This window comes from Hyalella azteca, unplaced genomic scaffold (assembly GCF_000764305.2).
Source record: "Hyalella azteca isolate HAZT.00-mixed unplaced genomic scaffold, Hazt_2.0.2 contig11229, whole genome shotgun sequence".
Lineage (NCBI taxonomy): Eukaryota > Metazoa > Arthropoda > Malacostraca > Amphipoda > Hyalellidae > Hyalella > Hyalella azteca.
The window spans coordinates 127,550-199,638 of NW_025941232.1; the positions used below are offsets into that span (position 1 = coordinate 127,550).

Consider the following 72,089-nt stretch of genomic DNA (forward strand, 5'->3'; position numbering starts at 1 on the left):
ATATATCACGTATCATCTCCAACTTCCAAGTTTGGGAGCTTCATCTGCAGTTAATGCAGTTACCTCACACACCGATTGCTTAACGAGAACTAACAAGTAAACAGTAAACACTAACCATTGTTCCCGCCACTTTGGCTGTTGCACACGATTGATTCTGCATGTATAACATTTATGATTTATGAAGGTTATTAAACCATTCTGTTAAATGTCAGTTACTGATAAATATAGAAGAATTTGTATCTATCATTTTTACAAATGAGTATATTGATGGTTGGTGTCCCTGCGGCCTGCTACCTTCTTTGTTTATGTTTCTCGTTAAGTTGGTAATCCTGATCGTAACGGTAGGAGTTTCCATGTCTCAGCTTATTGCATCAGTGGTCAGTTTTGTATTTGTCGATTGAATCATAGGTAGTTTTTCATGTATTTGTGAGTGAATGTACATAGTGAAGATGATATTCATTGCAATTTCCATCAATAGTGACATAACTACATTATTGTATTACGCACTTGAAATAAGAAGTGTAGCATTACGCATTAAATTAACATCAGTGCGTTAACATTGTGTGCATTTGGGGCGGTCCATTCTAGCTTTCTAATGCTGATTGGATTCCAGTGGCTGTGACGTTACTAACGTTCTGATGCTAATTGGATTGTTGTGACTGTGAAGTTGCATGCATTCTAGCAATGATTGGATTCATCATTTCATGTGACTGTGATGTTGGATGCATAATCATGCATTCAAGCATTGATTGGATCCTTGTTACTGTGATGATGTAAGCTCCATTTTTTTTCAATGAAACACCTGTGGCAGCTTGCAGAGACTTGTCAGTGATGATGATGGACAGCCAGAAAGTGTAGGTATGCTGGATTGCTGGGCTTTCCAGATTTTTAGGTCATGCTTTCCAAATGGCTATGTTTACCAGTTGATATATTACCACTCTGAAATTCCACAGTGCGGCACACTGCGCGAGTCTGAATTCAAAAAATGCCAGTGTTTGCAGTAAATTTCACCTATTTCTAAGGCACTTGTCTAACTTTTTTCAATAAAATTTTTAAATTGAGAACTTAAACCTATAATTTTCTAAAATTTCTAATTATGCAATATTTTTTGCAAGAAATAGGTCAAGATTGAAGATAATTCCAGACTGGTAGCCTGAGCAAATTAGGTTTGGCTTAAATAAATTCAAATTGTAGATCAATACTATTCAATCCCTAGTCTGGAAAAGTCCTATTTTTGTCTGAAATATCGCGGCTCTAATTTAGTCTGGAAAAGTCCTATTTTTGTCTGAAATATCGCGGCTCTAATATCATATAATTTCAGTAGGTATGAAATCTCGCGGCTCGAATGTCATAAATTTTTGTTTGATTAAAAAATCGCGGTTTAAAAATTAGAGATTTGGGGTAACACGTGCATAAACTTTGTAAATAAATTCGCATTCGCACCTCGTAAATGGCTTTTCATGGCCGAGATATGGAATTCACGGCTCGGTGAAATAGAATCACGGCTCGTAGAAATGGAATCACGGCTGGCCAATCCATAAAACCACGGCTCGAAAAATTCAGTCACGGCTCGCCAAGTAGATATATTCCATACTAGTTCAATCCTATCACCAAAGACAAAAAATTGGACTGGCTAGCTAGCCATTTGATGTCAAAATTAAAAAAAAAAAATTATCAACATCTGTGATCTGTCATCTAGGCCTATAGCTAATTCAGCCATTTTATTTACATAATTTAGGAGTTTGGGAGAAATGCAAATTGCAAGTTCCAAGTTAATAAAATGGGCGAGAAATAAACACAGAAGTTGGTACTTGGTGGTAGTGAGGCAGCCTGATAGATATTCATAAAATTTGCTCGAAAATAATAGAAACGTCATTAAAATATTACCAAGCGTTTGCCTATTATTTGTATGATAGGCTACAAACATGATGCATCGCTGAATCACTTCCCGACTCAGCAACGCCCGAACGTACCTAACACAATTACTAAACCCTGCTGGTATGATTTTACTGGCGTAGCAATTGCCTCTCAAAGAAAAACATCCAGCAACGAAAAAAATGCAATAAAAACAGCTGATATACTTACATTAAACTGAAAAATCAAATGAAGAAAAATATAACGATTAATGTAGATGATAGATAAGTCTCCCACACCACCGATTTCCGGATCAACTGTCTACATAGACGCACTCGCGCACATACCAGAACTTCGACTTGGCAGATGGTTCTCCAACTAAAGTTTGGCATTAACTTATAATTCATTTGACTTAATTTCTGTTTAATTGTTCATGCTGATACTTCTGTGTATTTTTCTCCCAAAGTTATTAACGTGTAAAAGTAATTATAGTGTAAAAAAATTAAATTCTGAAATTGAGCAGAGGATTACGAAGCGGTCCAAATTTCTTGATAAGCTGCGGTTGCAGAGAAATTTTAAGATCGGGCTCATTATTCGCGATAGTTTTTATCAACATCGCTTTCATGCGACAAAGTTCGGCTATGAAGGCTGCTAAATAGCTGTTCTATAAAGGTTGCGCCCTCAACGGAAGCTTTAGAATAGAAGTGTCGGCATTGAAGAAAATAGGCCCATGGCCTGTTGCCGATTCTTGAATTTTTCGCGACTTGATTCACAATGGATCCGGCCTTTGGAACCCGATCTTTCCGGGAACGCAGCCGTGCACAACAAATTTTGTACACCAATAAGCCCTGAATCGAACGCCTTGGATCTTTCAGGACATCCACCAATCAGCCGTGAATGGAATCTGCTATCCGTACCCGATCATTGACATCCTGCTTTGAATATTTTGAGCTCCACACCCCCCAGACACGAGGTCGAATAGCCTAGGGTCGAATGGCCGTCCACCACTGAACGTTGTGTCGAAGCATCACTTCATACCCTGGCCACCGCTCGAATTGCTACTTGCGCGCAACAGCCTGCGACCACTTGGATTTGCCCACCTCCGGCCTCGCATAAAACCTGCCGTGCACCACCAGGCCGTCGGTCGAAAGAGCCGTGCGACTGGCTGAGTCAGGTTAGGTTAGGTTAGGTTAGCACTCGGCTGGAGCGTTCGACCCGCGGGCGTTCGACCGAGGGCTGGTTCGACGCACTGCCTAGATACGGACGGCTTGGTGGCGGATATCACATTCGCTGCAAGGCTCCGGCGCGCTACGTCCGAGTGGTGTACAATTTTTTCGCGGTACGCCGGACGACACTAGGCCATTCGATCGCCGACTGTTTCTCCTGAGGGCTGATTGGTCTAATTCAATTGATTCGTTCTGTCTGGTGGCTTTCGGCTGCCTATATGATTTTCCAGAAGTGTTGAAGGCTACGTTCCTGAGGGCAGGAGTCATGATAGTCCATTACATCCAGGGCAGTGGTGGTCTTCGGCAGGCTTCCCGCTTCTTTGCCGATTCTGACCAGAAACTGGCGCACAGAGCTGGGATCGAACCCGCGCCTTTCTGCTCCAATCCTGGGACTCTGGGCAGAGATTAACGAAACTTCGCTAAGTACACGTAACTTTTCGTACTTACGTTCAAAAAGTTACGTATTGCCTAAGTCAGTCAAAAATTGGCATTAACAAAACTGTCTTACGCAAGACTTATCTGAAAAGGTATTATCGAAACCATCCAACTAACTGACCAATCAGAGGCTTCGAATTTGCCATTCCGAGCTTCTGTGTTCTGTCGACTCAGTACGCAGTGCGCGTGGATGAAAGGAGGTTGTATTGTGTCAGCGTCATCTGCGTTGACTGACTAGGGAGCATATGGAGAAATGAGTGAGACGTTGTCTAAATAGCAATGACAACGCCTTGATTGCAATTTTTTGCAATCAAGGCAAGAAATTACATTTTTCCCATTCAAAATTTGAGGACTTTTTAGAGAGCTACGTGGAATTTAGAACATTTTGTGAGTTGGAGTTCAACTATCGGCGGAGAAAGAAAGGAATTTGTGTACGTAGCTAGAAAAATGGTTGGCTTGTCAAACTCCACTTAGTTTTGAATCAAAAAGTCATGAAGATATTATTTTAGTGAATGATCATAAAACTCTTAGATACGAATATCAAGATTTGCTTGCAAATTATAGCACAAAAGGAAAAGAAATTAGCAGGCATAACTTAATTTAAAATTTTTCTCAAAAAACACCGTTTAGCACGATCACATATTATGCCTATGTTGAATTATTGACAAAATTCTATCACAATTCACAGTGTTGCAAGTAAATCAATAGTTTTATATTGCTTCGGCACACTCAAAACGTCTACGTAACTCCACTTACGACACCTCCGAGCAGGCGTAGAGCTACGTACGGCTTCTTGTACGTAGCTTCCCGCGCAAATGTTCTGATAATACCACTGCTAGAGTTACTTCTTCATATCAGCACTTACGCCACACGTAAGTCGCTACGTGTACTTAGCGATGCTTTGATAATCCGGCCCCTGCACTTTAACCACTGAGCCACTTTGGCAAGCTTATTTTGTGGCTGTGAACATCCGGCGCTATGGCTTTGAACACTTATCTTCATTGGCTGTAATGCACTCTAGCGTTCTTACTTATGGAAAGGAATATGAAATAAGTGTAAAGTTAGGCAAAGCTAGCCTCTGGCATGCGCCCCCTTCGCTTCAAGGCTCAAACGGGTTCCTAGTTAGTCATTCACACCAGAGCCAAGGCCCCTATGTAGATTGACTACAACATCCAAGAAATGAATTGGTGTCATTAAGAGGCATGAAAGTAATTAAAACGGAATGTTTTAGATATCGCACAACAATTTGCACAATATAATTAGTATCTTGCAGAGAGATTGGGCCCTGCACTGACAACTAGTATCTCGCATGTAGATGGCTTCCGGTGACAGTCTCGATCGCTGGAGATTTGCAATGATATCCTGTATAACAGTGGCACAATTACTGTACTTTAAGGATAATTTCTTATCCAGTGCAATAGTTAGTCTTGCAGTAATTATTTCGGCTTGATGCATTCAAGAAACTATGACAAAGAATTCTTAAGCAGTTTGAGTACGGCAAAATTGAACAAATGAGGGCTGATGAGCCTCGTTTATAGGACTCAAACGGGGTTGTAAGCGGTCTATAATTTCAGACGGGTTCGTTCTATATTATCAAGGACAGTAAGGTTTCAAAAAGTAAAAAACTTTATTCACATTTTTACAGTTAAAAAGCTTGCATGATAATTGGGTGTTCGGAGTATGAGCTGTACAAGCTACTTGTGCGTCACAAGCTTCACAATTTATTGCTAGATAATAAATAGTTACTGTCTATACGAACTAAACTACGAATACTGGTACAATACTGTATGAACCGCTCAATGCCAAGTAACAATGAAGTTCCCGCGCAGTTGAAGTGTGAAGAACGAAGCTAAGCAAGCATAGTTGAGAGGGTTATTCTTCAGTCAACGACTGTGCACTAAAATACTAATGTCCCAATGTTGTTCAACAGAGATTTATATCGATTTAAATTTTGTACTTTCTTCAAGCTTCTGAAAGTAAAGGCGAATATAATGTGAATGATCTCTAAAATAAAGAAGAATTACGAGACATTATGTGGAGAAAACGTTTCAGTTTAAATCGAGAGTGGCGAATTGAACGTTAGAAACTACACTTCATCTACAATCTGCGCCGCAGGCCAACTCAGTTGAAGCATATTAATCATACAGACTAAAGGTAAAACCTTATGATGCTAAATGATGCCATGCGGAAGATGGCTGGTTGCTGCAGGACACTGACGTGACCGCATCACATGACACTACGCAGATGCAGCCAATACCATATTGCAAATTTCCCGTGCTCCTGACACTTCTACTTATAAGGTTTGCTGTGATATGAAGGAATGAAGCCTTCCATGCTTCCAATAGTTTCACCATGATATTAATGCAGGGACTTCCTAAATTAATTTAGGATCTAAATTCTACGTTGTATAAATTATAATTGATGGCACTGGGACAATAATGCCTTATTATTGCTAGCACTGCAATGAGAACAAATTATAACGCCCAAAGTTCATGAAATGCCCAAAACGTTACTAAATAGAGTGGAAACAAGACCATAAGGGTTGTAGCCAATATTTGTCCTTAGCAGGTAGCGACAAAGGGCATCGTGTTGTCACGGTAAGTTGCTGGTTCACCACACCACTGGGATGACATCACTTCTTAATTGTAGCACTCAAAAGGTGGGATTGATCCTCTAGTCTCACATCAGATAACAGTATCAATTGTACCAGTCTAGAAACAAGGGTGGATTATCAGACAATTCCTGGTGTCCTACTAGATTTGGCACTTCGAGTGTCTCGATCTTTTCGTTTACCTCGCATGGGATACTACCAACAACTTAATCCTAGAAACATTACCCATATCACCGGCAGAAGATGAGCCTAAATAATTGGAAAGCACACTGCCTAAATACAGGGTATTTATTGAGTAGAGATTATTGAGACCTTGTCATGGGCAATGGTGGACTTCTCGTCTAAGTTTCATGCTTTATGCCATTGTCTTCGTTCAAATTAGCGACCATTCAAAAATCTAGTTTGACGATTATCTTTCCGTTCGATTTGCGTGGCTTGCTAGAGCCCGAAACTTGATGTATCGGTCACCTTCTCCTTGATACCTGGGCTAGAATTGGTAACTTCAAGATATAGCTTGCCATACTAAGCTGGGGCACAATTGAATTATATGATATCAAATTTATCTCAAACGTTGTAAACGTTTCTATCTCACTTGTAATTAAGATGTAAGGAACAATTATTCCGAACAGAGATATATCTCATCAACCTGTTGACGTTGAAATCCTCGTCGCTCAATAATTCTTCCGTAAGTGAAAGCTCTATTCAAGACTATTACAATTTAAAATATTTTCTTCATAAAATCACTACTTAACAAACACCCTGTAGTGTATTCTATGATCACAAGCGAGCAAAAATTTCCTAAAATGATTGAATTTAAACGCGCAGCAGTAGCTGGAATTTTCGACGTAGAAAATAAAAAAGACCAGATCATTTTAATGCCTAGATCCTTGGTGTTGGGTTCAACTCTCGTTCTTGTAATCTCTGCCTTTAGTGAATATTTTACCGAGCATTGGGGAAGCAGGACAATCTTTGGGGTCGCATTCCATCATTCCGTCATTGCCGCACCTGAAACAAACGAGATCAAAAATAAACTTGACGGCAAGAAAAGTTTCAAATTGGCAGATTCTTGACAAATCGACAAGATACTATTGAGTAAATGGATCAGTACCATAGCAGGGTAAAGGAGAGTGGTTCATTAGTTTAAGATTACTTGCCTGCATTCCAGGCATGGTCCAGAAGCTTCTTCTACAATTTCTCCAGTGTGATAGTAACGGTCTCCGATTTCACACATCACAATTTCTTCAGATCTTTGCAAAGGTGGGTACGTGGGTAGCGGAGTTGTGGTCGTGGTGACATTAACGACAGCTTTTGTGAGAGGGCATTCATAGCGAGGGCAACAAAAACCAGGAATTGGTTCTTCAAAGCAACCAGGAACTGGCGGAGGGCAAGATTGTTGCAGACAAATGATATCTCCTCTGAAGCAGAAGCAAAAATCGCATGGATCATCTCTCAGTATTTGTTGAGCAGACACGTATACTTTCCCGTCAAACATACACGCTCCTGGGCCCAAAATGAAATCGGTAGTCGTACTTGGTTTCCACGTGGTGCTGGATGATGAGAGCAAACCACCAGGGAACGGTGGGACAGCAGAAGTGTACCCAGTAACAGCCGTGCCGGGTCGAGGAGTCTGATACAAAGGTGGAGGGGAACTCACACTTGCGATCTCTGTCACGTCAGAAACCTTGATCGTTGTCCTGTCATCTGCACTATCTGTCGTTGGACGAGTAGAACTACTTGTGGTACTTGCATTCGTCTTCGTTGTCGTTTTGTCCGTTGTTACTTCAGTGGTGGTTGAGAAGTCAATGATGCCACCAACTTCGGTGACACTGAAATTTCCAGTGGGAATTAACTTAGTAGTAGTTCTTGTTTCGTCAGCTCCTGTTTCATTAGAATGAGGCAGAGAATCTGTCTCGATCGGCACTTGCGTATAAATTGGTTCTTTTGGCGAAGTGATCCTAGTAGAGACGAAGTTATCAGTGACTTCCATTTTTTCAGGGGATTCCGTTGATAGCGAAGGAACAGAGGTAAACAATCCGCTAGAAATTTCCGTTCCAACTTGCACATCACTCGCGGTTGTTTTTGCATCTTCCTTGGGTAATACGCTTGTTGATGAGTTGACAGGCGCAACGGTAGTCTTCTCGGGTATTTTGTCGATCAAGTTCGAAACGTTGACAATTGACTCTGTCGTAGAATCAAGCGCAGTAGCAACTGCGCCGTCTTCTGCGACCACGCTTAGTGTCGGCTCATCGTCGGTAATGCTTACCAAATCTTCAACGGTTGGCGTTTTCTCCGTATGATTATGCTTTGGAAGAGAAGGTAGCGTAGTAATTTCCGACGAATCTTTTGGACTTTCAGTGACGAGTGGAGATGAAGTTTCAACAAAACTTGATACGTTTGGGAATGGTGCGTCCGTTGACGATGCAGAAGATATTACACTCGGAACTGCCGATGTCTTCTCTGTGGCGTAAGTTTCTTGCTCAGTAGTAGGCGTAGAAATGTTGGCTTTAACAAACTCTTGTTCATCGAGGGTTGAAACGTCGTCCAATGCTTCTGTTGTGGCAATTGTTTTAGTTGACGTTTTTGTTGGCTCGCCAGGGTAAGCTTCAGTTGTGAGCTTACCTTCATAATCAACAGGCTTAGAAACAGTACTTTGATATCCGTTTCCTGTTGACATCGCAGTAACGTTTGATGGTGTATCACTGCTCTGCGCGGGAGTTTCCGTTTGACTTTCGATCGGGCTTTTGGTTCTAGTTAGAGTTTCTGATTCAGTTGCCAATGTTGTTATTTTGTCAATGATTCTTTCTGGCTCTAGCTCAATGTCGACAGAAACATTGTTCGCCAAAGTTGTCGTTACAGGGGCTAATGTAACATTACTATCCTCCAGAGTATGTGCATCAGCTGGCAATTTGCTCACGTTTCCTTCGCTTAATGTGGTTGGTAATTTTGGAATTTCTGTTGTATTCCGATCGGATGTTTCTGTCGGAGAGGGTTTGAGTGTTGATGAATCATATTCTACATGTGTGATTCGGGTAGAAACGTCTTCCGTTTCTGATTCAGTCGCCAATGTTGTTATTTTGTCAATGATTCTTTCTGGCTCTAGCTCAATGTCGACAGAAACATTGTTCGCCAAAGTTGTCGTTACAGGGGCTAATGTAACATTACTATCCTCCAGAGTATGTGCATCAGATGGCAATTTGCTCACGTTTCCTTCGCTTAATGTGGTTGGTAATTTAGGAATTTCTGTTGTATTCCGATCGGATGTTTCGGTCGGAGAGGGTTTGAGTGTTGATGAATCATATTCTACATGTGTGATTCGGGTAGAAACGTCTTCCGTTTTTGTTACATTAGTTTCAACACGGCTGATTTCTGTTGTGGTTACTACCATTTCGTTCGGTGTTGTGCTGGTTTCTCTCGTTTCAAAACCAGTTCCTGGTTCTTCAGAAATTGTGCTCGTCACTGTGCTCGAACTAATTGGCGTAAAAGACGTAGTTGTGTTCGGAAATTCTTCTGGTTTGTCAGTGACTGTAACTTTGCTATCTGTGTCCGAACTAATGGATGCTTCGGAGACGGTAGTGGCATTGAAAGGTTTGGGAATAGCTGTGACGGGGCTCGTATCAACCACGAATGTTACATTTGCTCCAGACTCGGTAACAATCTCTGTTTCACGTGAACTTCCTTCAGTAACCGAGTCAATTGGGGCTTTTGACTGGCTAGACGTACTCGTTTTTTCAGGTTTCTTGGTAGTTGTGCTTACACCAGTCACTAACCCTAAGGGAGATTCAGTGAACTCGCCATGAGATTCCTCTCCGGCAGTTGTAACGTCACCCTGAACGTCATCAGGAACAGAGAATTCAGGTTTATGATAGGGTTTTTCTTTGTCAGCATCAGTGACGTCATCAGTTCCCTCAGTTACTGCAGTCATTTGGGGTCGTGAAGTTGAATAGTCAGTGGTTGATGGCAAATCTGTCACCCCCTTTCCGTACTCGTCAGTAGAAGTCGGGAGTTTTGTAGTTTCAGGTCTGGTGCGTGTATCGTTTCCAGGCAGCTCCGTCTCTCTGTTTGTGTCGTCTTCAATTACAGGTACAGTAATTCTAGTAGAAATTCTTTCAACTTCAGTTATTTTTGGAGGTTCGTCGGTTGAAGAATCCACTGAAGACAAAGTCGTTGCACGTACAGGACTGGTTGCCGATTCCGTCAGAGGCGTCGGCTTCTGGTTTGAAAAAGTTATTAATTCTGTTACCGATTCCACAGCCGATTTAATAGTAGTAGTCATTGCATCGAATTCTTGGCCTGCTACAGGAGCCAGTGTTGAAACATTGCTGGGACCAGTGTAATCAGAAGTTACTGTTACGTAATCGTCCTCGCTGACAGTTGTTTTGCCAATGGAATCCGTAGTTAGTGGTCTATGAACGCCAGGCTCGGTAACCAATTCTGGTTTAGTCTTTTCATGCTCGCCGAAGCCCGTGGAAAGTGGAGCTACTGTTGTTATGTTCCGCGAGCCGATTTCAGTAACTGACGTAATGGCTGCGGGTTCATCGATTTCCACATCGGTTAATTCTGGCTCCGCGTAAGTTACATCCTTCTTGTCGGAAGCATCGTCCGTAGTGATGGCCAACTGTGGATATGCTGGAGTCGATTCTTCTGCAAGTCAGGAAATAAATACATTTTTAGCATCCTAATTTTATAATAATCATAGGATCTCCGCCTAGATAATTTTATGACTTACAATTACTCTTAACGAATACCTTAATTTATCGATAATTTGATTACTCTATCAATGAAACCCAGGCTCCTTCATATCGCCTGAGAACTTGAGCGGCTTTCGTGCAGCACGATTTGGTTATCTAGTAATAAATTCTATACCAGGGCGGTAAATATCTGCACTGCTGACATCATCTTTGCATGAAATACTATAATCTAGATGCCTATGGAAGCAGAGCGACGTGCACTCACGACATTCATATGTTGACGGGCAGCAGGCTTCTTCGGCTTGGTAAACTGGGGAACAGTTGGGACCTGGGACGCCGCAGTCAATCTCCGCGCACACGATGACGCCGTCGACGCAGTAGCAGTCGGTGCAGATGGTGGGGCTGGGCACGTGTTCGCCGTCCAGGAACTCTTGTCCGTCCTTGACGCAACTTGCCTCGCCAACACTGTCCGTACCAGGGGACGGAGCTGCAAAAAATTATTTATTAAATCATCTCAATTTTATGGATTAACATGTATTTTATTCAAATACTTCTTAACGTAATTGTTGTTTTTGCTTGTGTTTAAAGGTTAGAATACTTACGGCAACTGTAAATTGGGCAACATTGATCATCTCCATAGACGGGTACAGGGGAGCATCGGAGGAACTGAGGAGGGACAGGAGGACACGATTGACGGTCGCATTTAACGGTGCCGTTCGCGCACTTGCAACTGTGCTGACAGGGGCCAAGAGCAGGTAGAGAAGCGCCATCCTGGTAAACCGTTTCATTTACAAGGCAAGTTAGTTCTTCAAAGTTATCAGTGTGTGGGGAAGCGGTAGTGGCAATTTCTGTAGATTCATCTGTAGAAATTGATGTCGAGGTTTCAAACTCGGACATTGTTTCGTCTACTTCACCAGCAATACTTGTACTTTTCACGGTAGTCGCTTCAGTTCCTGCCACATGAGATGGTTCAGTCGTTTGGGGAGCTTCAATGTCGTCTGTTGAAGCAGAAGTAGTAGAGTCAATGGCGACGCTCGACTGGGTAGGTTTGGTTTCTTTAATTGGGGAATCTGTAGAAGCCGTCGAGTCAATGTCAACGCTTGACGGTGTTGTTTCGGATTCCTTAATTGGAGAATCAGTTGAAGCGGTCGAGTCAATGTCGACGCTTGACTGAGTTGTTTGAGCTTCTTCAGACGAGGAAGCAGTTGTGGTGTCGGTGAATTCAGTGCTCTTTATTTCGGGAAAAGTATGACTTGGATCATCACTGATGGGACCAGATGAAATTTCTCCTTCCACGGGCTTTTCTGACGTCGACTCTTCAGCAGTGGCTGGTGTAGTGTCACCTTCGCCAATATCCGAAGCCAACGTACTAGGTGATACATCGGTGACAGCTTCATCTGTTACCTCTTCAGGAGTCACAGTGATCAATTCTGAAGGCACGTCTGTAACCTCATTCGTATATCCAACCGAGCTTTCAGTTGATGGGCTGATACTGGCTGATACCTCGGTTTCGGTTATGACTTGATCTGTTCCCTCTTCAGGAGTAGAGGTGACCGATTCAGAAATAGCTTCTGTTACCTCACTTATAGATCCAACCGAGCTTTCAGTTGATGAGTGCTCACTCTCACTCGTTTCAGCCACAGTTGACGTCTCTTCGGGCGAAATTGTAGTAGCCGACTCCGTGCTTGTTTCGCTTGAACCTTCACCAGCTGAAAATGAAGTATTCATAAATTACTTATTTTAGTATAACTTTGATTAAAGGTAGAAGAATCTACTATCCATGTAAAATTTTAATAAATAATTTGTTATAATATCGAATTGTTTATTCATGTCGTGAGAAAATTCTAAAAATAATGTACTTCTGTAGCTCAATTGTTTATGATATCTGCAAAGGGTGTTAGTTATTGAAAACGCTTTGTAAGTTTTCTTCGCAAGAATTACATAAATATCGTTGCAGTATTAGATTCAATGTATTTATGCCTCAGCTTTGCTCCCAAGATCGTATTACATTTATGCCATGACTCCTTACGGCAGAGGTAAGAAGCAGGGCAGCATTCTTCGATGGTTGCTGGCATTGGAATGCATCTGGCGCTGGGAGCTTCACACTCGAGCGTCGCGCACACGATCTCCCCTTGTACGCAGTAGCAGTCGGTGCAGACGTTGGTGCTGTTCACGTAATCGCCGTCAGCGTAGGTAATGCCATCTCGCTTACATGAAGAGGCATCGATGTTGGTGGCTGGCGCTGTAACATGAAGAAGTGAATGCTAGATTGCACGGTTCTAATGGATGATGCTTTTAGGAATGATGATTAACGTTAATTTGAATCAATAGTAAAAAAATACACTTAGGCAAATGCTTTTTTTCTATTTCAAATTTATGGTTTGACTGGCAATTTGGGAGCAATGATATAAAATGAATTTTCGAACTTGACTTTCGATCAAGTTCGCCTCCTGTGTATTTAAGCTACTGGATTAAGTTGACAGGCCAAAATCTGGTCTATTTCACGAGCCTTTGTTGATTTTTCAGTTTGAACAATTGCTTTGCTGCTAAGGAAAATGTTGAAAAAATAAAATAAAGTTCCATACCGAACGCATACTCACGACATTCGTAAGTCGGACAACATTGGTCTGTACTGTTGCGAACTGCAGCACATCGCAAGAATGAAGGAGGCTTGTCTGGACACTTGCGAAGAACACACAGCAAGTCTCCAGAGGAACACGAACATGACTCCTGGCAGGAATTTTCGACAGGCACATCTTCGCCGTCACCGAATTGGACTCCTCCCACGACGCAGACGTTAACTGCGTCGCTGCTAGGAGGTGACGCGGTGGTTGAGTCCAGAGGTTCGGCTGTTTCCGTCGCATCTGTTGCTGACGGTGGCAAAGTTGTTCCACTTTCCTGAATTTCTTCAACTGTGAATTAAAGTGAGAATATTCGAAATGAACAAAATTATTTTATGAAATTTTCATGTTCCAATTTCCTGAATTTCTTCAACTGCGAAGTAAAGTGAGAATATTTGTTGGTGAAAAATTCTTTCATGGAATTTTCATTACGTGCCTTAATACGAGAACAAAAGTACACACCCTGAAGTTTTGAATGTTGTGCACTCCTAGAGTCATCAATCGATAAATGTTTTTTTAATAAATTGAAATACATGCGAAATGATTTGAATCTGATTTTTTTGCAACAATAAAAAATTCGACAACAATTATAAATCTCGAGTACTGGTACGAATCATCTCTTCGTATTTCAATTTAATGTTAGCTGTGTGGACGAGCACTGTAGCAGCATCGTTTCTTTGTTCGCTCAACGCAAACAATTTTGTTCAAATAATGTAGTCTAGAAATGAGCTCACTGCAGTCATAAGACTCGGGGCAGCAGACTCCTTCTGGTACAGGAGCAGGAGTGCAGCGAGGACCTGGCGCCTCGCATTCCAGCGTGGCGCATACAATCCTGCCGTCGACACAGAAGCAGTCGGAACAAACGTCGGGGCTTGGGACGTGGTCGCCTTCAGAGTAGGACTGCCCTTCCTTTATGCAGGTGGGGCCAACGGTTGTCGTTTCGGTTTCATTAGCTGCAAGGTAGATTCAACGCTAGGAACCCTTTCATACGAAATTCAAAAGCAGTTGAAATGTTTTCAAGCTGTTAAACGTGCACGAACGAAAGAAGAAACAAAAAAAAAAAAACATAGATCAGTTATGCAAAATAGTATTTCGATAATTCGCTTGTGCTCTAAAAACTATTGTTTAAAATGCCGGGGTCACGCAAAATTTCAGTCTTCAATCCACAACCTTCTTGACACTGTGGGTTCACAGGCGGCACTGACAGAACAAATATAATTTCCGCATTTGTAAATTGACAACTGAAATACAAACTTGTATAAAATACCAAATCATGTTTCCCGTAGAACAACAAAGCAAGTGCATCTGTTGAATCGATCTGGGCACTTCTCTGCTCTAATCTTGCACTATTGAGGCGATTGCGAACTTTATTTCCATTACTAATTTATAGAGGTTCATAACCTAATAGCGTGACTAAAAGCCGATTAAGGCGAATGCGATCATTGAACTGAATAATAAACTGTCACTGTAATAATGAGCTGAACCACCTCTTAGAAGTGCAATTAAAAAAATCAACTAACTGATCATGGAATTTATAGTCAATGAAAAACTTAAGTCGGACAACGGGTTTTAGTAAAAAATCACTGAAAATAATCGATTATAGTAGAATGTTGATCCAGGCTGGGAATACTTCGTAAGAAATGATGTTCGGTTTAGTTTCTCGAGTTCAAAGCCAGTCTAGGTAAATGCATTCAAATTAGATTTCCATAGCATATCGCTTATTTTTTTAACGATTAAATCTACTGCAAATCTTAATTTCTTCAGAAATTTATCAGCTTCCGAAAGTTGAAAATATTTTAGGTACTATAAGACAATTCTGTTCATGAGATAAAGTTTTAGTAATGGTCATAAACTCAAAAATTTCTCACGGCATTGGTACGATGGACAGCAAGCATCCCTCTCTGAAACGACGCATCTTAGGAAGGCAGGAGGAGCGGGTGGACAGGCGGCTTGTTGGCACGAAACTTCTCCGTTGATGCAGATGCAATTGTCCTGACATTTGTTTGGAGGGACGCTGGATCCGTTCGTATACTCAATGCCGTTGTAATAGCACGCCGGAGCGTCAGTGGCAGATGTGGTCACTGGAATATCGGTGGTGTCTTCTGAAGTGAAATCTGTCACTGCATCAGTAGGCTCGGTCACTTCACTGGTAGTTTCATCGTATCCGCCTGAAGATTCCGTTGCGACTGTTGGTTCCGTATCTGGTAAAGATGACACAGTTGTGTTTGTCTCATCATCTGGCGCTGAAGTTACAGCATCTTCTTCAAAAACAGTCGATGTCTCGATACTGTCTCCTGTAACTGATTCGGTTACCGGTACATAAGGACTTTCTGTCTCCACAGTTATTTCCGTGGTAGCATCAACTGCGACACTTGGACGCACAGTTGTGATGGAACCTTCAACAATATCGACATCGGTCGTTTCGGTTTGTTGACGCGTAGCGACGACATCCTCGGTTTCGTCGGCGGGCTGGTGAGTGAATTTTACCTCGAGCTCCGTTGACGGCACCAACAGCGTTGGTGTGCCATCGTCTGAGACCATAAGTGATACGGCATGATAAACCGGTTATTTTCATTGCGTTATCGTAGTAGCAATAAATCAATAAAACTGATTGCTTTTAACATGAAAACAAAATGAAAAATTTCATCATCAGGTAACATTTCTATTCAAGAATTAATATCAGTTCAAACTCTCACAATGAGTGTTCTATAGAAGTTTGACTCAAATAATTTTATCGTCTTGAATTTTAGAATCTAGTTAGTATTTTCATTTGTAAATTGCATTAATTATTTTTCAATTAATGTGACACTACGCTCCAAATGCGACGCAGTACTGAAGTTTGCTTGAACTGTAATTAATTTATTCAAAAATGTTCGCCAGAAGCTATCATGCACTGCCATTTAGATTAAGTAAGGGAAGCAAGCGCAATATAACGATTACGGCGCTGTCGAGTAATTCAAGTTAGGGGAGCTGGACCAGCTTGGCTTTTTGAACTGGCGATGGAGTGTTACGCCGAAACGTTTACTTTCAAAAGAAATAGTGAATTTTTTTGGCAGTTTTGGCCTTTATATTCCTGATAAACTTACGATTTAAAGAATCAAGTGATAATAATAATCAAACAAAATATCCCAATTCGAGCCACTTTTATACGCCAGAATTTACGATATCAGGCAGAGAAAGACCTGTAAATCAATGTGTAAACTTAATTTTTATTACAACTTACCATGTTCAATAATGCTAGAATCAGCATCTGGTTTAATTTCTTGTGAGCAATTTTGTCTGGGAGAGCACACGACTCTGCTTCCTGAGCAGTGGCAGAGATTGCACGGATTTTTGTCCGGCACTGCGTCGCCGTCCAAGTACAAGATGCCTCGCACGATGCAGCCGACGCTGGGTGAGAACGTGGTCGGAACGTCATCAATTTCTTCGGTCAATCCAGTTGCCCGAGTGTTAGCATCCATTGAATCTAATGGTGGCGATGTCGCAGTTGCTTCCGTCACAATTTCTGCAGAATCTGAAGCGACAAGTTAATATATAAGCTTTATGTTGCAACCAATACCACTTTTTGAGGAAGAACTGTGGCACTAGTATAAGTTTCGCTGTATATCTTTAGACTTGCCTCCATAATATTTGGCTGGATCTTCTTCAGATAAATAACACTCACTAAAGTTATAATCCACTGGTAACTCACCGCAGCGGTATTTTTCGGGACAACATCCGTATTCACTCTGACGCAACGCGTAGCAGTTGGGGCCGGGAATAGGGCAGTCAATAGTGGCACAAACGACTTCATTGTCAATGCAGTAGCAATCCTTGCAGATGGTCCCACTGGGAATATATTGGCCATCACTGAAAGTAGTTCCATTCACATTGCATCCCTGGGCCGAAGCGTTGCTTGCTGGCAAAGCTGGAAGATAATGATATCAAATTATTAGATGATATAAGAGTCTAGTGGATAGTTTGTCAATTTAGGGTAACATGCAACTCGTGATATATCAAGTTTAACTTTTTGCAGAAGATCACTTACCGCAATCGTAAGATGGGCAACAGCTTTCAGTTTGAACTTGCGTGCATCTGAAAAATGCAGGGGGCGCAGGGGGGCAAGCTATTTGATCACATTGCAACGTTCCATTTCGGCACTGACATTCCTCTTGACATGAGTTTAGGACTGGAACTGATGATCCGTCTGAGTAAACAATTCCATCTACAGTGCATTCTCTGCCCATCGATGGGGATTCAGTTACGCCAAATGCTGGGGTTGTAATGTAAATTTCTTCCAAAGTGGTAGTTGTTTCATTGTAAATCCCCACGCTTTCATCTGTATGGTCGGTTGAATCATCCGGAAATTGTTCGGTAACTTCACCATAGCCTGGGGTGCTGGTAGATTCCGAGTCAACCTGGTCCACAACGCTTGTCTGAGTAACGGCGGATGGTATATGTTCCGATGTTTCATCCCCCTCCTCAGGCCTTTCTGTTACATCAGGAAGTTTCGAAGGAGATGTTGCAGTAGAAGTTTCAACTTCAGGTGTGCTCTCAGTTTCTTCTTCGACAGTGGTATGTTTTTCTGTTACTTCCGTAACCGTTACTCTGTCGTCAGCGACTTCGGAATCAGCTACCGATCCATATGTTTCCGGTTCACTAGTGTGCGAGATGCCTGTGCTGTCGCCAACGGCTGGGGTAGGTTTGGTCGAAGCGGTGGAACTTACTTCTCCACTAGTGACCATTGTTCCGTTTGGGAGAAGAGTCCTTACTGTTGTTAACTCATCCGTTTCTATCGTGACAGCAGTTATTGTATCCTTAACCGTTTCTCTTGTGTCGGATTCTGGTTGAGTAACTTCAGTTTCTGGTCTGTCGACATCAGTAAACCGGGTAGATATTTTATCTACGGGGAAAGTGAAATCTTCGGGCAAAGGCGATGAAAGTGCAGAGTCGGCTGAAAAGAATACGATGATACAAATATTAGAATAGTGTTAATTAATTATAAAATGGCAAAATAATTGATTATGGAAGAAAGTAAAACAGACTATATTTTCATTGAAAAGTTTTGAATGAGAAAAAGATGGAACTTACCACATGTATAACGCGTTGGACAGCAGCTGCCTTCAGGAATTTCAACGGGCAGGCAGTTTTCACCAGGAGCCTCGCAGTCAAGTGTGGCGCAGATGTATTCTCCCGCTATACAGTAGCAGTCGGTGCAGTAACTGGGGCCTGGTACGTATTCACCGTCCACGTAACCCGTTCCGTTGACCACACAACTCGGAGTAGTCGAAGGATCAGGTTTAACTTCAGCTGTACACGAGAGAAAATAAATGAAGATATGGGCAGTGATCATATGATCAGAATACCGTCGTGTTGGCTAAGTATTTTGCGGCGCATTCCCGTTCCGATCAAATACACATTTCTGCAACTGTTTACGGTTTTAATTTGTCAGTCGCTGCATATATACGTGCATATATACTCGGCGATGATAAACTTAGGATCATCCGTAGGAAGTTTCTTTGAATAATTGAGAATTTCACGTACAGAATGGTTTTCAGGCATTTATGCGACTCAACTCAAGAACTCGTCGCAAAAGATAGACTTTACAAATGTATATTCATGAACCAAATGATTTTTAAATGCTGAAAAATATTTTTTCGCCGGTGTATTCTCAATGTATTATTATGATTTCTTCTAATTTCTTTGTTTGCAGATAAAAATGTCAAAATATGTAGAAAATTAATCCAATAATCGGAGTACCTCAATCAATTCTAAGAATTATGCACTGGTTTTTCAAATTTTCGCATTTCACAAGCACAAACACATAAAACAATGCACGAGTAAGACTAAAATACTCACGACAGTCGTACGAGGGGCAGCATTGCTCAGGCTGCTGAATGGGCGAACATCTTAAGAACGCAGGAGGAGCGGGCGGACAGGCCTGCATTTCACACAGAATAGCCCCTTCCGAACAAAGACAACTCTCTTCACACGCTGCTAGAGCTGGCACCTCTGAACCGTTGAGATAAACAGTATTATTTTTAACGCATGAGCCTTCCTCCAGAGCTTGGGTTGCTGCAGATTCTTCACTCTCAGTGACAGGCTCCATCGTAGATCCCACCACTTGTTCATCGGGCAGCAATGTCTCAGTTTCGATAATTTCTGGGACTACGGTCGATTGGGACGTGGTAGATATTTCACCATCAGCTTCAGTTTGTTCCGTTCCATCTCCAACTGTGACAGCCTCACTGAAGTCTTCGGTAGTCACTGAAGTCTCCTCTGAGGTTACGGTTATATCTGGAGTAGTTGTTGTAACTCCATCTACAGTCTCATCCACAGCAGAGAATGTCAAATCAGGAGTGGAGTCGGTTTCAATACCGAAAGTTGGTGAAGATTCACCTGTAAAGAGTTTTTAATTAATCTATATGGAAATTCGCATGGAAATTTTCGCTTCGAACATAAACTTACAAAAGAATACAAAAGTACTAGACTGTAGACTCACTGCAATCGTATTCGGTTGGACAACAATGGCCTTCAGGGACTTCGTTAGGAGTGCAGTTTGGAGCTGGTGGCTGACACTCTAGAGCAGCGCACGTGACGTTGCCGTCAATGCAGTAGCAGTCCGAACAATGATCGAAGCTCGGCACGAGCTCTCCGTTTTGATATTCGATTCCATTGTTCATACATTTTGTGACCAAGGTTTCATTCGCAGTGCCGCTTGCTGAAAATTCAAGTTTCTTGTCAATGTTGATATGAAATGAAGAAATGAACCTATTGAGGCAAAGTAATTAAATAGGTTCCAACGTCGACATATGATAACAAAAGGGTTTGATGTCTCATGAAAGTACTATGAAGATCACCCATCTAACAGAAAAGGTAATAAATTTATATTTTCTAATCCGACGTAATACTCACGACATTCATAGCTGGGACAGCACTGATCAGGTTTTTCATGTGGAACGCAGCGCAGGAAGGACGGTGGAGAAGGAGGGCAGGCACGCAGCTTGCACTGCGCCGTCCCGTTGTGGCACTTGCAGCTTTCCTGACATGCGTTAGCCACTGGCATTGATTGACCGTGTAGATACATAGTCCCATCTCGAACGCAAGATCGGCTCTGTTCTTCGAGACTTGGCGTCGAGGCAGTAGTTGATTCTTGTTCTTTTTGAGTAGTTAAAGCGGACTCTGTGATTTGCGCTTCGGGTTCACCTTGAATAGATTAAAAAACGCGGTCAGAAGATCGCTCATCATGATGGCATTGCAATTTCAATTAATATCAGATGCGATTTCAGAAGAAGTCGTCAAGTTCTGTTTCTTAAGTGATAAATGTACTTACGGCAACTATATTCGCTAGGACAGCATTCGCCGGGAAGAACTGTTGATGGTGTGCAGTTGCCAGCAGGAATTTGACAGACAACCTTGGCGCAGGTTACTACTGCATCAATGCAATAGCAGTCAACGCACTCGAAGGCGCTAGGCACATATTGTCCGTTCTTGAAAATCTGTCCTTCTTGATTGCATGTTAAAGCCGGATCTCCACCAGGATTTATTTCCTCTGAAACAAGACAATTTACGCTGACTTGACATAAAGAAATGAGCCGCATTCCTTGGGCAATCTCAAATTATAGAGATACTTGTGAAAACAGTACCATTGATACCATTTGTTCATTATTCCGCAAATTAAATTTACTATTTAATATACACTTAAGAACGTAAAAATTATTTTCCAGTAGTTTTGACCCACTTACCACAATCATAGGAAGGACAACATTGACCTGGGTCTTCTACAGGTTTGCAGCGCAATGCAGAGGGAGGAGCCGGAGGACAGGCGAGAAGAGTACATTCGACAACAGATTTTTTACATACACAACTTTTGTGACAGCTATCCCAGCCACCATATTTATTTGTCTGAATTGTTTCTCCGTCTGAATACGTCCTTCCGTCCACAACACATACGTCTGTGAATCGTTCAGTTGTCGGCTCAATGGAAGTAGATTCAATAATGTCCGATTCCTTCTCCAGTTCAGTTAAGGGAGTCGTAGAGCTCGAGGCCTCATACGCATGGATTGGGTTGAGTGTAGTGCTGTCGCCATATTCAAATGTACCGTCTTCTGATATGCTAACTGTGGACACAACACCTTTCTCGATGCCTTCTGGGATGGCAGTGGTACTTTTATAATCTAATTCTGTAAATTTGGTTGTGCTGCCTGTACTAGTATTCTTCACGGTTGAAGTTGATTCATGATCAGCCAGGTTTTCTATTGGCATCACTGTAGTTGAATGATCGACAACTACGAAGCCCTCTGGAGTCTCTGAAGGAGTCAGTCTCATCACTGTGGAAAATTCTGTTTGTCCAGATGGAGTCTTAGAGAGATCATTAGCCGAGGTGCTAGATATATCATCGACCAAAGAACTTTCGGTAATCAACTCTGGAATGGTATCGTTCTGACTATCGATTATAATATCGGGCGTTGAGTACTTTGTGTCACTTAAATTTGCTACAACGCTTGGAGTTTCAGTTACAAGCGAAATTCCAACGGTAGTAACTTCATCCCCTGTTCCACTAGGAGTAGCGTTAAACTTGGTTTCTGTTATTGATGAGGCAGTTGTAGTAGTGATTTTCGATACGAACGGCTGCGCGGCTGTACCTGTCTCTGTTGCTAAAGGTGACAAAGTAGTTGCATTTTCGATACCATCAATTGTAGCTGATTCACTTTCCATAGTCTCCCCTGTACCAGTTACTGCTGATGATCTAATGTCAGTCTCCGGAGTAAGGCTTGGCGGTGTTGTATGAGCATACGAGGTCGTTTGTGTTTCAGCCTGCACAGTTTCTGATGATGGTACTTCGGTTGAAGTTTGTGCTTTAGTGAACACAGTTGTTTTCGTATCATTGTAAGTAAAAACTGAAGCCTCTGTGTAATCTTGCACTGAAGAAACTTCCGTGGCCGTTGTGTCTGCTTGCATATGGGAGTCAACAGTTTTTTTCGGAGTAGTGGAGGTCTGAACTGACGATGTAGCGTTGGGTTGCGATACTGTCACTCCGTCAGATGAGTCTTTGGAGTCGGGAACTTCACTTCCTGCATCGATCCCAATGGTTGTACCATCAGAAGTATTTTTGAAGTCTCCGGACACAGTTGAAATGACTGGAGTATCTTCAACAGTGTCAACGGAAAATTCAGGTGAAGTAAAGGTCAACTCTGGGGTCTGCTCACCTGAAAAATAAAATTCAAAGATGTTTTTTTTTTGTAATAATTCGATCTTGCTGAATTCATTGCAATATCGAAATTATTTGACGGATAGGAATGAATTCTATTTTAATTTTCCACCAAAAACATTCACAGCAAAAATCTTTCAAGCATTTTAGAAATCTACAGTTTGTAGAAATTATACACTGAATGGCGTAAGCATAAGAATTAAGAATACGAAACTGATAGTATGTGATTGAAATTGGGCTGTTGCAGCCTGAACATCTTGAGGAATATGACGCACAAATCACTATTGCAAGTTTGAAAGAGGGGCAGATACAACTGATCGATTAGCACGAAAATAAACTAATGGGATCAAATTGATAACATTTTTCAACTTACTGCAATCATACGAAGAAGGACAGCAACTGCCTTCCTCAACTAGAGCAGGAATGCAGTTTGGCCCAGGAGGTCTACACTCAAGTTCAGCACAAATAACTTCCCCATCTTGGCAGAAGCATTCTTCGCAATTGCTCAAGCTTGGAACCAACTCTCCGTCGGTGTAATCGATACCTCCAAACCGACATGATGCTCCTCCATCAACAGCTGGGGGGGCTGTCAACCGAAACAGCGTAGGAATTAGGAAGCTCATTAATGACGCTAACATTTATTGAGAATATTAATCTTACTTTGTAAGAACATAAATTCCTAATTCAGTTGGAAAGTATTTTTTTCACTTACGGCACTCGTACGACGGGCAGCATTCCTTTGAATCCTCAATTTTTAAACATCTGCGGAAGCTCGGTGGTGGAGACGGGCACGCTTTTTTGATGCACCGTAAGTCGCCATCTTTGCACAGACAGGATTCTTGACAGAGATCTGACGTAGGAACTGCATCGCCATCTCTGAACTCTTTTCCATTTTGCTTGCAGCTTGTGCTGAGCGTTTCATTTACACCTTGGGGTTTTTCCGTCACCATGACGAGATCGGCGACACCAGGAGCGATGGAGGCTGAATATTGGACAATAAGTAATGCATTACACAGATGACATTTATCCAAGTTACTAAATGAAATAGTCTAGTGACAAAATTTGTAAAAGTTATTCACTTGTGTTGTCAAATTTTTCACTTATAGGTTCCAGAACTCACGACATTCATATGCAGTGGGGCAGCATCCGTCGTCTGACTGGGAGACTGGCACGCATCCCTTTGCAGGAGGTAAGCACTCTCGGATGGCGCAAATAATCTTTCCCTCGACACAGAAACATTCGTCGCAAGGATTACTGGTCGGTACGAGCTTCCCGTCTTGATACGTGACCCCATCTTTCTCACAGGTCCTATTATTGACTGATGCAGCTGTTGGAGATAAAATTAACTACATTTATGCAGTAAAACATCAACAAATTAGTATGATTGGACAAAAATAACGTTTGCAATACATGTAATTATTCTTGTTAATTGAATATTAAATTACACGCTCGTCGAATAACTGAATATGATTGAGATTCTTTGTTGTAAACATATTTATGCATATGTTATACAATTTATTTGTTATAAGCATATTTCTTACGGCAATCGTAACGAGGGCAACACTCTCCGGGAATTTCTGAAGGTTCGCATCGGAGGAAAGACGGTGGAGGAGATTCGCAAGACTTGAATTTACAGACCACAATGCTGTCGCGACATGTGCAGCTCTCCTCACAAGCTGAAGATGTCGGCACGACGTCTCCGTTAGAATAAGTGATGCTGTTCATCATGCAGTCTCCTTCTCCTGGTATTCCCTCAGTCGTCACTATAGGGGGTGGGGAAGTAACATCAATTTCTTTCTCTTCCTCTGGAAGCCCAGGACCTGGTTCTGTGTGGGATTCTTCAGTAGGTTTTTCAGTGGTTTTGGTTTCATTGCGGCTGTCAGAGGTGATAACACTTGTTACTACTACTGCGGTTGTAGTAGTTTCATGTTCTTCTGGAAGTGTAGTTGTTTCAGATGTATCAAGAGGAATGCCAGAATCGGTGGCTGTTTCTGTTGAGGATGGCTTTGGTTTTTCTGTAGCAGGAAACTCTGTGGATGGCTGCTCACTAGTTACAAACTTGTCATCTGGCTGTGAAATGGGAGAATCTGTGACGCTTTCAGTTAGTGACGTTTCAGGGGTTGTTGAAACTCTCGAGTCATTCACAGTAACGGTAGAGTTTATAAATGCACTTGTTGGTTCAAAGTATTCCGGAGTTTTCGTGACTGATTCCTTTCCTGCATCAACTGTCGAGTTAATCAACAGGTCATCATCTATTTCGGTTGCAGCAGGCGTTGTTAATGGAGACTGCGTTGATTCCAGCTCGGAATCGCCAATGTCTAATGTGACAGTGTGAACTGGTTTAGTTCCGTCAGCTGGTTCCGTCAGTAAAGGTTTCCCTGCAGTTATTCTAGTCTCGATGATTCCATCGTCATGTGTGATAGGCTTGTACGTTTCTGAGAGATCTGAAACGGGTGAAACTACTGCTGAGGGCGTGGTATGTTCCTCTTCTTTAGGGTCTACATCCTCCACTTCTGTAGCGGGTGTAACTGTGGCAGTGCCAGCTGCTGCATCAGGTTGTAATGAAGTCGTTTCAAGTTGATCAGCTGGAAAAAATATTTAACATTGAACGATTACACTGTAACGAACGATTGAAATGTCACAATTACTTCTAGTGTGTTCATTTTTAAAGGTGTAAATTATATTGAGGCAATACTCACGACAAGTGTAGCCCTGAGGACAGCACTGGCCAGGTAGAGGAGGTCTTGGCAAGCAACCTTCATCGGCCTCGTCCAGAGATGATTTACACTCATGAATAGCGCACACCAAGTCTCCTTTCATGCAGTAGCAGTGTTCACAAGGATCATCTGTTTCTATCAATGCTCCGTCAGCATAGATTTCTCCTTGATGTATGCACGCACCAGAGATCGAGCCAGGGATAACAGTGGAGAATGGGAGGCCAGTGGTAGCGTTAACTTGGGGAGATGCTTGCGTGGTCGTGAGGAAAGTGTCTTCCTCTTCGTGAGCTGCCCACAGGAACGGTTATTAATCAGAATGGAAACTAGTATTGTGACTGTGACATCCTATGTAATATTCGTGTCCATATAATGATCTTTTTTTGTATTCCAAATTAGTGAAATTACGCAGAATTCAAACACGTATGTTTTGTTAATTATTTGGGGGATACATTTTACTGATAATTAAGTTTTATTCGGGTCATGCAAAGGTAGATGTAATCAAACAACATCGATGGTAAGTTATCAAATACGGATAAAAATCTGTTTTATATCATGCAATATGACATGAATGGTCGCAATACATATGCATTCCTAAAACATGTAATTATCGTTTAAGTGGATACTTTTCGGTACAGGGTTAGGTCATGCGGTTCGGCGTTCATTTAGTAGAGTTCACATTAATGGGTTAGAGACTGAACTAGGTTCAAAATACAACTATGCACAATTATTCTATGAAGCGTTGTCTACTGGAGTGCAAACGTTGGAGGCAGGAGATCTGGAACAATGGGATAAATAATATTAGGGATGCAGACGAAGCGTTTTAGTTGATTTCAATACGCAGACTGGCAAGTCGTTTTGTATTTATGGGTTGGAAGCATGCTGACGAACAACGCTTGGAACCTTTACTTCTCCTCGCTCCAGAGCCGGTAACAAATTGGAGCTCAGGGTCGTCAGTTTGTGAGACATTTTCTGAGGCTCTTTGAGATGTCGTACCAGCAAAAGGAACGGCGGTGGTGGCTTCGTCCACAATTGTGGTGCCAGCTGTCGTCTTGAGAATTGGCTGATACACCACAGTGGCATACGGGTCACTTATTTCAGGGCCGCCAATACGTGGGAACACAGGCTTATCACCCTCTGTTAGGAGCGTACGAGTTACAAATATTGGTTCTTCTCATTATAAATAATGACGGGCTTCCCGATAAGACGATTATTGAAGTTGCAGGACTAAAATATTCTATTTTGTCGACTTATATATTGAGTGCTATTTCCATCGATCTTCAGCCTAGTGCAGCTTTGATGCTTGTAATTTCTACAGAGGTTTCTACTAACCCGATCAAGGAAATGGTGTCAGAAAAAGAGGAAGTTTGATTTCCGAGTATGTACATTGTGTAAGTGTGCAATCGTGCTATACTCACCACATTGGTATCTCACAGGACAGCAGATTCCTTCTTGGAAGACAGGGACGCATCCTTCAACCTTCAGGATACATTCCTGCATGATACACGCGGTGTGGTTCCTGATGCAGTAGCACAGCTCACATGGCTTGGACACATTTCCTGGCATCTGGCGAGGTAATTTCCATGTAATTTCTTTTCGTCAATCATAGCACACTATATCATACCAAATAATGACAACATATGATTTATATCAAAATGATTCATTAATCGTTTCATTTCAAAATGAACACTAAGCAGTTGAACAGACCTCATTGCGTCTGCAAAGTTTTCAATTTTGTGATTTTACAACGGAAAAAGGCTATCAAAGCGTCACTCATGCAGCACGAATATTTTGCATAACATTCTGACAAATAAGCCCTGTGGTGTACACTCGACACAACCGAACTAGATTTGTATAACTCCAAAGCCCAGTAAACTCACAAACTACATTTGAATACTTCATGAGCCATTAACAATTCGTACAACCGAACTACATTTATAAACCCAACGAGCTCTATGCAGTGTACAATCCAAATTGCATTTGAATACCTCAATCGCATTCTAAATGTTAAATTTATCAAGCACGTACACCCTGAATTACAATTTTAACGGCTTCAGCCATTTTGATATTTTAATAATTTCATGATGAAAACATGAATTTCAATTAATATTGAAAATATTCCAAGGCATATTTTTATCAACTAAATATGGTACTGTACCATAGTATGATGGCGATGAACCCATCGTTTTCTTCATCTCGAGAAAATTCATAGACTATAGTCGGTCAGCGGAGTATCACTAAAAATTATACTTCTCATTTAAATAACTTCGTTAATCGAAGACAATTAAAATTTGCTCTATTTATAAATCATACCATGAGATTTAATATTTTGCACAGTTATTTCAAAATGACTTGAAAAAACGCCTTGGAAAACTTGGAAAACGCCTTGGAAAACTTATTGGTAACGCGTTATCTTGATTCATGGCTGCAATTAGGAAATTCGTAAGACTTCTATAAGTTCTTTAGCTATGGTACCTTCAGGTATGTCCTAACAACCCTCAGCTGTAGTATCTTCAGGTATGTCCTAACAACCTTCAGGTATGTCCTAACAACCCTCAGCTATAGTATCTCCAGGTATGTCCTAACAACCCTCAGCTATGGTACCTTCAGGTATGTCCTAACAACCCTCAGCTATAGTATCTCCAGGTATGTCCTAACAACCCTCAGCTATAGTACCTTCAGGTATGTCCTAACAACCCTCAGCTATGGTACCCTCAGGTATGGCTTAACAACCCTCAGCTATTGTACCTTCAGGTATGGCTTAACAACCCTCAAAGTTATTCAGTTCTAACCTGAGCGCCATCAGGAAAGTAATCCTCCTCGACGGTGCAGCCGTGCTCGACGTATGGCACGATGCCGGTCATCTGCATCACGGCAGGTGCTGATGTCGTGGAGGTCGTCATGTGCATAACTTGCAGGTTGACAGGCACTGAGAACACGTTTAAAACATCCACGTTATTGTGCTAGTTAGTAAGCATTAAGAAAACTGTGTAGTCAACAGGGCCTTTACTTTCAAAAAAAGTTAAAAGATCGTAAGTTCATCAGCTAATCATTGACGGCCTTTCGAGCAAAATCCACCAATCATAGACAAGAAAATAGAGCGTAAGTACTTACGTTCACTTAGCGTGTTTTGAAAGTATGGCCCCAGGTGCTTAACGTAAATCCGATAATTAAAAAAAATATTGCATCAGTGACACAGGAGTGAAGACTATGCATGAAACTTTTATGAATGACCGAGATCTTAGTGGTGAAAATAATTGAAATTAACTTATGGTCAATAAAGATGATATCATACGTATACTAAGATGGATTGTGCATTAAATATTAATAATTGTGCAGTACCGTACATAAGCATTTCAAAATGTAGATACAGCCTCACTTAGACGAAAATAATTTAAGAATTGCTTAGAAAATAGTATGTTTAACAAAATGTGAAATGCATTATTTATTGTTAATTTTATTGAGTGATTTTAGGAAGAACGCTACAAATTTTTATTTCGATGGGTTTGACTTCCGGCAGTGTGATGCATTTGTGATCGATTTAACGCACAGAGTTATTGGTAAAACGGAGTCATTTATTTGCACGCTAATAATTGACGTATGAAAGTTCTGAAATCTTCAAATTTTACTCAACTGATTCCACTATTGACACCAACTTGTATAATAATTTTTTTTAATCCGAGCATACAGTGGGAAAATAACCCCGAATTACCTTGAGGGCAAGTGATGACGGGACAACACTGATCAGGACTCTTCTCGATCTTGCAGTCCAAACCAATGGGTTTGCTGAAGGGGCACACCTGGAATGTAGAGAGACATTAACTTATTTTGCTGGTCTACAGGTTTTTGTTCACTTCAAAACAAGAGTTCGACAATTTAGCGATTATCTACGTTTAGTAATTTCACACGTAATTTAGGAGCGCCTGCGCTTTTTTCATAAATATTGGAGGCGGGACGAAATTAAAAACGGAAGTTTTTTCATGTGAAAACAACGAGGAATTTTTCACAACAATTAAGAAATTGCTGCCCTTGCACACAAGTAGAACACGATCATGGAGTTGTGTCATAAACGTACAGTCTGTATTTACTTTCAAGTAGCACATTAGCTTTGAGTTATGGTACGTACAGTTTCGATAAAAATTGGCAGCTCGTACCTTCAAGTAGCATATTAGCAAGGAGTTGTGGAACGTACAGTTTAGACAAAAATAGCTGTCCGTACCTTCAAGTAGCACATTAGCATGGAGTTGTGGCATGTACAGTTTAGATATATATAGTTGCTAGTACCTTCAAGTAGCACATGAGCATGGAGTTGTGGCATGTGCAGTTTAGATATATATAGTTGCTAGTACCTTCAAGTAGCACATTAGCATGGAGTTGTGGCATGTACAGTTTAGGCAAGGCTCATTCGTCACGATTCTGTCCCCCTCCTCGTAGTGATGGAATTGGTAGTAACATCCTGAGAAGAACCGATGAAATATTTATTAAAACAATTCATTAGCAATTCATACAAACGACCCAAACGTTTTAAGCTCAATTAATGAACGTTTCCAAAATTTTGAAAAAATACGTGTCATTCTGTATCTTCAAAGGAACTGAAAGAGTAGGTTTGGAGGAATAAAATTTTTTCCATTGCATTGCAGTTTTCTAAGGAAGGGCGCTGTAGTAACCCAACAAAAATTTTTTTGGAACGTTTGTGGCATTTGTATGAACGTAATGGAATCTTTCAAGATTGTATTAATTTTTTAATGCTCCAAGGAAGAATAAAGAGACACACATTGATATAGAAATAGGCGGCACACGATTCAGATTTTGACAAACGAGCTATCCTCTTCAATTTCGAGACGTTATTATTGATGCGTTAAGAGCTCAGCGAGATGAGGGCTGAGACTCGAGTAATTGACGTGATGCAAGATAATGCGCAGTCATTCCACGTAATTTATCCATGGAGTCAATATACTCCCACAGCATTGGGATCATACTGCACCGGAGCTCGCTTCTGTAGCAGTCCTGAATTCCGTGTATCTTGACGCGCGTTTTTTACACCGAAACTTTTTAGAGTCAATTTTCTAGTCTCATATATTAATGTAAGTTTAGAAAGTTTGTAGCTTTAGCCACGTCAGATAAACGGCAGCAAACTTTTGAGAACCCTGGACTTTTTTGAATACTTCGAAGCTCCAGTATTGCTCAGAATTAGGAGTGTATTTAGTAATGACTAATTGCTCGGGATATTTGTATAACTTGTATTGTACAACAATTAAATTAGGGTATTTGTACATAATTGTTTCAGTAAAAGATTAGTGACGCTATAAGTGGGTTTTGACAGCTTGATTAGAACTGACCACGAGGAAATACGTTGTTTTTTTATATATATTTACGTTATGCTGAGTAATGACTAGAAATTTGAATGCAATTTAAACCGAAACTAAATTTTGAACCGCTTGAAATTGGTCGCATTCAGCGTATTCTCTCGGTGACTTCAACGAATCGCTCACAGTGATCTTGAAGTTTGTTTGGAGCCTTTCATCATGTACATTATGTCCACGGCCAATCGGGAGTGTTCAAAATAATCAAAGTTATTTGGGTTATGCAGCTTTTGCATTTCAAAAACATTTTTCCTCTAAATTATGCGCTAGTTTATGCTGGATGTGTCATCGCAATGGAATTTTCACGCAAAACCAGTTGGGTTGTTGTTGTTATTTTTTTTCAGCTCCAAATCGTCTGTTTTTGTCCGGAATGTGGCCTTGAGGCGAAGAGGCGTCGCATTCGTGAGGCACAGAGTTTCTTGAGGCCATATAGCGGTTAATCTAAATACCTGCATCGTCAGTAATTACGGATCCGACGTTTACTCTAGCCAAATATTTCACGTATGAAATGATTTTTGTGAAGTTTTATACTGTTGAGTAGCCTTCAGAGGAACTCATAAACGAGAAAAAATAAGAATATTGCGGCGAAAAAAATTGGATGGTTGTTTATAAGTTAATTTTGGAAAAATTTTGAGGAAGTGTGTTACAGATTTTTCACTTTAGTAATAACAGTAATAATAAAGTGTCATGTAATTTTAATTGCAAATTGTTTAGGGTCAGGAATTTATTATTTAGCGATTTGTTTAAAAAGTTGTTGTACTCAGCTCACCTGCAGTCCGTAGGTCAATGGAAGCTTGATCAGTTGGCCTGAAGAGCGGTCCGATCATTCCTGGAATGAATATGAAACAATTTGGTTTTATTATTAGATAATAAGAACGTTCACCATGCGCAGTAATATAATGCCTATAAATATGGTCTGTCTTGCGTTCACGCTGAACGTCTTCTGACGCTGCCTCTTCGGAAGTTTCGTAGATAATCGCAGACAGCGATAAACACGCAATACTTCAAGTGATAAACTCGTAATACTTCGAGTGATAAACACGTCATCATCAGAGCCAATTATAAGCACGTCATACTCATCATTCAGTTAGCAATTTTCAGCATATTTCCAGCCACACTATTAAATAAATAAAGAAAGAAGAGAAAAAGTAACATCAGTCAGCGGTAATTGCAAAGAATTATTTTTTATGCCAGAATTGTTGAGACTTATCTGCTATTTCGATATAATTATGCACATCATTCACACACCAAAATGCACAACAAACGGCCAAAGTGCACAAGAAGCGAACTAAAAAGTGCACTCACATACTGTGGACTTGACCACATTTCGAGGAGCTGACGATAAAATCCTACAAATATGAATAGAGAGAGAACGTATCCTGCAGGATGGTACAACTCACCACCCTTGAGTGGACTGACGAAGTCCAGGGGCGAGGGTTGCTTGGACTGCTGGAAGCCTTCGTGTAGGTACGGCGCTGAGAAGTAAAGTCAACAAATAAATCAATTAAAAAGAAATATTTTTATTCAACTAACGTTCTCACCACTCAGATAATCACAAAATTTGGTTCAAAAAATGTGACAGAATACTGCCTAAATTACTGGTTTTTGGATAATAAATTATTCGCTAAAAAGTGCTCGGTTGGAGTTCATTCGGCATTTGCGGTTTGTTGCATTTCAAGATACAGATAACTTAAGACTCTTGAACTTCAGTTAGGAACATTAGGCAAACAAGAGGCAGCTAACTTAGCGTTCTTCCCCAAACTTCATGGGAGCAAAAAGCTGGAAAAAGGTCGTCTGGAAGCCTGGCTGGTTTGCCGTACGTGTCTTCCTCCTCCACTTCCTACCTCAGAAACATTTCAGTAAAAATCCTAAAAATCTAAATTGCTCCTGCAGTCAATTTCTTGTTTTATTCTCAAAACTTCAGTTGTGTCAGCTTAACAAATTATTTGATAACATATAATTTGCTTGTTTTTTTTACAACTAACTATTTGTTTCCGTGTAAACCGACAAAATTGTTCTCTTTTTTATCATAAATCAGTCAAGTGGAACAAAATTTCCCTATAGTGTTTTAACAAGGTTTTATCCAGAAATACTAATTCAAAGTATCTTCAACTCTGTTGAATTGATGATTTTACAGCTGGTTTCTGTTCAAAAAGTTACTGTTGTGAAACCACCTGCATTCTCGAAGAAAATTCTTTAAAATACAAACGAGCGCACAGATACTTGATAACACGAGCTCGGTTCACTCCGCAGTCACGGAAGACCGGACGCCACGTAACAATGTCACTGCCAGATCGGATAGCAACTTTTGCCTCTCAAGTATTGCATTGGCGGGCCTGAGGCTCATCGTGACCCTATAGTCTCGGTCATATTGTCTCCGCGTTCGCAGTGCAGCTCACTTTTTCCGAGCAGAGATCTGCTGGTCGACAAGAGAGTGCAGAGACCTGCAGTTTATCCCGATGCAGGCATGGCTTCGCTTCGGTCCGCGCGTCAACTTAGTTTTTATAGACATTCCTTTTAAAGTGATCACAGATTTATTGCATTTAAAGTACTGTGCATTGTGAAATAACTCGAATAGATAAAATTACGTAGTTGTAAGTCCGCTTGTAAGAATTAGTGTTGTTTTCGTCGAAATGTCTGAACAAAAAAGAATTTTGTTTCAAAAGCCAATTTTGAAACAGTAAAACCTGCCAAATTAACCCACTACCTTAGGACCCACTGGCTTATAGGACCCACTGGCTTATAGGACCCACTGACTTGAACAGCATAGTCGTTTTTGAGACAGTCTAATCTAACCTGCGCTGCTGAGCAGCAAGAATTTCTGACCCTTGTTTGGTTTCTCGTCTGGAGTTAAAGCAGATAACCAACCGAATTTTTCGACCGTCAACGATTGCAAAGAGCTTTCTTTAGTTAAAGATAATATTTTTAAATAAATGATGACGCATAATTAGCCCAAGTTATTGTAAAATCACAAGCACATCCCAGGCTAAACTTCTCGGCGGTCTCCGAGTGTTCCAGAGTTTCCCCCAAATCACGAAGAGTTTGTTTTTGTTGTGCTGATATGAAATATATGCTCATAGGCTACAACACGCTGGGAACATCCCGTTTTCACCATTGAAAATGCAATTAATACTCTAACTGTGAGCATGCAGAACTTATTTGCTGCTCGCTAACAAAGTTTTCATTATCAAAAATCATTCTGGTTGGTTGAGCACTAGCCACCCTATGCAAGGATGACTCACCAGCTGCTGCCAGGTGCACGAGAGCGAGCAGCACCGCGAGGCCCAGACTGACGCAGCGCTCTGGCCCGCGTGGTTGGGGCACCGCCATCCCGTCTCTCCTCTGCACGTGTAATGAAAGATATAAATTAGGGCAGCTGAATATAAAATAAAAACTGCAAATTAGGACAGCTGAATATAAAATAAAAACTGCAAATTAGGACAGCTGAATATAAAATAAAAGATACAAATTAGGACAGCTGAATATAAAATAAAAGATACAAATTAGGACAGCTGAATATAAAATAAAAACTGCAAATTAGGACAGCTGAATATAAAATAAAAGCTACAAATTAGGACAGCTGAATATAAAATAAAAGCTACAAATTAGAACAGCTGAATATAAAATAAAAGCTACAAATTAGAACAGCTGAATATAAAATAAAAGCTACAAATTAGACAGCTGAATTTAAATTAGGACAGCTGAGTATAAAATAAAAGATACAAATTAGGACAGCTGAATATAGAATAAAAGATACAAATTAGGGCGGCTGAATATAAAAAAAAGATACAAATTAGGACAGCTGAATATAGAATAAAAGATACAAATTAGCACAGTTGAATATAAAATAAAAGCTTCAAATTAGGACAGCTGAATATGTATCATAAAAATTTTTACAATGTTGTCTTAGTGCATCTAAAATAATGGTCTCATTAAAAAGAGTGTGGAAGGTTCATTTTCAATTGCGTTAAATTTCAGAAATCATGCTTTTAAATTTTAGAAATTATCGTTACAAGTCATAAATAATTTATTTATATTATAGTTTGAAAAATGATATTGATAAGTGGCAAAGAATCCGTTTTCCGTTTGGTACCGTCACAGGCGAACTTGTACTTTCTTTTTTTTGTTGATCTAGCAAACCTATTCATTAAAGCTTGTGGTTGAACGCCATATTCAGATCAATATTTGATACTATATGAGAATTATTTTACTTCTTCCAGAAACGATATTTCGACACGAGCAATCGACAGCATTGTTTCAGGGGTAACATAAAAATAATCGAATTACAGGAATAGTTGCGTCTGTGCAGTAGATGTTATTTCTTTCACTAATTTTTTACTTCACTTATTCGACCGTAGAAAGTAAATAGGAGAGTTAAAATCTGCTGTGTTGGGAACAGCGTCGCCCGTGCCAGATGAATGTCGTGAAGGAGAACCCTTTCTCATATTATGCATCTCGAATATATATTGAAAATAATGGATTGAATACGGAAAATTTCCCGAAATTATTATGGATTAACAATGGCCGACAGGGAAGGGAGAATCAAAGTGAAAAGATATATTAAGTGGTAAAAACATTAGAGATTAATGAGAAAGGCAACGAAAGTATTTTGGCGGAAACTAAAGCTTACAAAAAAGTATGAAGAGTTGCAATAAATATAAGAATACCTATGAATAATCAAGTATATGAGTAATAGCGAGCGGCGTAATGAATGGAACGCGCAGGCAGTAGCGGAAGAGGCGATGAAGCGGTCAGACTACAGCGTTCTGCACGCGGTTGCTTACTCGTCACGAGCGCAAATAAAACAATTTGTCGGACTGCCGTCATTACGATGAGTGCAGGCGGTATTTTGCAGCCTGTTTGGGTGGTGTGTGATAGAAATCAGCTAAAGCAACAGCTTGATAAAGCATCAGCTTATTACAAGTCTAAATGCATAGCGGATGCCACGGTGCTGTTGAGAAATTTCGTGGGAATTTTCTGAAACTGAGGTCGCGAGTTAGGCTTACGCTGGTCTGAAGTCTTGCATTACAATCACCAAATTTTACTTTGAAACAAATAGCGCCGAATAAAAAAGTATTTGTTTCATGCGACTTGAGACTTTCGTTGGTTCCTAAAATACCGTCTAGATGTGCCTGTCATTGAATTTTCTTCAAAACCTGAGTTAAATAGACTAAGGATTACGAAGAAAATTAAGGAAGGGTTACGTTAATCCTGACAAGGAACAAACAAGGATGGTTTTCGCGTGTGATCAGATCACACGAATTACCTTTCAACTTGAACAAAATCAACAAGGTTCATTTCTAGAAATGAATTGAATTTCGATTGAATGAATAAAGTTCCTTGTGAATAAATTATCGGACAAGAAAAATAAATGGCTGGTCATATAGAGTTTCAACAATTTTTCAAGTTTTCTAAAAACTTCCTTTTCAATTACACTTAGGCGTCGAATAATGATTCTGGATAAAAAAGACACGATCGCAGTTCTGAAATAAAAATCCATATATTCTAACGTTTCGGCTATCTAATATCATCTTATTTACTCTGATGATGGCTAAAGTGTAGATAGCCGAAACGTTAGAATATATGGATTTTTATTTCAGAACTGCGATCGTGTCTTTTTTATCCAGAATCATTATTCGACGCCTAAGTGTAATCGAAAAGGAAGTTTTTAGAAAACTTGAAAAATTGTTGAAACTCTATATAAAAATAAAGTCCGATTTATTATTTCGAAATGGCTGGTCAGTAAGGAATTTTCAGCAGCGTGACTGGTCACTTTCTACCAGATCAATCGTCGAGTTCAACTGCCCCCTGAGCGGGGATCTGGCGCCGTAATTAGCAGACCAAACAAGATGGCAGGCGCGGGGAAGAGATGAACAGAGCGGGCTGCGCCGTGGGCAGCTTCCCACACTATGTGGAACGCATTAGTAAGCCTGGCCTACTTACATTTAAATACCCTGCTGAAATATCTCTAGTAATACGAGATACGAACACATGTTCGTATCTCGTATTACTAGAGATACGAATCTCTTCCTATTGGTTATACATTTTTTCATTATTAACCCTGAAATGAATTCTATGTACCAACAAGTTTTTTAAAATAATTTATTAAGTATATCGACTAATATCGTGATAATATTTAAATCGCACGATGGAATTCATATTTAATATCTATTTAAAGTGTTTACAAATTTCTCAAGACTGTTGCACTGATCAAGAGGCAGAACCTGTCCGGCAATGCATGCTTCAGAAGGCTCAATGACCTGCAAGATGCTGATGTTAGAAGCCCATTTCAAAATAACGGTGCTACTCGGCCGTCTATTAACAGGCGCCAGGACTTGAGCGAGCGGCTTTCTACGCCACAAAGGCGCCTAAAATTGATGGACTCTGGCAATAAACCTTACGAAAACGAAATATTGGACGATAATTTTGACTTGAAACTTCAATCAACCGCAAATGAAGCCGCTACTTTGCATAATCGATTTCATTTGTGTAGCTTGCAGCAGTGAAAGAGTTTTTGAATCAAAGCTAAATTAAGTAGAGACAGTCTCATAAATCATCGCTCAAATGGTATCACGGCTTGAGTGTAGCCGTTCGGTCACCGAGAAAAACAATATTGACGATGAACCGCCAACCGTCATCACGATACGGCATCAACAAATCTTCTCGGAACCCGAAACATGCCCATGGGCCAAAAGTCAGCACTTATCTGGGAAGTATAAAATATAGGGATTCTTTTTTTCGGTTTTTCGTTATTTTTTTATTCCAGGTTAAGTTTTAGAGTAAAAATCATTACCAAAAATTTATTTTTTTTTGCAGCAGCAATGTTAGTGACTTAATTTTAAAAATTTTGTTTAATTGCAACGGCAATTGTTCCGACAGTTTATCGTGACTCAGACGACGCATTCGAATCAATGGAATAATAAAGTCCATATCAGCACAAGTGGCTGAAGATGCAAGTCTGCTGTACTTCCTGGCATGGTAGAACAGGACAGCACCTGCACATCGGCCCGGTCCTGGCAACTGGAGTGACCGCTGGCGCTCACGAAGACGTCGGAGTTGATAATATTTTTTTTCCTAAAGCAGCCCAAATCCCTGGCAACAAAAGACGTTTTGCTCTGGAAACGTGCACGTCCGTTCACCCTAAGGTGCCCAGACCGAACTCGTGCCAAATAAGGAGAGCCTTACAAACATAGGTTCCCCTTCGCCTCCCCAGCTCCTTCACCTCCCTAGGGATGAGAAGCGTTGATTTTGCAGCGAATAGTTGAATTATTTGAAGCGGTTATATCTATTCACTTAAGCCAGTAACAAGCTTAGTGCTAGTTCATTACTGGACAGGCTTAAAAAAAATTAATATAGCGGTTAACTTGGTGCATTTGAATAAAATTTAAATTGAGTCGTTTTAAAATATATTAAAGAAATATAATGAAAATTCAAATCAGGATAAGAGTTTTTCTAAATAATTTCTAAAGAACATGAAATTCAAATCCAGAGTTAATTATAGGAAGATCATCACTCCCTAAATTTAATGTCTGCTAACGGATACTCCGCTTGAGAAACACGCAAACTGCTAATACTTTTCCTTAAGAAAATTCGAGCCTCCTTCCAAGAAATTGAATTTCATTCTTGGTGTGGAAAAATCTTCATGGAGAAAAATGTATAAAAAAGCCAGAGGAAAGACGATGGTTGGCTCGTAACGGAAAATGTTGGTCCGCCTCTTGCAGAGCGATATTGACTCGACCAAGAGGCAAGCATAGCAGACAGAGACGAGAGGGAACGCTATACGTGGGTCCTTGCTCTCGCATTTGATATCTCAGCAGCGAACATTTCGGATGATGCTTGTGCGTCACGACCGGCACGCACATTCCGATTTTTGGGGTCGGAAAAATGAATGCAACAGTGCGGTTAGTGAATCACGTGAATGGACTCAACCTCTTTATGTTTTGGAAAGAAAACACATCCAGGATGGAATATTTCGTGTTCGGCAGATTTTATACGGAGATGCAATTTTCACACAAAATACAGGACGCGCTTAATTGTGTCATTCGCATGCAGCACATAAGTGATTCCTACAGTGCACTTAAATTCGCTTCGGGACCGTCTGCAGATGTTCGAGAAAATGACATCCACTATTTCTGGAACTAGACACGACTCGCTGTAATTTTTTTAGATAAATTAATTTAATGTAAGTTGCACTCACAATTTTTGATGCATCATACCGCGGCTAAAAATGCTATATATAGACTGCTAGTCTGCTATATTCATTGAAACGTGGCAGTATATTAGAGCTAGGAGATACAGTCTTTTCTCCTCTCGTTAAAGAAACTTTGTTTATGACCTATAGTACAAATAAATATAGATGTTCACGTATATATATGCTTGTCCTGCCCTAAAGGAGATGTTGAGGTTAATATTTGCCGACGTTAGAAGATCATAAAAGGGAAGGCAGGGCACACAAAGCCTGCAGTTCGACGAACTTCAACTGCAGCGGAGCGCCATGAAAACTGACCGCTGAACTTTTCAGCATGCAAATCAAGTGAATGGTTCGAGGTGCTCTTATAAATTTATATTATAAATTTAGTAATTTTTATTCTCTAAGAGAGAAAAAAATTAAGTCTACTCGTTTTTAGCGCATTTTCTCATTTATGGAAAAAATGCACTATTTGCTCGGCATGTCCGTCTGTCTGTCTGTCTGTCCGTCCGTCCGTGACCACAAGTTTTCGTCGACGAGAAAATGCGCTCCCTGTCACTCACTGCAGTGAGTACTGACTCTGAGTTATATTTTTTGATTATTATCAACGCATCGGATGAACATAAAATTTTTCCATGTTGTGGTACAACTCATGCATGAAAGATGTTAAGAAGAGACTGAGATTTCATTATTACAATTTCACGATATAAACTTTATCGCAATTATCTCATTTTAGGGTTGGAAAGACAACCATGTCTTCGAATGCCTGAAGCATTCGGGTGAAGATGACAAGATGTGTGGAGAAGGGCTGCTATTGGGTGAAACATAATCTTCATATTGCGACATCCTTGCTTTTTATTCGACAAAACGAAACAATTCACTGTCTCATGCAAATGAAACAGGCATGTCCGGGGTTAAGTACTATTATATGATTTTTACAAATTACTTCATTGCACGTTCAATTTCACTCAAGATCAAAGTATAAATTTGATCTTGAATTGATGCTAGAATTGACGTGCATGATAGAATTAATCGTCATGTTTTCAAATTTCGGACTTGACTAAATCGATAAGTAAGCGGATAGAGATAAGAGAGAAGAGAATGATCAAATAAGATCATTCGAGGGGTCGAATGATCTTAATTGTATTATTTGCACAATGTTATTTTAGTTAGTCTAGGCCAAGTAGAGTTTCACTTTGTGTGGAGTTCACCGTTTGCATATGAAAAGAAACAGGATGAAGAGACAGTGGAGAAAAATTGACGTAGACAAGAAGCATATTTTATTTGGAGCCTTTCAACTTGCCAGCATCGTGGTGAGCCCAGAGCTTGGCAGTGAACGAAACAACACGCGACCTTCAGTCTGCAACTCAATTAATTAAATATCAAACACAATTTAAAAGCATTCGGCCATTGTGTGGAAATGACCATAGTTTGCCGTGAAATTCCTCAGAAGCGCGAACCAATTAAGCTATAGCATTTCGGATGCTGCCGGGTTACGCACGGGGTTAGGGCAGATGAATTGTCTTTAATTATTATTTGTAGCTTGGCATCAATGAACAGCTGCAGGACTAAGGAAGACTAATCAGGTGTGAGTTTATGGCCACTAGCTGCAGAGTATTGTAGGTTACTGAACTTTACATTCCCTTCGTAGAAATGGATAATAATTGCTTCTCAGTTGTTCCTTATGGTTGGTTATAATGTAGCTCGAGATACGATTGCGAGCAGAGTTGTCAGGAATGTATATGGGGTTGGCAAGTCACGCATTGTTTTTTATCCCTTTTATCATCTAGGAGCTAAACACAAGGTATGCAGGCCTGAGTTTTTGAGCTCGACTCTTCTCAGGGCGAACAAACCGTTGCGAGGCGGCGGAAGTTCAACCAGCAGAGCGTTTCAAAGCGCGCATTAAACAGCGCCTATTTTGGCCAAGTCTTTTATATCTCTCGCCTGAGCCTCGTTAACAGAGCCTCAGGTCTCTGCTTCCCTGCAGGGATGAGCAATAACGCTAATTATTTGAATACATAGGAAAACTTATAGCTTTTTCTAAACTTTCTTCTGATGTAGAGGGTATCAATGCTTGTTTATTCGCGATACTAAATATCCCTCGATTAGCGTTAGTAATAATTACTCATACGTCTGAAGATCTTTGAAAAAAGTGATGGACTCCAGCAAATTCTGAAGTCCACGCCTATACCGACTGTTAATAGCCGAGAGAATATTATGAGAAATATTCTATAAAATATATTATATATTATGAGAAATTGTTATATAATACGAAGGCAATATATAGAATCAGAAATATATTTTATTGGAAATTTTATTTCAAGATGATCTGTTCATGTGCTAATTGTGTGAAATTTGTAAATATTCTCGGAGCGCATTTTCCTAACACCAAGGAAGTTTAAGTTCCAGGTCGAAAGTTGTCCCTCATTTCGTTTGAAATGCAACATCTCGGAACTAGTGGATTTTTCAGACTTTTTTATCATAAAATTAAATTTTCTAAATGACATTTTGGGCCTTACGAGCATATTAGAATATTCAATAAGACTTGACGCTTATTATTACCTATTTCTTAAAACTTATTTTGTGGAACATTTCAAAAAATTCTCTAATTTCGGAATCAAATTTATAGCGTAATTCTTCTCAAACAAACTTTCAATTGGAACTATCTTCTTCGTTTAACTGAACTAGATGTTTCCTCTCAGACATTATCTGGACGGCCGATTCAACCTATACAAGATAAACAGACGTTAACTAGTGCACAATTCAACAAGCTATTGCACTACAATTGCGGTCTTCAAGAAACGATCGGCCGAGCAGAGCCCGACGAGGCGTGCTCGTGCTAGCGCCGTCCACCTTGCGAGATGACCGGACCGGACGTGAGCTAGAGACGTTGACCCTCGCAAGCGTATCCACGCATAAACTCCATCACACAAATCTTATGAGAAATAAAACCTCAGCCGGCAGCCCGACCCGGAAACAGATGTAACTCACGCGACAAGTTGCTCTCAAACGGACCTGACAAGTGTGCAGGATAATCAACCGCTCCAAGAGTTCCTTCTCTGCAAGAAACTGTACGCAGGTTGCCACTGCATGTATGCATGGATATCCTTGTCTAGGTCGTAAATATCAGATGTTTGTCGGCCTTGTAGGGATTAATCAAGAGACAGGCCTATCGAGAAAGTCCGGGAATAAAGATCTGGATTTGTAACGTTAATTATTAAAAATGCATTATAATGCCTACTTTTAAACGCAATTTTCATTCCGATGTAATTTTGCCTCTGAACCAAAGTTTACGTGCTTCATTTGCCAGTCGCCGGACGATTCAACCCAGAAAACGAACAGATTGATAACATATAACGCACCTAGTATTTGTCGAGTTTTATTAGTATTAATTAATCGGCCCTCATCAATGTTATATAACGGTTGGTTGTATAGGCATAGCACTGCAAGGATCGGCAGAAAAAAAGATTCTACATCTGCATGTGCATCGATGAGCTCGGTCATGCAAAATGAGCTGTTTGGAATTCAAATGAAACAATAAATTTTAATGATAAGTTTACAAGTCACTCTAATGAATGACAAAGCTCATGGTTCTTCTATTAACATCAAACAAAGATTCAATAACAGAGAAGTGGTGAACCATAAAAAGAATTGAATGCAAGCGAATGCTTAGAGCCCTGATCGGAGTCGCGGACTCGAGGTGTTATGTGTTTTGGAAGTTGATGGCAGACGCGCCATGGACATCGCAATGCAGGTGATGATCTTCACGCAACACAAAGGCTCATAAATAAAATGAGCGCGGATAGCAATGCTTGTCGCCGAGACGACTCGAGCGTACAGAATCGCACAGCTCGCGCAGGACATGAAGAGGTCGAAAACCGTGAGCCAGACATGCGCACCATTTCAATTTGATACACTGGCAGCGCGACATGCAATCGCAGGCTGGCACCAGAGCTTCTACGACTCACACAAGTCATCACATTTGTTGGAGAATTTGCGCGCATCCAGACACTGGCGATGTGACGCATCCATGAGCTCAGGTTTCAACTCTCTATGTCACAGTGATTTAATTCAACATTTGTTATGTCCTTTGGGCTAAACAATATTCACAGCTTTCAATTCAGTTCTTTCACAATATACAATATTCACATGAACGTTATTTACATCTTTACTTGCAAATTCATAAGAGTTGTCGGGGGACAGTGACTATTACAAACCATCACGGACAATCGTTCTATACTTACATTACTTATGCGCGCTTGCTTGATGGTCTTTCTTTCAGTGTTCTGCAAAGAAACGAGAAAAATAATTAGAAATCATATTAAATAATTACTTTCATTATTTGTTGTATTAATACATAAATTCTTTTCTTCCTGTTTGTACTAAGTTCCTACAAAAGTCAAGCATCATAGGTGGACTACATAACTAAATTCATTAAAATTGTTATAAAAATTCCGTTCGAACTCCTAAATAGGCAAAGTAAGTTGTCACTTTAGGAATCGGCAAATGTCATTCGCAAACGGAAAATCCTTCTTAACTTTCATTTGCCTTCGTGGCCGTTAAACTGCAGCCACAAACTGCAACGGTGTATCAAACATACGCGAATTGTCTAACAAATTAGTATAAATTTTAAAGTGTACTCAATCATTTCCCAAGACAGACTGCAATTATACTTTCAAATGTGAAGTGCTTTTATGATCTTTAAATGTCGGCACTAACCTGCAAATTGAATGTTGCCAAACACTTGTTAGAGCGCGCGTTGGTTCCGCAACTAAGAATTTCTTGTCATTTGACCCCTGAGGTCTACGTTAGTAATAAGCCATGTTGAGGTGATGCCGTTAAACTGCATTGAGTGTAAGAGTTCAGGAGTAAGCCTAGAAAATATTGAATATTTCCAACGTCAAGTTTGTTTTTCCTCTATCATTATCGAAAAAATTTCCCTCTAACTTGACCGAATTTATCGATAACTTAACAAGAGGTTCGTAGGACTGCCTTGGAAGATCGGCTTCGCTCAAGAACTAAGCTGTGAAACATAATAAGTGAAGATCAAGTATGTATTGAAGAATGCCGAACCTTGAGAACATTTCTGTTTCGTCATTTTATTGTAATTATATCCTGCACAGCGTTTGAAGAATGTGCTTGTGCATATATTTGTTTTTAAAATTATTCATGGTTTCAAGCGTGTTCCATCAGTGACCGACTCAATAAGTTTAGCAAATTGCAGAAAATAATGGGACTGCTCAATCCCATGCATCTGACTGGTAGTATATGAGATCGGATATGTTTCGCACAAGCATAATCATGCTGACAGGTTATCCTGGCGTGAGTGTACCTCACTCTCGTCATGCTGACAGGTTATCCTGGCATCAGTGTACCGCACTCTCGTCATGCTGACAGGTTATCCTGCCGTCAGTGTCCCTCACTCCAGTCATGCTGAAGCTGCTATTTCATGCTGGCACAGCAACAAGTTGCTCAGAGCTTCGTCGTTTTTTTCAAGCACTGAGCCGCGCCTAGCATTCCTCAATGCGCGAGCAACCACTTCTGCCGAAGCCAGCATTTCAAGCAGACGTCGACCAGACTGCAAGGCATTAAAGCATCGAGGCTTTGTGCTGGCTTGACCTACTTATATTGGCAGCGCCATGGCATGCATTCTGTGCAACCAACCCACTTACTTAAGTTACTTCAATAATTGAAGCCAAGCTCTGAAGCTAGCGTCCACGGGACCGGTTCTCAGACTTGGAGTTTTGATAGCGTGTCCTTAGCTGGATTTTTCTCTTGCAAATTGTATGTTATCTCATAGCAACTGGGATGAGAGAGATGAAATTCACACAGAAATCTTTTTTACATTTTTTTTGTGACGGACTGGCCAACCCGACAAGTGACACTTTACGTATTTGGGCTGTCTTACCTATCAGAAGTTATGATATTACAAATTATTTTCAATACCAGCAAAATTGACAGGTTTGTTGTAGTTGCGTGTGGCGGTGGCCGCGGCAGATGCCGTACAATCTCTGAAGAAACCTACGCATAACATTGGATGAATATAAGCTTAAAAACGTGTCAATATTATAATTCAAGTTTCCACTTTGAGCAATAAATGTGAGCAATATAAGTAAACAGCAGCTCAATTTTAAGTGAGCAAAACTAATTTTCTATCTAAACCCCGAGTTTATTTCCAAAATTCCTATGGTTTTTCACTTTATGTCATTTAGTATCCAGGGCGCTCTGATTTCCTTTAATTTATTATCTTCTGTAACCTAAAGGGTGCGCATTATAAGAAGTGAAGCCTCTGCAATCAAACTGCATTGGCGCGTTAAGCTTTTTACCAGTCAATGCATTTTTTTAAAAGGAGCAACTTTTTCTGTGCCTAATGCCAAAAATTCTTAGCCAAGACGTTTAAGCGGCAAGGTTTTATTTCTTATCGAAAAGAAATTATTAGAATTACTGCAAGTGTATGTACTTCTAACTTTTGACACTCCGATGACTTATAGCAGTGTAAAATAAATCAGCATTACAACCGAAACCAATTGGCTTGTCTCAAGCTGACGTCTTGTTAATTGAATATCACTAGCAATTGGTATAAGTAAGCGCGCGTGGATGAGTTAAATTTTCTATCAAGCATTCAGAGAAAAACAAACACTGCTCCTAAAAGCCACGTTATGGACTAACAGCTTCGTAACTGGAAATATAAACAGGTGAGTGAAGAGTAATACTATATTAATAGCGAAACACCGTATTTATTTATTGAACTTTGACTTCATGGATTAGGGAATACGAATCCAGCCTCTGATGATTTGTGCACTTCCTCCACATGAGACAGATTAGCTCGCATGTCCGTCTATCGTAAGCCCAGTATGACTAGTATAGTAGATACAAACACAGTCGCATGACTAGTATAGTAGATACAAACACAGTCGCATGACTAGTATAGTAGGGTACCAACACAGTCGCATGACTGGTATAGTAGAGTACCAACACAGTCGCATGACTAGTATAGTAGAGTACCAACACAGTCGCATGACTAGTATAGTAGAGTACCAACAGACGAAGCGATGCAGGCGTCCGTTCATGGCGCCTCATCGTCCCACAAAAGGCTTCATCATGAGACGAAGGAACGCTACATTACTCGACTACCGTTACTCAAAACTACCGGGCAGAAACTCTCATTTAGCTCATGATGAGCTTATTTTATAATGACGTTGTCGGCAGTCTGGTTGAAAGGACTCAATTTTCCATTTTCTATAAGAATTTTGTGCCGGAATGCAGATTAGATTGATTCCGAGAAGATCCATGTTCGTGTTTTAAGGAATTCAGCTGGATACCGTATCATCCAAGTGAACCAAATTAACGTCTCCCTAATCATACATGCGGCTTTGGCATATATTATTAAGAAAATTTTTTTTAAAATTGCCGTGCTAGCAAGAAATGTAAGAAAAAATTAAGAGGGTGGAGCATGCATGATAAATTCATTTTTATTTGGCGCGCTAACTTTTTACAGCGCGCTAACTGGGCAGGGAGGCTCAGTGGTTAATGTACAGAGAACCGAGATTGGAGCAGAGAGGCGCGGGTTCGATCCCAGCTCTGTGCGCCAGTTTCTGGTCAGAATCGGCAAGGAGGCCGGGCGGTTAAGCAAAGAAAAATTGCGAGTTGAGTTGCGAGTTCAAGCCCGCAACAAGCTGTGAATGTTCTGCAATGTTAAGAATCGGCGACAGGCCTACGGCCTAATAAATTCTGAAAACGCTGTATAAATCAGTTACGTTGAATAACAGCGCTGTATAAATAAGTTACGTTGAATTACGTATAATAAGTCAGTTACGTTACGGACGCTCGTCAACAGCAATAAACTTTCCAAATATTTCTAAATAAAAATTTGCTGCCTTAATGCATGGCCTCATGGATTAGGAGCTAAAGCTTCCATGCAATAGTTCGCAAAATTTTTTTTAAATTGAAGTTTATATCTCCAACTAGGCATTGCCTAATCACCTAAACTTAGTTGTGAACCATCGAAAACGCTATGCTGAGTATCTATACAGCCCGATTTAATGAGCAATATATCGGATTTTCTAACGACTAGTAACGAGTCTACCTACACGCTTGTAGCTTTGATTGAGCCTGTTTGAACTCATCCCGCGAAGAACACATTATCGATCTCCATTATTGCATCCTAAACCGTATGAAAAAATAAAATAAATTGCGACTCCGGATTTTTGGCGTCACTTTTATTCAATGAAAAATTTAAAAAAAGGTGCAATCTAATAATTTGAGTCACTCTTATTTCCTTGAATGGGAAGTTTGGTTCATGCGCGTTGCGTCATCTGGCCCTTGGCGTCGAAAATGCAGATTTGAGAGGTTCATCGGTCCCGGCGCCTTGCATGCTTAAGCAATATATTTTAAACCAAAATGTTTTCAGCATGCATAATTAATTCGTTTTGTGTGAACATCCATTCTTGCTGATTTATTATAGTTGTTTAAAATACTTGCTTCATATTTTTGTGTTTAATGCTCGCAGTGATTTTCATGTCGTAGCATGACGGTTTACTTAAATAAGGAATTATTTGTTATTAGTCTTCTGTCGGTCATCTCGTTTCATTCAAAGCTATTCACTTTGAGAAAAGTAACAGTTTCTCAAAAGGTTCACAAAATGCAGCCTAATACTAGCAGCATCACCATACTATATTCACTTCGGTAAGCAATAAGACATCACTAAGATGCTCAGTTTCATCACCATACAATCAATTGGTTAATATGCAGGGAGTAGATTGAAGAGTACCATGTTGTGGACGTAGCACGAGTTGTAGTAGCCGGCTATATGCTACTTCCAAACGTTGGAGGTCGAGAGGTGCAACAGTCGTGTTAAGGAGAAGCCGCAAGGAGACGAAACTGATTTTAACGCTGCCGACAGTTCGTCTCGAACGTTTTGTACTGTTTCGTATGAACTACTTTATTAATGAGGAATCATGTCGCGTGCAAGAACCTAAATCAAAATTATTACATAAATTCGTTTATCGCCGTTGCCTTCAAGCGTGACTATCAAGCTATAGAAACTTCATGTATATCAGAACAATTTTTACACACAATGAAAAATATAGCATATAAAATATAACAATTATGCCGTCAATTGAAGGAAGGAATTTTCGGTCATTTTAAGACATCTTGCGGTTGTAAATATTGACTTGTAGTTATAGACTATAGTATCATTTGAAGTCATTGGCACCTGACACGAGAAGTGTGAAATAGACGCGACACAAGCCTCTGTATAATTTACGCGACACAAGCCTCTGTATATAACGTGGGTTAGTGACTAACGTGAGCCCGCGTACCGGCCGGCCATCTGCCGCAACAATTAAAAGGTCGTCGGTTGCAGCTGCCGCAAGAAAAAAATCACGAAGGCCTTCACGCAGCCGTCAGCTCTGCGCATGTCCTCGATCGTTCCAAACGTCGCTGCTTCTCAAAAAGATTTGGGGTCTAAATAGCTCAGTTTCAGCGAGAAAATCTTTGCCAATGTACCATAATACTCGATTGATGATTTCTCGAGGCTTGATTTGTCATGTATTGTTGTTATTAATCGACTGCAATGTTAGCACAGTATTTTGGATTTTTAAAGCTAGTTGTAGCATATTTTTATTGTAATTTACAGGATGTTATCCATTTACTTGAGCTTCAAACCTTTACGGAGGCTTCCTTCGTCCAGACATGAGCGAGTCGACGTGCGTCGAATGAGGCGGAGAAGGACAAGCTTTAATTACATAACCACAGATCTGACGAGTCATTTAATTGGACTCGAGATCTCGGCGCGAACATCCGTCTTTTATGTAGCGGCGGACTCTTCACGTAACTCAGCAATGCGACCCTGGAGTAAGTCCCAAGCTTACTCCAGAATTAGAATTTTGGCTTCTTGTACAAAGAGGTTGCATTTAAATTCAGGAGACTAAATATAAACATAAAATCTGAGTAAAAGAGTTGAGAAAACGCATTCATGTAATTCGAATTGCGTAGTGAAAAGCGTAATCAAGGGTACGGCTAAATTAAAGTGCTACTACCCTTAAAATTAAGACAGACCCAGTTATAAAAATCTATTAAAATGAAATGATTAAGTGATAGTGAAGTTGTGTCCATCGTATATGCCTTTTCAGTTCAAATCAAGAAATACACAGTTCTCGCTCTAGAAGATTTCTTGTGGGACCTAAGTAAGTTGAAGGCACTCAGCCTTTTTATAATTCTACCGGCGCCGATTTAATCGGAAGGCTCGAGTTCAAGGCACGATGGTACAGCGATATTGTGGCGAGCTGCACGGTAGATTTCGACGGGAAAATCACGACAAAGGAGGCAGTTGGGCGGCAACACTGCAGCGACTTGTGTTTAGAACTCACCTCCAGTCATTATATATATGCTCTGCAGGGAGGCACTGCAGACATCAAGAATTAACCTCCATAATTACGATGTCAACGACTTCACAACGTCATCGACAAAAGGTTGGGCGAGTTTCTGCGGTTCACTGAAGAGTTTAATGCCAGGTTTCCGATCAAAATACGCCTCGACTGAGGGACTGTGAGAAGCGCTCTTTGCCACGCCCTAATAAGACACTTGTGGGAAGAAAAGCCACGTCAATGTTGATGACAAATAATTTTCCTCACAATCACTTGTGTGGCGAAGAAAGAACAATTTGACCGCTTACAATTTGTAGCAAGCATTGACTGCATTCCAAGATATTTATTGACAAAATTGACTGAGAGGGCAGTACCTTATAGTAACATAATCCAAGCGTAATGTTTTGATTCTGATCAATTAATCTGAGACATGTCTGCTCATAACGAACATTTTAAGAAAGGAGTGTTGATCCTGACAGTGATGACGAGCCGCAGCTCAGCATTAATGGTACCAGTAAATCAGTTAGTAAACCTGGAATTGTTATTTCAATAGATGGAAATTATGAACGTATCCGGTTATATATTGTGTGAGGCAGGTTCGGGGAGCTCGACTGATGATCTCAGGTTGACTAAAAACCTAACATGGGCGGCAGAAAAAGATATATGCAATTTAGATGAGGTAGAAAGAATGAACAAAACCATTGGGAATAAAATTACTTGCCCGTAAGCATACGCTGAAGCAACTCTATGAAATATTAACAAAAAGTATGTTGAATGCGAGTGAATTCGTGCAGAATGACTGAGCGCATTACTCAGAGAGTGGGAACCTGGTCAGGCTGCGGCCACTGCACGTCCAGCCAGCACGCTCAAGGCCTCCCCCAGTGGCGTCTTCCCTCGCTGACAACGCGGCGCGTGAAGGACACAACCTGCCTCTTCTTCCCTCGCTGACAACGCGGCGCGTGAAGGACACAACCTGCCTCTTCTTCCCTCGCTGACAGCGCGGCGCGTGAAGGACACAACCTGCCTCTTCTTCTCTCGCTGACAGCGCGGCGTGTGAAGGACACAACCTGCCTCTTCTTCCCTCGCTGACAACGCGGCGCGTGAAGGACACAACCTGCCGCTTCTTCCCTCGCTGACAGCGCGGCGCGTGAAGGACACAACCTGCCTCTTCTTCCCTCGCTGACAACGTGGCGCGGATACAGCAAGCTGACAAAGCTTCGCATTGCGGGAATAAAATATTATTCCAACACTGCATGAGGACGAATATGAAAACGTTTACGTCATGCTGGTGTAGGGAAATTAAATCTGATTTGTGAGTAAAGTTATTCGTTGAAATTTTGCCCAGGAACTGCTAACCAGTGATATTTTGCGCAAAGCGATGATAACTAGAACCACCAAATGAAAGTAAATTGAAATGAATTGAAGCAAATTATCTATTAGTGATGAAGCTTTTCATGATTATTTGAACGTTAGAAACATTTGTCATAGTTGTTTTGAAAGAAATATCCACTGATAATTTTAGAAGCCTGAGTTTCCATCTCGAGCAGGTTTTTCTGTCTACGAGCCCTGCTGGAACAATGTAGAACACATGCGAGTCATAAAAGATTTGAACATTTTTGCTCTAGGTTAAAGGGATTCTACGCCAGTATTTGGGTCAACTTAATATTATGTCCTGCTGGACGTTTGCATACCTGTTTAGCCTATGCACACGGTGCAAGTCGCGACAGACTGCATTTGTAACTCATCCTATAAAATTGATATAGGTTTCTAAAAGGAAAGTCGGGCAGCTCAGATTATTCAGCTCTATATGTATTTGCTTCAGCTTGCTGTTACAGAACGAGCCCTGATCTATCTGCTTGGCAAATATGGACTCGGAGAAACTGTTCCAATGTTTGCCGAGCATGGCCGTGGTAACGCCGAGCGTTCTCTGTCCATCGCGGAGGAATGCACCATAGCAATATGCGTTTATATTAATGTTTTAGCGAACTATAATTGACATTACGTAGGCCGCAACGTTCTCGGCTGCTTTTAAGGTATTTCAATAGAACGGGAATGACATGAGTTTTAAATAAAAATGTTTGAGTGACAGATTCAATTAATAAATAATAACGTATTGAATGGCTACAAAATATGAAGTAATGAAAAAGCAATGAAGCGAACACAATTGACCTAATAGTAAAAATAATTCTAAGTCAGCAGGCGTTTCATAATTAATCCAACCGGGAAACAAACGAAAGTTATTTTAACTAAATTTCATGTACTACCTTCCATGTGCGTGATGCTGGAAGTCTTACAGTCAGCTCAAGACGAAAAATTTAATAGATGATGTAACTGAATTTTATAAGACGTAGCTACCAGTAAATTCTGGTCTCATAACCAGCCTTTATTTTACGCCATTCAGCAGCATGATGGATGGGTGAGCCGCTCACGCACCTCACCATCATGGTCGTCGTAATTGCTTCTCGAGGAATTGAGTAAAAAACCTGCCAAATGGATACGAGTTCGTACATGCCGAGAAATTTCAAACTCGCAATTTATCCTTGAAAAATCCTCGAGAATGGGCGACCTTCGGAGAAGGTTGACTTGCAGGACATATGCTGTAAGGTCAGGCTGCAAGAGAGATGACTTATGCCTGCCATAGTCGGTTGACTTGCAGGGCATATGCTGCATGGCTGAGCTGCGAGAGAGAAGACTTATGGCTGCCGTAAACGGGTTACATTGGCCGGTGCTGCAAGCAAGTATGCATGGCCTGAGGTGGCAAGCTTGCGAGAAATAGCAATTAGCATTGGTGGCTCAGGAGCAATGTTACTGCAGGTCGAGGAACTGAAGGCTATAGTCTATATTTAGCTCCTTTTTAAAATAAATAAATAATGATGCAGTTTAGTGTTGACACGCTCCCGGGATAAAATCAAAACGAGATTGTTTTAAGAAATAGCAAATTTGGAGCAAAATTTAAGCCAATGTCTAAAATTTGCAATGGCCGCGTAAACTACCATCAACATTTGCAACAATACTCCACCAAAAATTAGTGAGGAAAGTTCTGTACATTTTCTTCCTTAATGGCTTCTAAATAATTAAGTTCTTTAACGTTTTCCATCTTTGAATTACATTGGGCATTGAATTGGGTTGAAAATATCTTATGCAACCAATAAAGCAAAATACGACAATGAAACGTTTCGAAAGAAATGATGTAAACGTTTTCTTTGCCTTGGCCTTGAGTTTTGGATGACTCATTGCCTCGATTAGTGCTGAGCCCTCGAGCAGAACTGAAGACGAGCGCCAGCTGTATAATTGTAACGCTATCAGGAGCATTGGGCGGAAGAGCTTCTGCAGTCGCCCTCCGCAACCACGAAATCATCGCAGCACGAGAATGCGGATCATGAGTCAGTCCGGTTCGTCTTGAGCTCATCAAGAAGCTTTGCGGACAGGCATATAAAAGTTCTCTGCGCTCACGAAGATAGCATCGCCTAGAGTTCAATGCATAAGCGACGCTTCAGATTTATTATTACGTGGATTTTGAAGATGGAAGGATCACCCTGCAGGCTGGAGTGCTCACCGCGCGAAGACGCTTTAAATGGAAAAGTTCTGATCTCTGGATAAGCTGCAGTTACAGCAACCGAACTGCTGAGGAAGTTGCCGCGGCTTTTCGGGTGGCAGGTGAGAACGATTTCCTTCAGCGCAGGAAGTTTACGGAATTAAAACGCAATTTTTGCAGCTAAGCTTTGTGTTTAGGGAAGCTGCAGGAGGTTGTTGACTCTCAAGAAGCTCTCGAGCATGCAGCGCGTCGATCGAGCGAGAGCATCACGGGCCACGAGGTTCATCCTGGCATTGCTTGCCTGAACGAAAAATTGTTTAAATTATTTGAAGCCATGGCTCTGCAAACCACATCGATAAACGTGAACGAGAGCTTGCGATGGAAATACATATTTCTGCACCGTCAGCACTCGATCATAATTACATTGTTACGGTCAATTATCAGATGTACGGAAGACCATGGACGGCGAAAAGCGGTCTTGCGATGTTGAAGCAGGACATTCCTCAGAGCTACACGATGAAAAAATTATTTATTTAAACTCAGTGTGAAAGATGTTAGATATTTGATCATAAGTGCAACAAATCACAGTTTCTTTCTTGTTTTCGACAAATTCAGAATTTTTCACGGTCTCTGCCCAAGTTATAGCAGGCAACTTATTGAGCAAAACCTTTGTGTCCTCTTTTTCAAATAAAAGTTACGTAATTAAGCAATAATACAGTTGAATGTAAACGTTGTATTGTTTTCCATTATATTAATCCATTTCTTTTATAATAAAAGGATAAAACCATTTATATTCATGTAACATGCATCATCGTAACATGAATTAGATCGCTAAAGTCTTCTTCCAAATGAACTGAATGAGATAATGTGTAGTGCAAAGACTTATGGCATGTCGCAGATCCGAAATTGATCCGAAAGATTTGCTATGCTGTTATTTATATTCGTATAGGATCCGGAACGTATACGGGTTACGAGTTTTGCTGCTACACTTCAAGGAAATACCGTACGAACACCGAGCATTATATTGATACAAACGGTGCAAGGCTATTATGAAAAACGAAAACCTCATGACGAATATAATACATGGCTTCCACTCCTAGTATGAATTAATACAAAGAAGCCCTTAAATGTTAAATTCATAAGGCTTTTAATTATGATTAGGAACATCTATAAATGAAGAAAAAATACCAAACAAATGCAAGCTGCACAGTTCAACGGAAGTCGTCGTGACATATGACTTTTTCCAGTCATGATCAAGTGCACAGATCATATAGTTTTCGACGTTATGAGGCATTACTGGTTGATGAAGTTCCAACGCAAGACAATTGTATTGCGTCATGATAATATTTATCTCCTTTTCAAAACACTAAAGCCACAGATTGCATTATGATATAGCACAGTATCAGAATTTAGAAAAAAAACATTTTCGAATAATGACTCCATATGTTTCGTTATAAAATGAACACCATCGAGGCATAGTAACCTGTCTAGCCTGAATACCTGCATTTTCATTACCAGCCAAATGATATAACGAGCCTCATTTATGTATTGCGCTTTCGAACTCAATTACATGGCCGGTTGCGTCTAGCTCGATATTCCCTTTCCGCCCCGGGTTTCTTCCACTAAGTATCATTGCAGGAGTTTTAAGTACAGTAGAACTAAAATTTGTTTGTAAACATTGCATGCATTTTCTATCAAATCTTTAATGAAGGGAATAATATTTTTAGATTGCGTAAAAATGAAACAAATCACATATTAATGAATCATGAGCTTCATAAAAACTACTGTCAACGACACAAGAATGTTAGTAGCTTTATTTATTCATCAAACTTCGAGGCGTGTTACGACACTGCAACGCGATAAGGAAATGCAAGAATCCGTATTGGAAAATGCGACAGAGAAAAACCCTTGAAAAGGCACGTAGGAGGGCAGGCATGCCGAGGCCACTGTTGCATGCAAAGAGGCCACGAGTTCGCCTGCCAAAGCAAACACGGCGAACAAACTGTGTCGGCAGATGAGCGTATGCGGCGGTGGTGGGCTCATCGCACATCACGTAATGCATTACGATATTGCAGGTCTTTTGTTGTGATAGATGATGCTGGCATCACCGACCAATCCTGAACTTTATGGCGACTCAAGTCTCCGGCACGTGACGACAAACATTAAAGCCGCAGCTCAAGGTTGTTATGGCGCATTCATCACATGTTTGCTCCTCAACGAACGTCCTGAACATGCATCAATACTCTTTTGTTGTTATTTTCTAAAATTCTAAAGTTTATTCTAATCCTAAGGAGCAATAAATTAAAAAATAAAAACCGCAAAACCGTAATTCTGACACAGCAATAAGATTTTACAAGAGGTACGCGGTGGTAATTGCAACATAATAGTTCATATATAATAATTACCAAAGAGTTGGTGGCGTCTTGCGTTTTTTTGCCAGCCAAACGCAGGCTGCCGCTTCCGCTTCACCTCGAGGCACAAGCACGGATGAAGCGCAAGCACTTATATGGCTTTATATGAGCTTCAGATTCAGCAATTCAGCGAACAATTTTGAAAATTTCATCATCTTTATTTACTAAATTCACGATGTCCACCCAAGTTAAGTCTTTAGTGGCAATTACTTGAAAGAAATTGAAAGATTCTTCATCCTTAGGAAGCTCGTATAACGTCATAATTATCTGTTATGCCCAAAAAGCAGAGCCAAAACTGAGGAATGCGGCCCCAGTTCTCAGAATTAGCTAAGCAATCCCTCCAGGATTGTCATCCTTAGCGCTGTTCATCTCATATCTGAATGCCACCTACGAATTGAACGGTAAAAACGATTTAATCCAAATAAATGTTATATTAACGCCAAGGATATCTCTTGCACTATATTTTATTGCAATGCGTCGTCTGAGGGCAAGAGATGAAGCAAAACTTAAGTTGTAATCTAAACACTGCATGAATTTTCGATCAAGTCCTTTATGCTTAAAATCGAACAAATTTTTACAATTTTAAAGTGCGGATTGAAGAATTACGTATTCCTCCTGATTCATTCCTCTTGTATCACGAATGCATGAGTTGTTTTCTCCATACGAATATTATTGTACATTATATTATTATTTATTTTATTTATTAGTCAAACATCTTAATAATCGAAAGGAGTAAAGTCTTTCATTTGGTTAAACCTGGACGGCGAAAATTCTCGAAAGCTGTAAGCTGTTACAGCGCTTCTGATCTATCAAATGAAACTTATTTATCTAATTACTATTCACCGGACTTCACGTCATGTACTTTATAACGTCATCATGAAGTATGGCACGTTGAAGACAAGGACATTCATCCAATCAAGTTTAGTTCAATTACGAGTTGTACATATAGCATGCAATTGAGAGGTATTGTCAATATCGCGCTTTCCAGTACCTATATACGGCTGCACATGCCTATATATTATACGCGCAGAGAGGCGGCTCTAGGAAGCGTGCTGTAGAGCGTGTCGTCCGTTACGTAGAAGAGAACGCTATGTAATTCCATCAACGAAGACGTTTTCCCATGCCAGGTGCAAGTGCATGCCACACTTAAATTGACTTCGCAATACCAATGTATGTCATGTATGTCATTTATCACTGTAGCTAGCGTATGAGGCATTTAAAAAATTTCCGAATGGCTCGCTGGCAACTCTCATTAATTGTTATTGTCGTTGATGAGAGTGACGACTTCGATTCTTAATCGCTTGATGCACGCAATAATCTTGATGATATTTTCCAAATTTCGTACGGCAATAAAGTTTCATGACACACTCTCCTCCTTTGTAATTACCAGAATTGATGAACTAGTAAACATATAATAATCCTATTATGAAATTCATATTAAATGAATTACAAGCCATTTACAGTGCTGAATAATTCAACACATGTTCAATTGAAATTTATATTCTAGTTGTAAAGAAAAATTCGAGTTGTAAAGGACGCGAATCACATAATTCCGGTTTGTATCAAATTACACAGTCAAATTTTTCCCGCTAGTAATCTAAATTGAGTCTAGTTTTCTATTATTATTGATCTTCTACACCAACGTGCATCTATCATAAAAACAGTTAGTCCGGAAATATATGGAGAATTTGCAAGGTGTTGACGCAAAAGTATGCAATATTTCATATTCGTTTTTCCATCTTTCAAAATCTTCCAAATGGTCCCCCATGCTTCTCTAATTGTTCGAGCACCATGCATATGTTTAAATGAACATATTTTATTTTATAATGTTGAACCGATTTGCACGTTTATCCAGACGCAACTCCAAGCTGCGCGCAACTTATTTGTTATTCTACCTACGTGAACCAGGAAGTATTTATAGCTTCTGCAGCTGCTTCGCTTTTTCTGACTTAGGGTTCATTCGGGACCTGCCTTTGAAGTATACTTTTACCAGTTTTTTATGTATATTACACAGGGATCGCGTGGAATGCCAAACAGCCAAGCTCCAGCTAATCGCTCTTCGACAGCTTATATGTTTTGAATGCCACTTCGTAACTCAGGATGCATGGTGGAAAATTTATCACGGTAGAGTACGATTCTCTTGGCAAATGATCTTCGACCGTCCTACCTTCCGATGGTTATATCTCCCATACATCCTGCAAGCAGAGAGCTGTGCAGAACTGCTGCAAGGCAAAGCTGTGTGCAATATATCGCAAAACGCCACTTCTGACGCAGTGCGGTAAAAAGCAAGCGCCTAAAAATGTTTTAAAAAATAAGTCGCTAAACCGCCTGCATCACACGAGTCGCGAATTATGTTGTACTTTGATACGGAATGCCATGTGCCTCAAAGGTTTTCATATCACCTCCAAAGAGTTGATTATAGGTCCGTATATGAATAAGTGAAGCGTCAATGCTAGATAACAACATTCAATCACTAAGATAGGGAAGATGAGGCACTAGTTATAGTTATTTAGATTGACAGGATATGCGGCAATTGTTTAGATACATCGAGAAGATCGGTGGCATCTCTGGTCATCAGCACTGCAGGAGCTGGACGTCCTTGACAGGCTACATCATTATCGTGTACGGCAGCCTCTTGGATATTTCTGTGTAATGACCTCATCCGCCGTCCACCGACCGACTCATCACGTATTGCTTTTCAAAAAACTGCAATCGAATAAAACGATTGCAAGTCTTGGCTAGGGACAGCCCGGCAACGCAGTCGGCTGTTCTTGTATAAGGACTCGTTCGGAGGAGGACCCCTGAAATAACGATGTTATTTACCTTGTCGGTACCGGAAATATAAAATGTTTAGCCCATATTATATACTACTTTTTGACACTCAATATCATGAATCAAGTAGAAAATGTTAGCAAAGTCTGTTTCGCAACCTTAATGCAGTTACATGGGTGATTGGGATCCGTTTTCTTCCCGACGAAGATGACACCGGCTATAATGATAGGTTCGGCAAGGTCATTGGATGCCTCGCAGTTGCTGAGATTACCGCCTCAGCTTAAGATTGGTTCGTCTTCCTCAGTTTAACTGAAGTTTTAATTGGCTTAAAAATATCCATAGAATGACTGATATAAGATGATACTAATTCGACCATCATTATTCAAGTGAAGCCTAATGAATAGCACAACACGAGCGTGGATTCTGTATCGCTATACAGGATTCGCCACTGGAATTAGGAAGATCAACGTAAGATTTTGATCAGTAATCAAATTCTAATAAACTGAGACATAAAAGCATTTCAGCAAAGCAGGGATTGCAACTTGCGTTTCATATTAGAATCAATTATGGTGTAATAAGGAACCATGTTCTACCGAAACAAGGTGCCAACGTTCGACGTAGAGCATGCAAAATCGACTCCTTATAATCAGGAAGCAAATAATTTTCCCGCACACGCTTTTCTTAAGAAGCGCTATTCTGATCGCCAATATTGGGAGCCGTCGCACTATTATTAAAATCTCGAAACTTTTTGAAAATTTTCCATGATTGCAGAGCCTGCCTAGGCCGGAGGAGCTGATGCCAAACGACTGCTGCGTTTTCTCATGCTTGTACGGCCTTCAGGAGCGAACACAAGGGCTTCCTGCTGAAGGGCTTTGGTAATTGTACAGACTTGAGGGCTCAGGTCGGGGGCTCTTCTTGCTGTGACGAGCGCCGGCCGAGACCCTTTAGCCTGCCTAGCCTCCCTCACTCTGACGTGGCATGCGTCGCGCGTACCTCACTGACAACATCATTTGATTAATACTTTATTAATATGAATCAGAAGATAGTGTTTTCCGAAGAATTTTTGCGCTTTAGTTTTTTAATCTCAAATTGGTGGAGGATATAAATAAATTTTCGAATGATTTTATGAAAGTTGATAAAACAATATATAATAATAATAATAAAATAATAATAAAATAATAATAATAATAATAATATTTATCTGTAAACCAGCAACCAAAGTGAGTAAGCGACAACACGTTAGTTTTGGAGGGCAAACAAGGCACGCGTCAACGAGGCATATGCAAGAACGGTAATAATAACTGGGAATTATCTGGAATTGTTTCCTGCCGTGGCAGCATTGCATGAGTGCTTTATATATGCAAACAAATTCTCTCTTGAAGAATTACAACCGCATTATAAAACAATGATCGGAACAAACATATTCGAGGTCTTCAGTGTACAAATATTTGGCAGTGAAAAAAATACTAAATTTCTACACCACCATAAAATGTGTAGTAATGCAAATGCGCTCACTGCACGTTGACTTGTGATTATACTAAACATTATTAAATAGTTTTTTATAATAAATAATCAAAAAAGTACTAATATAAGAACTTATCACAAGCACAATTATGAATGTATGGACAATGAATCACACGAAATAATTCATGCCATTAAATTGAAAATAACGTAGTGCGACAACTCTTCATGAATCTCAGAGTAAAGTAATCGTGTTTGATTCAATGCTTGTGCATTACTACCCCGTATCTAGTCCCTAACTGAATTTTGCTAACCTTGTAAGAAAATGTAGTAAAAGAGCTAAACCCGCACAGAAATTCTCATTGAACAAATTACTCAACATTCTTATAGCAGTGGCAGCTGCTCTCGTGGTTCACAGGACAGACGATTTGCTGTCAGTGATCCACAATTCAAGCGTAATCTTAAAGACACGCTGCAAAGCTGTCATTTGAAGGCATAAGCTTCATAACCTTCTCTGTATTTATTGGCTATTCATACCCACTGATATTAGGGCTGCTCTTTCTTATTCATCCTAAAATGAGTTCACGGAACTTGTTGCAGCCACAGCGCCTGGCGCGTAGCTGTGTGCCGCAGCGCTCGCTTTTTATAGCGCTGCGAGCAAATTAGTTCTGCCCAATTAGGCTTATTGGAATGCCTCTCTGTGCTTTGTCCTTGAGACGTACACGTTTTTCTTTAATATTAGAAAATCTCTGTTGCCCGGCTTGCGTGTCTGGATCATGCAGTCGCGTATTCCTCGTACTTCATCCGCCGCATAAAATCGTATCACGTTTGTTCTTCCATTAAAAACATTCAACGTTTGTTCATTCATCGGTAAAAAACGTATAACGTTTGTTATATGACTGCTATGAACTGAATCAAAACAAATTCTGAATAAAAAAAGCTAAATTTGGTGTTGCTTGCATTTCAGAGTATACGATTTAAAAAATACATTAAAACCAAATAAAGGAATCATATAGAAATGTTAAAATAATGGCTGCATCGATTTGATTTGAAAACAAACTATTGCGTTTGGATGCTCAAGCATTCTGGATTACTACAAAATATAATATTATCTTTAAATAATCAGTGATAAGTGATTCTTAATTCTTTCTAAATAAATTTTCATCAGTAACTTCTGGACAATTTAAGAAAGATGTCATTTATCCATGGCATCTGAGATATCTCCGACATTTCAATTGCTAAATTGAAAGTACTGAGCTTCACTTGGACACTAAAGTTCATATACACCCGCAAAGTTTTTCATACATTAATGTCGGCGCCACTGTCATGCCATATAATCCAGTTTTATTGGCAAGCCAGTGCCTGGGTAAGCCGGAGCCTCAGTGAAGACACTTTAACAGAACGAGGCGGCAGCGATTATATATTATAATATTATTATTATAATATTATACTGAGAGCGCCTGTCTGGCAGGGCAACGACTCCCGGTGCATTCTCTCGTCACCTCACACGTCACCTCGTCGCTGTCGAGACTAACACGTCTCGACAAGACCACCCACACAACAAGAGACATCTAAAACTGTCATGGCGGAATTAAAGCAACTGATAACCTGATATATAATTATAAATGTGATAAAAGATTAGATTTAATAGATGAGTCCCAACTGGTCCTTTATGAGGCATGTAGACACGGAGATGAAGGTTAGGCTGAGAGTGTACATATATGAGCAGGATTTACGGACCTAGCAGTCAAATTCGATCCTGACCCGAATGCAAACTTAGGAAAACCAGTTTAAGAAAAAGAGCTCCGCAATATCAAGCAAAGTCCTGAACGTATTTTTGTTAAAACTATTCTGAATTTGGGAAAATTGCAACCAGGAATTGAACTTAGAATATAATTTCTTCAAAGCAATTATCTTTTATGTGTAATTATCAATAAAATAAGGAGAATGGATAGTAATTTTAATTCTTCTGAAGTCTCCGATAATAATTTTATAATAACGAGTTATTTATTATAGAATTATTTTGATCAAATCAAAAAGTTTAGGTCCGGCTTATACTTCACAATTATGATGGCCACGAAATTATAGTGAATAGATACATACTAGGAACTGCATGGTGCATTAATTAAAGAACCAATTATAAGTCTTCGTTATAATAAACGTGGCAAGAATCCTCTCACTGAGAAGAATTCTTCACTGAGGTCAGCCCTTTATTTTAGCGCATTTTCTCTTTATGGAAAAAATGCACTATTGTGCTCGCCATGTCCGTCCGTCCGTCTGTCTGTCTGTCCGTCCGTCTGTCCGTGACCTCAAGTTTTAGTCGACGAAAAAATGCGCTCTCTGTCACTCACTGCAGTGAGTACGGAGTTATATTTTTCCTTTAATGTCACTATGAACGTGCTTGCTCCGAGCGAGCAGCTCATGCAATCATTGCTCCGAAACAGTTTTGGTCACACGCTATCTGTTTATAATTTCGCGCTTAATTCGGTTGACCCGTTATCAAAATTTGTCTATGGAAAAATTGAATGATAACGCAGTTATCAGGCTAGTCGTATATCCGGAGATCCAATGAATTAATATATTTATTTAATTGGGAACTATGTACCTTTTCTAATATCTTCCTAGATATTCTGTTAAATTCAGCAATTTTTAAACTTGAAAAAATGCCATTTTCTGTAGTTCAGATTTATTCTTAGAATGCACACTTACTTAATAATCTAATATTTACCGTGAGCCACGGAGTGCAGGCAACTGCGCCAAGCCATTTAGTTAGTGCATTCGAGATTGAAAATTTATCATCATGGTATCTATATAAATATATGAGCAGTTAATGAGGATTTCGTCATGGTGGTCAGGAGCCACAGACAGATTTCTTTTATTATCATTTAATGCTGCTGCTAGTATTAAAAAGTTTGATGACTTCACTCCAACTATAACACTGAAGAACAATATGAAAGGGATTGGGGCTCACTTGTTATGGAGCATCGAAGTCTCCCACGAAACCAACACGAGAAAAAGCTGTACCGAAGGATGTTGACTCCGAGACTGAAAAAACTTGCTGCTGATAACGCGGATTGTTTTGGTTTTGTAAGGCAGGTATGACATACAAAATTGCTCCATTCATCAGAGAGGAATAATTATGTAATGAGTTTTGATTGCAGTAATCATTGTCTTAGGTTTTTCTTAAAATTTTGTTTCTTCAATGTGTGAGTTTACTCATTGGTTTATTGATTCTATATTTTAAATTGCATGATAAGCGGAGACCTATTAGCAGTGCAGGTCAATCACACTTACATGATATGATCACGAAATTCGTAGAAATGACACTTCTGTCACTCATTATGTAAAAAATCTCAACTAATTTAAATGTTCAATAAGTTATAAACTAAAACAATCGTACAATCAACATGAAGATCTCAATTAGATCTTGGAAATCATACAAAGGATAGCATAATTAATTTATTACGTTCACGGGTTTCACGGGTCATCAAGACAGAATTTTTATTAAAGAACTTGAGAGTAAGCAAAAAGAGGGTAATAATTCGAGCAGATATATATGAGCGTGCGTGTTTAGCCCTACAGCCACAGGCCTACACCGGATGCAGCGTCGGTCGGCAGAAACGTTAGGATGCCTCTGCCACCGTTAGAAAACTTAGCCTACGTGCCATCGTCACCTGCGGCGTGAAGAACATTGCTACAATCTCGTACGATGCGAAGCTACTGTCGCAATTCAGTTGACGGAGGCCGTCTATAAATGTCCAGAAACTTGCTCAAATGAAACGAGTGGTATCAAGAAAGGCTTAATGAAAGGAAAATGAAAGGGATTAAATTTGATGTTGCTTGCTCTTTAGAGTATACGATTAAAGACATTAAACTCATGATGACCAAATAATATAGAAATGTTGCTTTTTATTCCAGATATTCTAAGTAATGAAATCAAGCTCACGCAATGCAGTTGATGTTGAAAAAAAAAAAATAGTTTCAATCACCTGAATCCTTATCTCGAAATATTTTGCGATGGAAAAAATATTTCTAGTCTAGAGAAAGCGAGACAGTCTTATATCGACAAAAAAGGGCAAGAGGGATATTCCGCTTGGATCAACTGTAACGTACAGAACAACATTCTTTTTTACGATTTATAAGAAAATATAAATATGTAATTCGTAATAAAATATTTTTTAGAATTTTGTATACCAAACGATTTGGATATTATACGTTCATCAGTGGACAAACATAATTGGTTTGAAGAGGTTTGTCAGCGCCGCGCAAGAAACGAAGCTTTTCCACAGTACACAGGATATTCAACAACAATCCGACAACCCACCTTTAAGATTTTGCCATAATTTTAATTCGGAAAGAAAAAGTGGAACGAGAGCCAAGTAACCCCATTGCCGAGCATTTAGGTCTCCGTTATATAATGAAGAGCGTCATTAAAATCAAGTTTCGACTAAGCTCTGCAACCAGTTGGGTCAGCGCCTGTTAACAATGCAGGAACAAACTGGAAAAACGTCTAACTCACCTCCGTCGTATCTACGCATGACTATGCTGATTAGATTGCCGTTTTATGTTTAATTTATTGGAAACAATTCAGGTTGGTAGCTTTTGAGAGGGAATTTTATAGGTCAGTCACTGATCGTACCGTAGTGATCGTCGACAAAATGACTTCATTGAGTGCAAAAATGTAACCTTTTTCTAGTTTCGTGCAGCTGAATCAAAACCTATTGAACTATTCCATGAGCATATAAAGGGCAGCAACTCAAGAAACATTTCCTCTATAAAATTAAAAAAGTAATATGTGATACTAACACTCATAGCGAGTTGACGAACTAAAATGCTTCATGTTTACCACGAATATGGACCTTGCATCGAATCCAGTGAAAAAAATGAGCCTATGCACTTCTCAATAGTAAGAAACCAAACCGTAAGTTATCACGAATGTTTTTCGATAGGTTTCATGGAGTTGTTGTGGGCCGTAAAAAATTGGAAGATTTGCTGGTAAATTTTGCTCGGTGCGCTGATGTTCCGTGCCGAATTAACTGCGCAGGATGTGATGCATCGCCGAGTTTATTGAACTTTGACGCAATTAGAGCTGAGGGCACCGGTCTCAGGCGTCGAAAACGTCCCCTATCATGCCCGCCTCAGCAGGCAAATCGATTAAAATTCCAAAAGACTTCGTAGGTTTTAAGCAGGAACTTACAGTTCTTTGCCACAGATAGTCGGAAAAAACAGAGGTCGACAGTAGTCAATCGCTAGCCTTCGAAGAAAGTGATGAAATTATTGTATTAAGAAATTATCGTTGGAGAATTATGTACAATTGTATGAAAATCATTAAAGATTTCGGAAAAGAACCCCACACATTTATTCGTGCCTACTGTTTCTATCTATACATAAAATATTTATAAGTCATTGGGACTAAGAAGAAAAAAAGTTTTCTACATAAGGAGAAGCGTAGTTTTCGATCAAAAATCCGAGCGAAATAGTTAAATTTTGATTGAATTTCTAATAATGAACGATCCTGTATATCAGGCACCACATTTCGACGGACTTCTCATTCTGGCTGTTGCTGACACATGCTTCAGGTAGTGGCAGCTGCCCTGACACATGCTTCAGGTAGTGGCAGCTGCCCTGACACATGCTTTTAGGTAGTGGCAGTTGCCCTGACACATGCTTCAGATACCGGCTTTTGCCCTGACACATGCTTCAGGTACTGGCTTTTGCCCTGACACATGCTTCAGGTACTGGCTTTTGCCCTGACACATGCTTCAGGTAGTGGCAGTTGTCCTGACACATGCTTCAGGCACTGGCAGTTGCCCTGACACATGCTTCAGGCACTGACTGTCACACTGAGTCACATGCAACAGAAATATTCTGTAAGTGTTGCGTTTGTCCTTCCAACCTAACTCCTGTCACATAATTTGTGAGTCAGGCGGCCTGACGAATAGCGGACAGGCCTCACCTCAGGCTATCACTTCTCTCGCAATTTTTTACTTGTTGTGTCGTTCTGCACCTGCAGCAACGATGCTTCTGCTCGGTATGTAATTCCTCTCTGGTAGAGTATCTCAAGTGAACGATGGCTCTTTTTCTGAGTTAGTTTATTGAAGGTATCTTTGCCTCAATTGATACTCAAAGTACCGTTTTAATAAGATGGTCAAGGTGAAAAAAGCTTGTGGAATGATGAACCTTGCAACGAGATTCAGCAAGTGAGAAAAGACCTAGTGTTTACATTTTAGAAAACTTAACTCAAGATTAATTACCTCTAATAACCATCATTCGAAAATTGAAGCTTTCTCCCATTCTGTGCTAATGGGCAAAATAAAATTAATTTTATTTGATGATGTATTAACAAATGAAAGAGAGAAATTCTTCTAAATTGGGGAATGATATTTTCCGGAACGTGTTTTTGCTTATTTTTAATTTGTCGCAATATTTGGCGCACAAATTCTGATAAATGAACGTAAAATTATTTAGAGGTGCAGAAGCCCCTCTAATATAGCCCAAATGACGCCACTGATTCGTAGGAAACTTCACCGGCTGTACAACTCTTATTGTAGCGCGGCCAGTGGACTGAAGCCGTTGACGTTAACCGATTTCTTTGATGCGATCTGTGACGTACATATCAGCGGTTGTAATGTGTTACTGTAGGAACAAGTTATGCTTAATTTTATTCATTATTTTTTGGTACTCGTTTATCATGAAGAAGTATGAAACGATAAGTGATACCAGGACGTGCAATTAGTAATTATCATATTGATGTTGGGGACTGGCGTCTTAATTAAAATATATAACACCTTTATTGCCATGTTTTCTACTGGCAGAATTAATGCTTTACTATAATTTAGTATTTTGAACCCGACCTTACTTTATAGCGAAGTTACAACTGATAAACCTCACTAGAACACAGTTAGATATCGACATCAGCGCAATACAACGGCCCGCCGTCCGGACCGCAATTCGATCGCGACTCTTGAACCGCACGGCGCCCGGGCCGCTGTTCCCGCAGGTCCTACAGCGTCTGCGACGACTCACAGGCCAACTTATTTTGTCAAGTCATGGATCTCCTCCACGGCCAATGAAGCAGAAATCCTGCCATCGTACAGTTTTCTCTGAAATCTTCTCCCATTGTTCTCAGGAAAAATAAAAAAACCATTTGGTTGACAAGGCGCTGAATGAGGTTTTTCAGATATGCAGTTAAGGTTGTTACTTTTAAGGCAATCGATTGGTTGGAGATTCATTGATTAAGATTTTCGCCAATCGAGATGAATTGGGAATTATTCTCACGAAAACTAAAAGCATTTTTTAGGCCAGGCAGGCAGAAAAAGACAAGCTCCACTCGCTTTTTTTTGCGAGGACACTTTAAAACATAAAGTTTTTAAAAAGTTCCCATACTTTAACTAAGGCAAAGCGATTATTTGGTCTCACAATTGAATGTATAATCTGATTGAATTGATCAGACACAAGTTCCATAACAAAGTGGTTAGTTGTATGGATGGATCTACGGAGTTGCTTGCTATGGGTGCATGCAGCGCCTTGACACGAGCCTCGACATCGCAGCATCGCCTCAAGGTCGCACATGCAAGGCCCAACAAAAAGAAGGTGTGAAGAAGAATTTAAGCAGCACTTGTGGTGCCTGCAGCTCATAAGGTTCAAGTAAACAAAGTGTGAGGGATAAAAAGACTGACAATGAAATGACAAGTTAGTTTATGGCTCGAAGCGCCGAATGAAATTCTTTGCCTCTAAAGAAGGATCGAATTTATTGCAATGACATGACTAGACGCAAAACCGCTGCTCACTCCGTTCATCATTAACCTTCCAGTTTCAAATTCATGAACATTCATTGATGAAGGAGAAAAAATTTGGGAAATCCGAAAACTGCTCGTGCTCGCAAATACGCATGGAAACAACGCGATTCCGATGTGGAAACAAAAGGTTATAAGTTTGGGGAGGGGGGGGAAGCGACGTCTAGGCAAACACGATGAGCGTGGCGTCAGGAGGGTGCGTGGGTGATGTGACCTTCGACATGAATGTGTTTTATCCTAAACCGAAAATTCAGCTTCAGAAATTCTGCTTCGTGAATCGCATCATCCGCCTCACGTAGAAACCATGCAGCCTCTAAGGTCTAAGCCATACATCACTCGCTGCTGTAGGTCAAGCTGCTGCACGTTTAGGTCAAATGCACAATTGGGAAATGCTAATTAATGGTTGCGATCAAAGGCCGTGCTCGTGAGTGGGGCAAATAATCATGCAAAGGCGCCGCCGTACACGTGACTATATATAATAAGCTGGTCAATTATCGTTCAAAATAGATAAATGTCTCTTTGAACGAAGACTATAGGAAACGAGAAATATTTTCATCAACCATCCTACAAATAAAAGAAAATTTATATTTTATTTTCATTATCAATATTTCATACTTATTCTTTATACAAAAATAAGTATGAAATGTGTATAAGCGCAAATTAATGCAATTATGCAGCGTCTCGGTGAGCAGACAATTGCTTGCGGCGCATTTGATGGCCTAGGCCGGCCCGTCTCTGCGTGAAGGCTTTATTTACAGACTCGCATTTGCGGCTTCAATCAATTCACTAAATTTATCCCTTCCCATAACTCATAAATAGCAAGCACGGGAGAGGCTGAGGTAAAATGAATAATGTTATTGAAGAATTTAGGCTCCTATTTAGTGTTATATTATAACGTATTAAAATCGGAACACGATTTCGGCAGATGGCTCGGTCACCCATGCGAAGTTAGTACTCAAATTGTTTTATTGGCACCCAAAGAAGTTCTTAAACGTTAATATGATGTTCTTATTTCATTGCAAGGAAAAAAGATATTAAATAATTGCATGGTATCACAAATATTGTCATAATACTCAGGCATTACCTGAATTTTTGCATCATTTAGTTTAAAAGATAACATCGGACAAAAAACGGCCCACGTTGTCAATGCACTCAGTTAGTCGATTTATTTAGTTTTGTTCAACTCGCTGAAGTAAGTTGTATGTTGGTGATGGCTTGCCGTATGTTGTTTTTCAAATTAGGCTGGGTCCTTGTACAGTCATTGTAAACAATTGATTTAAGATAACCCCATAAAAAATCACACTGAGCCAAACCGGGGAATCGGGCCGGCCTAAGGTGGCCGGTCCGAGCGCCTCAAGGAGATGAGGCGCTTTGCAAAATGTTATCTCAAACAGAGACAACTCTGCACAACAGCCAGTAGACAAGTACACCTCGACAACAAACGCACGCTGCTTGCCTGTCCAATGCATGAAAACTACACAAAACTTCATGACCTTGCTTTTCATATGAAATACTTCCCGCCCGTTTCCTACAACATCTGGCTGCTTGGCGCGAAATGCAAAACAGGAAGTTTCCGTGAATCATCCTGTATCAAGCATTTTAGGCATATCTTCAAACTAAACAGGTTTGAAGTTTAACGAACCGCAAAAATATAAGGGGAATGAGATGTCACCTAAACATGAACTATTGTGTAGAAGTTGGTAACTCTCCGATCGAAAGATTGAAGTTTTTTGGGCTAGCTATGCTCAACTGAAAAAATAGGCATGTGCAAATTGGCCTGAAGCAAAGTTTTCTACCAAGAGTTTAATCTTAATTTGGCACAGCTGTCATGGCTCTTGCCACTATCGGAACTTCTGCTGAGGAAACTGTGGGCTAAGAAGCATCAATACACGCAACCATGAAGGCCAAATTCTCCGCATTTGAATTGGCGGTAAACGACCAGACATCAGAGCAGATTGCGCAGCGATGACGTTGTGTACGTGGACATTTCACGGATGTGTGTTTGGATTCTCGAGTGAGGCGAGCTCGTCTAAGAGGTATGATGACCTCATCTTCGGAGATGTTCTACGCGCCAGGCTCCTCCGATCTTCCCATGCCAGCGCCCGCTCGCACCACCAAGCTTCCGGTGCCACGAGTCAGTGTGCAGAAGATCTTGCAATGTAGCTACGTTCCCACATTACTTCACCTAGGCAAGGAGTGAAGGGTCCTGCGAGTGTGGGACAGGATGAATGCTTCATCCAAATGAGTTTCGTTCTGCCGCGGAGTTCATGAAATCTAATGAGTTTCCAAGGAGGAAAAATGATGGCTGGAATTGACTCAGTGCCTTAGGAAAATCTAGGAATCGCTACTTAAGTGCATAAAACTGTTAATTTAGAAATCGAAATCTATTTCTTTAAATCGAATCTGGGCATGAATATTTTGTATTTTATCTTCCAATTTAAATCCATAAAACCAGTTGTAATTCATTTCTTGCGATACCGCATGTTTGGACAAGAACTTTTATGATCACAGCTTGCCGCTTACAACCGCCAATCGGGCTGCAATTTGATGGTAAATAGCTACTAAATAAACAAAGCTGCTGTTATCAGCTCCTGATAAATTCGGGCGCAGAGGTTTCAGATTTATTTTACGGGATATATACGTCGAAGGGAACAAAACCGTTATCCTCAAATGAAAAATGTAAAATAAAAAAATAGGTACCTATTTTATAAGATGTCATTTTAGGCAAGAACTGTGTTCACTGAGGTGCATTCTGCCGAGTTTATAGAGGATGAGAACCAAACTGCAGGATGCCGGCAATAATGATCAGACTGGTGACAAAATTTCATCGCATTCAACCACCTTGACAGACACAAATAACAAACTTCTAGCCAGAAATCAGAATAAACCCTCCAAGCAAGAGTAATTCAATGCATTATTTCCTATGCAATGAGTAATGACTATGACGTGCGTAGTATAGTAGCAACAGATTATGCTATCCTTCAGGAAACTGGTTCTTTTTTTATGCACTGAATACAGAAGTGGCTCTCTGTACGGCTAAAGCATTGTAAATCAATCCCTTCATATAACGACGGTTTTAAGAAAAATTTTACGAGTTCCATGAAGTTAACGCCTTCAGTTCCAAAAGTTTCGTTCTCTTGCTCTCGAAAACTTCTGGAAAATGGGCACCTGCCAGACCAGAGTCGGTGCCCTGAAGCCTACCAAAAATTAGCGCTCGGCGATGCAAGCAAACGGAGCCACGTGGCTGCACGGTAGTAGACTTGTTTGTCTTCCTAAATATACATATCATTGCAAACAAAATATATATCATTACTACATATCATTACTAACAAAAAATGCGGACCTCTTTTTCCGAGTCTATTCAAGCAATCAAATTTGGAGCTATTCGATGTAACCACATTAGCGTATACTATGCTACATTTTTTCGATTTAGGTGAAGGAGTTTTAAAAAATGCTAGAATATTAAATGTTTTAATGCTGGCATTAAAGCTTGATTAGAGAGCGTTTACGTTCAATTAAACACTATAACTTTACATCTACTCAGGTGATCCATTTCCATCAATATATTGTTCTGGGAAGCTTTATAAAAATTTGATGCTTTTTCGCAAATGAAAATTTGATACTTTCTGGATTTTTAAGAAAGGAAGACAGGGTGATTTGACAGGTATGAAATCTAGAGACAGTGTGTGCACGAAAGATGGTTCAAAATGTGAGGCAATATGAAGTTTGAAATTTAGGATTCCTCAGCACATGCGCGAATCCGAAACGTAAAAAGTTAAATTAGCTAAAACAGCTATAACTGAATAATAATTATTTCTGAATGTTTTTTAACGAGATGCACATCAGCGATAATTGATTTCTTTTTCCAACTCCCCAAACAAATAAAAACGGAGACCGGCCGAAGCACGTGAGCCCGGTGCGCTGTCAGGGTCAGGCTCCGTTATCGGGGAATTTCAGAGCTCCTGGAAAGCGGCGCGAGTTTTTCGAACGTACGATCGTAGCGCGGCGCTGCCAAACGCAGTCAAGAGGAAACGCTAAAAGATGTTGCGTAATTCTTGAAGGTCAGCCGTAATTTCTCAAGCGAATTTATTGGTTGATTTACCCACCGGAAGCTTCTTCATTTTGGTGGTTAGAAGCAAGACCTTATCTCCTCATCAGCGCCGACCTAGACGCTCAAGCCCAAAAGTTGTCAAGTAAATTAAATTGATGCGAGGAAATTCCACTTACTATAAAATTTAATATTTTATAATAATTTATTCATTAATTTTTATAGATCTTTGCATAGTTCTCCTGATTTTTGGATTCTACCTACCCACATGAAACCATTACTTCTCTGGTCATGACCGAGCCTTGCATGATATCTTCGGTTGCCTGTATTATTTATCTCCAGTGTAGGCTTGCAATCTTCCCAAAGCTCGCGATATCAGCGCAATCAAACCTGGTCGAGACGCAGCAAATGCGGTGCAAACGAGTTCTTTTTTCGTGCAAAGCTTGGCGGAAAACAGAGCGCCAGAAAAGACTTAACAAATGAACGCTTCATTGAGTGGTTGAACTACACCAGTTAAACTCAAAATGGAGTATAACGTAAGCTAAATTATGAATCTTTATTTCGTATTAAATGTACAGGTGCAGTATATAAATCCTGTATAGAGAAGTTTTGAATATGCTTCCGAAAATTATGTGTTGCAGAAACCCGTGTAGAAGGAATAATTTCCCATTACAAGTCCAATTTTCACTAAATTTCTTTCCGCGCGCCTACACCGTTCAAGAAGTAACTGCATCAAACCTTTTTCAATAAAGGAAGTAATGTAAAGTGGCGATACAAATTAGATCAGGAAATTAATCCGTGTATTGGGC

General features: G+C 40.2%; 2 protein-coding genes and 1 long non-coding RNA gene across 3 annotated transcripts in view; all 3 read right to left on the reverse strand.

The window, feature by feature from the left end:
- LOC108666218 (eIF5-mimic protein 2) overlaps nucleotides 1-2,202 on the reverse strand; it is a 21,017-nt gene extending 18,815 nt beyond the window's left edge. Inside the window, exon 1 of the mRNA XM_018153055.2 lies at nucleotides 2,086-2,202. The gene's annotated coding sequence lies outside the window, so the exon portion shown is untranslated. The remainder of the gene's footprint in view (nucleotides 1-2,085) is intronic.
- A 2,926-nt stretch (nucleotides 2,203-5,128) lies between these two features.
- LOC108666211 (mucin-5AC) lies at nucleotides 5,129-29,597 on the reverse strand. Its single transcript, XM_047882746.1, has 27 exons — nucleotides 29,559-29,597; nucleotides 29,052-29,139; nucleotides 28,132-28,268; nucleotides 26,758-26,905; nucleotides 25,325-25,630; nucleotides 24,167-25,210; nucleotides 23,746-23,952; nucleotides 23,338-23,607; nucleotides 22,999-23,211; nucleotides 21,160-22,623; nucleotides 20,748-20,966; nucleotides 20,330-20,620; nucleotides 19,917-20,135; nucleotides 19,274-19,813; nucleotides 18,506-18,724; nucleotides 17,463-18,368; nucleotides 17,127-17,342; nucleotides 16,659-16,949; nucleotides 15,304-15,966; nucleotides 14,170-14,388; nucleotides 13,415-13,726; nucleotides 12,844-13,056; nucleotides 11,417-12,523; nucleotides 11,080-11,301; nucleotides 9,192-10,767; nucleotides 7,281-8,903; nucleotides 5,129-7,131 (listed from the first exon to the last, which is right to left on the reverse strand). Exons 1-27 carry the CDS (start codon nucleotides 29,577-29,579, stop codon nucleotides 7,026-7,028), a joined length of 12,840 nt encoding a protein of 4,279 aa, XP_047738702.1. The 5' UTR covers nucleotides 29,580-29,597; the 3' UTR covers nucleotides 5,129-7,025.
- A 118-nt stretch (nucleotides 29,598-29,715) lies between these two features.
- Nucleotides 29,716-32,164, reverse strand: LOC125178591. Its single transcript, XR_007156959.1, has 3 exons — nucleotides 32,103-32,164; nucleotides 31,472-31,531; nucleotides 29,716-29,795 (listed from the first exon to the last, which is right to left on the reverse strand). It is a non-coding gene; the product is annotated as an uncharacterized LOC125178591 (long non-coding RNA).
- Nucleotides 32,165-72,089: the final 39,925 nt, after the last annotated feature.

Excerpts from the sequence above, each read along its gene's own strand:
- LOC108666211 (XM_047882746.1), bottom strand. The coding sequence starts at position 29,579 with ATGCTAATGTGCTACTTGAAG. Across the intron at positions 20,621-20,747 it reads TCCTAGCGAATATAGTTGCC|GTGAACCCGAAGCGCAAATC; the intron begins GTAAGTACATTT and ends AATCTATTCAAG. Across the intron at positions 13,727-14,169 it reads CCCCGAGTCTTATGACTGCA|TTGAAGAAATTCAGGAAAGT; the intron begins GTGAGCTCATTT and ends TTTAATTCACAG.